Source organism: Ochotona princeps, chromosome 23 (genome assembly GCF_030435755.1).
Source record: "Ochotona princeps isolate mOchPri1 chromosome 23, mOchPri1.hap1, whole genome shotgun sequence".
In the NCBI taxonomy this organism is placed as follows: Eukaryota; Metazoa; Chordata; class Mammalia; order Lagomorpha; family Ochotonidae; genus Ochotona; species Ochotona princeps.
This window is the reverse complement of record NC_080854.1, coordinates 36,103,155-36,171,949: the sequence shown is the minus strand read 5'-3', so window position 1 is coordinate 36,171,949 and position 68,795 is coordinate 36,103,155. Positions and strand designations below refer to the sequence as shown.

Sequence of the window (68,795 nt, the reverse complement as noted above, 5' to 3'; positions counted from 1 at the left end):
TGGGCATCTCTGCTCTTGGAGAACGCAATGTTGGTGTCACTGTGTGGCTAGCACCTGTGCTTGCTCTCTCACCAACTAGACTGTCTACACCTTGAAAAGGGGGCTTAAATGAAGTCTGGCCCACTCAGGTCTTCTGCAGTGAGTGTGTGTGTTGGGGTGTGGGGGTCAGGAGAATAATCATTCCCATCCTGAAGTTGGAAATGGAGGTCTCCCCCACAGTGCTAGCTTAGTGGGCCAGGATCACCCCACCCCACCTGTGTGCTGTGATGTGGGTTTCAGAGTAGCCCAGGAAGCATCCCCAGCTCAGGTGTAGTTGAAAGCTGGGTGCTGATGCAAGGAGATGCCGAGGACAGGGACTGACAGAGCAACTCAGCTTTAGGGGTATCGGGGGGGCAGAGGTGGCTTGATTGGCCATTGCTGGGTTTAGTATTGGTCATCTCAGATCTGCATTGGCAAAGCTCCCTGGAGGGCTTAACGGATTCCAGCAGAAAACCTCAAGAGATGGCCTGAGAATGGTGATGTGTAAGTGAGCCTCCCTGGGCCTCATCAGATTTCAGTGCAGGGCGGATAAGGGATGCGTCTAGGACTGGGTGAAACAGTGGGTAGTCTCCCGCAAGTCCATAAGGATGCCCTGAGATACCCACTTAGCCCCAGCACACGCTGGAGGAGGGAAGGTCAAGGGAGCATCACAAGATGGAAAATGAGTAAAAGCCACCCAGGCTCCTTCCCACGCACAGAGCTCCAGGCAGTCTCAGCTGCTCACTGGGATGGACATTTTGTCATGGAGAGGAGGAGTCCGTGTGACCCTAGGGTGACACGAGAGCCAAGAAGTGCGGCATGTTTCCATCCCGGGTGAGGAGGAGCCAGCCGCACTTAAGCTGCAAGGGACAAGGGCACAGAAATGCAGATGCACTGTGACAACCTGGCTGATCCTGGAGCTTGTTTGTACAGCCACACATGAACGGAAATTGGAATAACATGTGAGTTCACTTTTAGTTTCAGTGATATTTTGAGATCGTAAATTCCAGAATCTTCCCACTGGCTACCTGCCCTTCTTACCTCAACCCCTAGACCCTCTGGCGGTTATCAGGCAGCTGGGGTCATCTGCAAGTCTGCTGGTGGTCCTCTCTTGCCCCAGACTCAATCCAGAGACTCAAGGAAAGCTCTTGTGAATTTGAGGCATGGGGAAGGGTCCTGCAAGCTTCATTGGCTCAAAATAACCTGAAAAGCACAGTTTTCTCTACTTGTCACAGTCCTGGGGAGACTCTGAATCCTGGAACCAGAGTATCTGTGGTTGAACTCATCCCAGGCTTTTTCCCTAGATGTTCCAAGTGGTCAGTGTGCCAGAAAGGAAGGGCATTGCAGCTCAAGGCCCTTCTGGAGAAGGCAGAGGTGTGTCCTGGCTCCTCCCCAGACAGTGGCAAATTCTAGTGGCTCTGTGCATCCCCACTTCCTGATTAATCTCTCATCATTGAGGCTGCACAGCAGGTAGCCCATGGAGGCTGTGGAGGTGAAGGAGGTGCTTGGTACCCACCGGAAAGGAGGTGCAGCTGGTGAGTGGGAGGGTGCAGGTGCCTGCCTTCTTCGAAGTCCCATTGGTAATTCTTCGGTGCACTCTAATTTGACGACCATGAAATTAAGATGACAGCCTTGCAGGGTTCCTTTTGGGGCTGTGAGCACATGTAGAATCTTCCAGGATCTGCCCTTCCTCCCATGGTGAGGGGAGGAGATGCATTCTTTGTGGCCCCTGTCAGAGGACAGCAGGCAATTTTATGTCACAGAAAATTCATCGGTGCCACACTGGCCGTGCCTTTTTGCTTTAAGACTAGGTAAGTCAGTGGAGTTTGTGGTACTTTTCCAAGACTCCACTTACAAGAGGCCCCAAGGGTTACCCCCTCTTCACAGGGAAGAAGTTCCCCTCACTCTGGCTATGGTCACGTTCCTGAAACCTAGCCTTGGTTTCCACGTGGATCACAGGATGTGCACCAGCAGTCCAAATGTACACAAAGATCATCCTGCATAGGGAGCAAATGCAGGTTTGGCCAGCCAGCTCAGTCCTGATGGCCACAGAATAGAACACATCTTGACTGTTTCCATTGTGGAAGACAGTGGAACTGTTGTGGCCTTTGATGGGGTTTCCATGGTCCTCATGAGTTCATTATGAGGGCTCCCTGAGGAAGAACAGCCTCAGGAAAGGGGGAGGGGGTCTTGCTTCCTACCAGGGTGTTCCAGAGAACAGAGATCACTGATGATGGCCACGTAGGATCAGCTCCCTGGCTTGGCTGGACTCACAGAGCACCCACTTCTGGCATTTTCGCTCATCTCAGAAATCTGGCATCTTGTGAAGGCAGATTTGTTCTACCATAACCATGCCCACCTCACATGCCTCCACTGCTGAAAGCTTCACAAGTCCTAAGGTCTTACCTGTCACATCCCAAAGGAAACACCTTGCAGTTTGATTCATAACCATGGATGAAGAACTTAGAAGCGTGTCCTGACTTCTGATTGTGGGTGTCTGATGCAATTCAATATGAATAGGTGGCCTGAGGGACTCCATCAGTCCTTTCTAGTTTGATCAAAGAAATCACTTGGCAAGTTTTATCTGCTTTCAGACCTAAAAAGGCAAATGCCCCAGAGTCTCATTCTGAGTGTAGCCATGACTCATTATTTCAGGGTCATATAATAGCTTGGGAAATTTTATTTCCCTTTGGTTGTTCAAAGGATGCTTTTCCCTTAGCTGGACTTTGCTCTCTTGTAGCTGCTGAGGTAAAGGTGGCAGAGAGGTGCCACCCAAGAGCGCCTCCTACCAGCAGCCAACTCCTGTGACCTGGCAGCGGCCATGGGACACAGTGTCTGGCTCCCTGGATGCCTTCACCTGCCGCTAGTGGCAGGGAGAGTGGGGCACTTGGGCAGTTTCTTTAGCAATCCCAGCTTGAACCCTTGCCTTTGGAGTGTGCTCCTGAAAAGGGCTCTGTGGAGCTTAGCATCTCTGTTTCTCCGGGCAGGAGCTGTACCACCAATCCTACGACTGTGTCTGCGTCATGTTTGCCTCCATCCCAGATTTCAAAGAATTCTACACGGAGTCGGATGTGAACAAGGAGGGCCTGGAGTGCCTGCGGCTCCTTAACGAGATCATCGCTGACTTTGATGATGTAGGTGCCCTGAGCTCTGCTAGACGGGGAAGACTTAGTCTCTGACCCAGAGGTCCTTATGCTTTGGAAGTTAATTCAACACAATGACATATCTTAAAACTGGCTCTTTGGCCTGGTTGCCCATGGCTGGCATTAAAGTCTTGTGCTCTAGTGAAATCCATGGCTAATATGAGGCAGTGTTTTTCTGAAATTGATATGACTAACAAGAACAGCTACCAGAATCTGTTCAATAGATACCCAGTGTGTTGGTGAATTTTATTTTCTAGGAAGGGTAGACAGGAAAGATACTTGATGAGCACAGATAAGCTATTTCTTGCAATAAATTATTGCATGTCTGTGCATTCCACAAGGTCGAGGTCAGTCAGCAACTTGAACTATGTGTGAAGAGCATACTTTGTTATTGACTAAGCAGTAAGTATGTGACAGAATGCATCTTATTTTTGAAGGACAAAACATAGGTTTTAGAATTTGAAATTGGGGTCATTTTTAAGCTTAAATAATCTGTCCACACAGAAAAATAATATCTTCTTTCTAGTAAGGGCAAATGCAGCTGTGGTTGTAAAGGCATTGTGGCAACACTTGTCGCTGTCATGCAAAAAAGAGAAAAGACAGCATCCATGGGCATGTGTGCCATATGAGTCATGGAGAGAGAGATGGCAGTGAAACTATGAAATATCATGGTTTCAGGTCATTGTTCTAAAGGGCTTATGATCCCCGTGCATTCTCTTCTGCTACTATTTTCTCCATGAGATATTCATGGTGATTTCATGGCAACCAGACATTGCCACTGTGATACTAGGACCATAGTGAACATTGCCTTAACTGCCACTTCAGTAAGAGGAACATTTGCTAGGACTGATGGGTGAGGGGCAATGGATGTGTAGGTATGAGAGGAGGATTTGCTTATCTTGCTTAAATTATTTAACACGAAATGTCTAAAATATCTTCTTTGAGAACCGGACAGTGAGATAGAAGAAAACTTATGCTTCTAGTCTTTAGTTGGTCTATTCATTTGAGCCCTCCTGGCTTCTTGGGCATGCACAGAACCTTCCAGAGTCCCTACAGAGCCTACTCACACTCCTACCTCCTTTTCCTAGCAGGAGAGCTCAGGCACTATACCAGGAACAGGTCCTGTGGGAGGCTGGGACTCCAATGGGAACCTCGGGTTGGGCTGATGCAAAGAGCCATTTCAGATTTGTATTCTGTATGCCTCAAACTCCCTAAGAGTCAAAGCTGGTGCTCAGCATGAATAACCATTGGTCACAGGTCACCCTACCATGAAGGGAAGACCTCACTCAATGGATCATCATTTCACATTCATGCCCTTCAAGCACAGAATTGGGAAATTGATGGAATGTCCCATCACTTGCAGCATAATTTATGCTACACCCCTCACTAGCAAAGCCTGAAAGGCAATTCATATCCATTTGCACTGAATCTTTATCCTGTGCTTCCTTCCAAGGACACCCTCTTTGTGAGATGCATAAAGCATTCTTCCCCAGCAGAGCCCAAGATCAAAGGGTGACCGCAAAGATGCAGGAGTCCTGTTTGAATCACCACAGTGTCTCTGCAAAGTGTTAGGCGTTGGACCGGTGCTCAGTTGTGTAACTGTGTGATGGCTATTGCTTTGCAGCTGCTGTCCAAGCCCAAATTCAGTGGAGTTGAAAAGATCAAGACCATTGGCAGCACGTACATGGCAGCGACAGGACTGAGTGCAGTGCCCAGCCAGGAGCATGCTCAGGTAAGGATGCATTGGCCACCCAACCATGCACAGGAGTTCTGGGTCATCCCTGGAGCCAGAAACCAGAGTGTGTGTCACTCAGAGATAAGTGGCTGTGAGCCTGCAGGTAAAGATGAGCATTCCTCAGGGCCTCTTTGGGGCAACAGGGCTCTTTGCTGACTTCTTTCTGCTGCTGGACAGGAGGGAAGAGGCGGTCAGTAGTGGCTTGATTCCAGATGAATACACAATGTAGTGGGAGATGAGAGCTGACTGGAAGGCTATTGGTAAGAACAGTTCCTGCTCTTTGAATTTAAAACAGAGTGGCAGGGACACAAGTTGACCACATAGAAATGTGGTTGGAAAGTAAAGTTTTAGCAAAATTGCATACTGCGTGTGTGTGTGTGTGTGTGTAGAGACACTTGCATGTTCTGTGCCCAACAACACCAAGCTCTGTCCACTTTTCAGGTGGGAACACCCACTTCCTGCAGTCCAAATGCATGTCTGAGTCAGTGATAACACACTGTGCCATTTGACAGAGAGGAGATTGAGAACCAGAATACTTGAGGGGTTCCATCAAGTACGGCACTGATGGCATCTGTTTCTCCCACATGAGCTGATTCCTCCAGCGTGAGCTCTTCCTGCTCACCCAGGAGATGGTGGAGATACCCCTGGAAAACAGTAAAGTCTAACCACACCTCCCCGGAGCCCCAGGCAGAGCAGGCCCCTTAGAGCACAATCCCATGTCCCCTCCACAGGAGACACTGGAGGGTCCAAAATCTAAAGGGTTTCTAGCATAGAACACAGTGGTGAGCACACCACTTGGTACATGGTATGCTGCTAAACAGTCATGTGGGATACAGAATAATGTCAGTAAGCACTCATCTACTGCAAGCAAAGACCCTGGTCGGAGCAGCGTACGGAACAACCGGCTTGCGAACACATTCTAAGGAGTGGAAGGCGTCATCTGCACATGTAGGTGGAAGTCAGCTAAATATTTTGAGAAAGCTAACAAATTATTTGCATCATGGGAGAAATAGCTGCTTTGTCCTGCCATCAAATATTTACCAAGAACTCAATCTTATCACCCTTTCAAAATGAATTGAGTTCTTTGAGAGACTGAACGTGAATTTTCCCCCCCTAGGGTTTGCTAAGCCCAGATGAGTTTCTGATGTTAGATTTAAATCCCATTCCCAGAACCCAATCTCCTTTTATTTCATATGAGGTTGCTTGAAACCTCTAGTTGGAAATCAATGCTTGAGAACAGATTAGGCAATAATTTATCAGGGAGAAGAGTCCTTCATTGCATGCTTGCTTGGAAATAAGCAAGCTGTTTCTCCATGGCAAAAAGGAGCCTGCAAGAGACACTTGTAACATTTATGTCACAAGGCTCTACTGGTTGACTTAACAGGTGTATTTCCTGTCAGGGAGCAAAATGTTTTCCAGCCAACTACAGAAGTCTCAATGTAAGGTTCCCCCAGAGGTCACAAGTTAGACTGGGAAGGCACCACCATTCTTCAGAGGCGACTTTGCGTTACCACCCGCCTGAGCTGACAGTGAGCCTCGTGGTCCATTGGTCGCTGTTGCCTCCACAGTATTACATCAAGGGTGGATGGCAGCAAGACTCCTTTGTCCCCCTTTTCCAGAATGATATAATTAACCAGCAGAAGAGAAAAACTCTTCCTCTTGTCTGTTACTGTTTATGGTGTTTAGTGCAGTGGCTTTCAAATGAGTTTTCACTCCTTTCCTTCCCCAACTCTTGGGGACATTTGTCAATGTTAAAGACATTTTTGGTTGTCATGATCAGAGGTGGGGGAGTCGCTGACACCTCGCAGGCTGACACCCCAGGATCCATGGGATGGAGGCTGTGCAGACGTCAGCAGTGCCCATTGCTGCATCTGTGCACTACGACCTTCCTACTGGATTACAGTGCTGTGAGGCTGTCCCCCTCCCTGCCTACTGAAAGCACGATTTGTGCCCATTATTTACATCTTCTCACCATCCCTACCAAGCCCTCAAGAGTTAGTTTTTGCCTTCCTTCTCCGTGGGGAAGCCTCTCTGGGGTTACAGGTACTTCCTGTCTGTCCCCAGGAACTTTCTCCATCCCTGGCTGCACTCATCCAACAAGTCGTTGCTGGGGACCCAGGGCAGCCCCCGCCAGTGTCTCTCCTACTCTTCTCTTACCTGTCCCACCCCAGTGGTCCTTATAACATAGCACACTGTGGCAAACTTATTAGCAGTATCCCCTGGGTGCCTGCCCACTCCCTGCTTGCAGCAAGAATGAACCATCCTCCTTTATGTTCTTCCTGGGCACTCCCCATCACTTACCTTGTGTGCAGCCTAATGGTGGCCACTTGATCAGCGTTCATTAGGTGCCACTTCTGCAGCCCAGCCAGTCATAGAGCAGAGCCTTCCCCACTCACCCAGACCATGCACACCAGGGAGGGACACAGATGTCCAAGATTGCACTGATTCCTGAGTTCCCAGAGGCATCCCTAGCCCCAGCCACAGTGCAGTGTCAGGGACTGTGTTGCCACCTAACCTGGCAGGGGCAGCTGCCCAGCAGGCTAGCTCCTCAGGTTGCTTGGGCACCCTGACCATACCAGAGTGCCAGGGACAGTGACCCCAGAACAGGAACATCAATGACTGACGCATCCTGGGCCTGTCCTAATAATCTATTTGAGAAGCATAACTATCAGAAAAAGTGGCTTCAAATGATGCATTTTAAAAGTAAATATCATAGATGTTGCAAATGAACGCTGTGTGTGAACGGCTTGTGGATGAGAGTATGAATTATGAATACACAGACATTCCCACTATCCCCACTGCAAACCTTGAGGTCTCTCCTTTTCTATTGTCATCTCATGGAATGATGAAGCACTCAGGGAAGGGGAGAGGGAAGAATTGTGACCCTGTAATAGTCTGCTCGAGCTGCCACAGCCAAGTAGCTGACAGTGCTACAGGCTCACAGCTAAGATCAAGATGAGAGCAGGGCCAGGGTTCGGAGTTTCCTCTCTCTCTCCTCAGCTCACAGATGGCACAGTCTCCCAGTGTCATCACCTGGCTGTGCATGTGTGTTAATGTCTTGTCGACTGTCTTGTTGGACAGGAGCCACACCTAGTGACAACCTGGCCACAATCAGCCATACACCGAGAACTCCAACTGCCTTGTGGGGAACACAGTGTTACCCAGAATACGCTCTTTCTCCAGGCTTAAAAGGGCCTAAAAGGGGAATGTGTTAGCAGAACTAGAGGGTACTGCATGGAAACAGCAGCTTCTGTCCCTGATGCTGGGGACTGCAGTCCTTGGTGAACTTCCTGGGTTAAAACAGTGTGGACCCTGGTTAGCAAGGCTGCACCCCTCAGCCTGCAAGGTGCTCCTGGCGTGAAGGTACCCAAGGGACTCGAATCAGTGTTACCCAGGATTGACTCTACCCACCGCGCCCCACCCCTGCCCTTGACAATGGATTTGTACACAGCATTGGCTTGAGGTCTAAGTGGCAGGATGTGCTTTCTGCTTCCCACGGGAGCTTGGACTGTGTGACTAGAGGGACTCCTCTCCCTTCTGTTCATCCACTGCTGCCTGTTTGCCTCCCCAGGAGCCCGAGCGGCAGTACATGCACATTGGTACCATGGTGGAGTTTGCCTTTGCCCTCGTTGCCAAACTGGATGCCATCAACAAACACTCCTTCAACGACTTCAAGCTGCGAGTAGGTAGGTTGCAGGGAAGGCATGGAATGGGAACCATGTCATTGGTCGCTGCTGCTGTGTCGTGGTGTCTTTCCAGTGGCAGAACTGGACTGCAGATGGAAGGACTCAGGGAAGCTGTGAACCCCCAATGCTCAAGATTGGAAAGAAGAACCAGAGATACTCTCTTGGCTTGGGCCCAGTTGGTGGGAGCTTGACTGGGTTTCTCTCCCCAAAGTCCCTGTCCCTCAGGCCAGGGTCCTGCCCACGAGCCACAACGTGCCACCTCCAGCTGTCCTGAGCTAAGTCATCTAAAGAGAGCACTCTCTGAAGTTGCCTAAGATTGCCGAGAAGTTTGGCACTTGGAGTTCAGTCTTACAGAAACACCCTTGTTAGTCAGTGCAGTTGCACTCATTCAGTATGGTGTGCATCCTGGATCCAGGAGGAAGTGCAGAGCCCAGACAGTTGGTGATCAATGCCTCTCAGTACCTGTGTTTCTATTTCTGTGGTTCTCCATGGACACCCTCCCCTAACTGTGGGTATGTGAGTCTGAGCTGAGTCGTTGCCACAGGGAGGCATCCTTCCTGTTGGCTTGTGCTGGCCAATCAGCAATGTTGATCAGACATTGAAGCGTCTGCCCCTGGTGGTGGGTGCCACACCCACCTCCCGCCCAGAATGTCAGCGTGCACCCAGCCCCAGGTGTAAATACACAGTGACTGGTGTTTGAGGATGGAATGGCTAAGGCAGCTGTGAGCCCAGTCACTGTTCCACTTACCCTTAGCAGTGACCCAGGGTGTCTGGTCGGTTGTGTGGAGAACTGAGGTATACAGATCCAGCAAGAGGCACCCACATGAATTCCTATGCTGCCTTCTGGTCAATCTCCTTGGAGAATCTCTGGGAGGTGGTTTCCACCAAAGACAGGATGCTACTTGCCCTGATGTGTGCAGGGCATGAAGCCCAAAGTTAAGGGGATTGAGCACCCCAGCAGGAAACCCTGGCAGACCTCTCAGAGGTCTTAGGCTGTCCTCTGCTGCTTCCCCAGGCCACCAGCAGCAGGACCAGAAGTAGAACAGCCAGGAGTCAACTCTGGTGCCCTTATGGGATGCCACTACTGAGGCAAGGCTTAGCCTGCTATGCCATGTCCCCAGACCTGAGACTCCTTAATGCTTAAAAACCTGTCCACAGAGCAGTACATATTAGGGGAATCCATCAAGAGGTGGTTTATCAATGGAAATTACCACCATAAGCATATGTGAGGATCTAAAAAATATACGGAAAATTGAGTTAAAAGATAAATTTAGAGACCAGCATGGTGGCACAGAAAGTTAAGCTGCCCCTGCAGTGCCAGCCTGCCATTTGAGTAGGGATTTGAGTTACAGCTGCTCTATTTCCGGCCGAACTCCTGCTAATGCACCCTGGAAAAGAGGCAGGTATGGCTCAGATGCTCGGGCCCTTGCCAACCATGTGAACTGAACTTCAGATGGAATTCCAGGCTCCTGACTTCTGCCTGGCACAACCTTGACTGCTGCAGCTACTGGGGGATTAAACTGGAAGATGGAAGGGGTGTGTGTGTGTGTATGTGTGTTTATGTGTGTGAGAGAGAGAGAGAGAGGGAGAGAGAGAGAGAGAGAGAGAGAGAGGGAGGGAGAGGAGGAGGGAGGTGGGGGGAACTCTGCATTTCAAATAAAATTTTAAATTTTGGAACAAAACGTTTTGCAATGTATGTGAGGAAGTCTTCAGAAAGTTAGTGGAAAATCCATGCTATGCATTTCAAAGCTTTTTGCACCAAAATCTTTTACTGTGATCTTCTTCGTGGGCTTTTGGACGTTCTCCACTGTGCCTGCTGAGTTCAGTAATTCCAGTGGGAAGCTGTCACAGGCAGCAGCCTTGCAGGTGGGGACAAACAGGGACAGGTAGCCTGCAGGGAGTGTGTTCTCAGGAGCAGGGCCTGGCCCCATGCCCTCTGCTGCCACTCCCGGCAGGATGGCACCTGCAGAAGGAAAAGCCATGTGTGGCCCTTGAAGGAGTGTGTACTTGTTAGAATGGTGCTGTCCTGCTACTGCTGTGCTGAGCGGTTATAGCACTCAATCTGGCTGGATGCAGGCGTGAACCCAGGTCCAACAGTCAGGTGCATTCACTCAGTGTAGCCAGTTATAATTAAAGGTCCACTTTGGAATGCATATGGAGACTGCAAAGCTGTTGCAAAACAATGATCATCTCTAGACTGTCCAGCAACAGAGGAAATGGTTGTACCATCAAAGAATGACCATGGGTATGTAAATAGGATTCAAGGTCTAGGTTAAAGAACAGGGTGAACATTTTTGCATGTTTGAGATGGTGATGTGAGTGGCAGTAGGTCTCCTGAGTCGAGCTCACGTTTAATGACTCAGCAATGGTTTCCTCAGACGTGCCCGCTGCAGCCAGTTTCTAGAACTGAGTCTTGCTAATTCACATGCCACAGGAATTAACCATGGCCCTGTGATAGCTGGCGTCATCGGAGCCCAGAAGCCGCAGTATGACATCTGGGGCAACACAGTCAACGTGGCCAGCAGGATGGACAGCACCGGGGTCCTGGACAAGATCCAGGTGAGTGCCTAGGCCATGTCTGTCTTGGGAACTGAATAGTAGTATGCTCACAGTAACTATATAAACGCACAGGAAACAAAGTCTGCTGTGAAGCTTACTGAAATCTTGTTATTGGTGAAATGTCAGTTTCTGCAGTAGCTGTTGACAACAATGTATTTTTTTTTAAAGATTTGTTTTTACTTGGAAGGCAGATTTAAAGACAGAAGGCGAGAAAGAGATCTTCCATCTACTGGTTCACTCCCCAGATGGCCATAATGGCTGGGTTTTGGCCAAAGCCAAGAGCTTCTTCCAGATCTCCCACATGGGTTCAGGGACCCAAGGACATAGGTCATCTTTTGCTGCATTCCCAGGCATATTATCAGGGAGCTGTATGGGAAGTGCAGCAGCTGGGACTTGAACCAGCACAAATATGGGATGCCAGCACCTCAGGCTGAGGCTTAGCCTACTATGCCATAGTCCTGGCTCTAATAGTAACAGAATTCTAACAACATGTAGCCTATTTCCTTTATGTAAATAGCAGGTGCCCAACATGGTTGCCAGGTGACACAGTATTCAGTGCAGCAGTAGCACACTGCTCCATCGCTTCTCCTGGCCCAACACCTTCCTGCAAAAGAGCTTTACAAAGAGGCATCAGGAAAGCCAAGCCAGACAGAACCCCTGCTGTCCTCTCCTGGGGGGAGCAGACAACCTGCAGTGCCAGGCCACTCCAGCATGCAGTTTAGAAGAGCTAGAAATGACTAGAAGACATTAGGACTCAGCAAAGGGACAGAAAGGGAAGATCTGGCTAAATTAAAACTGTTTTCATCTTAGTACTCTCATTGCTTATAAGATCAAATGCAGCTGTGGCTCAGGTGGCTGTAATTAACACTGATAATATTGTAGAAAGTATTTAAAAATCACAGCAAAGTTAATAGGAAAGATAGTCTGTGGCCGCAGATATGATAGGCAGGCAAGTGGCCTAGCATGACTAAGCCACTGGGTAGCTGTGGTCGCAGAGATGATAGGCAGGCAAGTGGCCTAGTGTGACTAAGCCACTGGGTAGCTGCGTCCCTTTTCTAAGTGCCCGGGTTTCATGTCCGGCTGCAGCCTCCTGCTACTGCAGACCCCGGGAAACAACAGATGATGGCACGAGTCACTGGGTTCCTGGCACCCTTACAGTCCAGCTCCAGCCATGGCCATCGAGGGCATTGCAAGAGTAAGTCAGCAGGAATGTACTCTGCCGCTGTCTCTTAATACAGAACAAATGAGCTGCAGCACAGCCGGCAGGGCAGGGCTCCACCCGAGCAGGAGCAGCAGCAGCGCTGGCAGCAAGCGGGAAGGAGATGGGAAGGAGATGGGAGAGAGGCACCTCTGCCCAGTCAAGGCCATCCCTTAGTCCATTCCCTGCCTCTCCTCTCGCCCTGCATGGATCCAGGCACGGCGGCAGCAGTGCTGAGCCCGTAGCTCACAGGAAAGGGCCTGTATCCATCAGAGGCCTTGAACTAGTCTGACCCGGGGAAGGTCCCTTGTGAAGTGGACAAAGCTGACAGTGTCTCAGGATGCCTTTAAGACCCCTGGGGCACAGGCGGGGTGGGCGGTGCGGGAGCAGGCAACAGGACGGAGACTGGGGAAGGGGCTCCTGGCCGGAGGGGGTCAGCGGTGAAGCACAGGAAGTTTCAGGTAAGCAAGAGAATGACAAATGCAGAAAAAATGTTATGTTTTCTTATTTATTTAGATGATTTGAGGGAATTTCAAAAATTTCATCAAGAACTAGAAATAAAGAAAATTTTAGGGTAGGAAAATTTGAAATCCATGGAGTTTCTCCATGAGCTTTTTGAGGGTCCCTCAAATGCACAAATGTAGACACATGTGTTAAAATTTTGAGCACACTAAGATATATGAAAAGAACAAAACCATAATTATGGTTTGGAAATTTTGCACAAACTTAAGGTTATCTTATTGCCATCCTGCAACTGAAATCCATAGCTACTTAACTAAGAATATAATCTGATTGAATTGACCATTTTCTAACAGAAGTCATTCCAATGACACATAGCATGCCAATGGATTATCTGTCTCCTACAGAGAAATAATTTTGTCCAATAGCAGAGTCAGGGTTTTTGCTGAAGCCTGGAGCTACCTTCTAGTTTCATTGCTGAAACTTAGGAGAAACGAACACACTACTGAGTGACAACTCAGTGAGCTGGTCGTCAGCACCTGCTGGGCGTGGCACCAGGCCCTCAGCAAGAGGCGCTACATTCCAGAAGCTACGTGGATGTTTTCTTGTGTGTGAACTCTATATGGCCTGATCCTCAAACAGTAGAGGTGTTAAACTTGACCCTGTTGTGTTGTGTTCTGGAAAACAAAATCCACTTAATGGCAAGTTTGTATGAAAACCAGCAGGCCCATATAATGGGCTTGGTCACAGTCATCTCTCGGGGACTGTGCTGTCTCTAGCCTGGGTGTCCCAGCTGGGTGAAGACCTGACAATCCTGCCTGCTAACATCATTATGGTCTTGTTCAATCCTTCTTTAGAGGGGCTGCCCTTGTGCAGAAGTCGTCAGGCTTACTCCACCTCAGGCATCCCAACCCATTTCTGGGGCCATGCTAAAGGAGAGTCTTTTGCACGGGATGGAACAAGCCTTACTTCTAAGCACTGGCCATCTTCCGCCCAGATTAGTCAGCAGACATCTGGCAGAAGGCAGACACAATACAGTTATAAAAAAGGAGAGTGAATTGGCCAGGTTCTCTTACCCAAAATTGGTGATGGCCAAGGTTCTGCTCCCAAGGTCACTCAGGGCGGTGGACATGTGTGCGCTGGCTGATCTCCCACTGTGACAGGCTGAGCTGGGATCCTCCAGGTGGAGGCTGTGGCCACGGATGTTGTCTTGCCCAGAAGAGTGGGCAGTAACCTTGGCAGCCTACCACTGTTGGCACCAGTGCTTTGAGTAGTGCCTGTACAAGCATTGCTAGCCACGCACATCAGGAATGCTCCAGCAAACCTGAGCCACCAAGGACGCTGCTGAGGGACACCCAGTCTTACCACAGAACAGGAGTGTGGCAGTTAAGCCATTCTCATGCTCTGGCCATAGGCATTCAGGGCAGTCCCAGAAAGCTCTCCCTCCTGGAGCTGGTAAATCCATCACAGGTCACTGTGAGAGGGATCGAGCCCCCAAGCACTGCCTCTGACACAGTGCACAGCAGCTTACCTGTCCAAAGTCAAGTGCATTGGCTGGCCTGCATGCACTCAGTTCAGTGGCTAGAAAGTGCACATCCCAGCACGCTTCCTTCTGCCAGCTAGCTAGTGTGGCTCATTTTAGCTACAAATAGCCTTTCGTTTCTGTTTGTGTGCAGCAAGAAAGAAAATATGGGGGTGCCCTGTGGGGATAGGGAGGCTGTGGAGACCAGGAAACCATTGCTCCCAGACCTGAGAAAGGGGCTGTTGTCATCAGACAGCATTGCATCTCCAGCGTGACTCCCAGCCTGGAAACCCACTGGATGCCCAGCAGGCATTCATGCCATGCTGGGTGCTTTGTGGCTTGGTGTTAACCAACCAGTGGATAGTTCAAACATGCCCACAATGGTTCCCAGCATTCATTAGCAGCACAGCTGGACAGTCGGCCCCCAAAGGGCCAGAGGCTATCTTGGGTCTGTGTTTAGGAGGTCACACATCAGCTGTGTGTGAAATGCTCTGACAGCCACTAAGAGAAATCCCTGCTCATGGGAAACACACTGCAGTTCCGTTCCTGCATTAGGACCATGTTCTCTTGGTTCTCAGCCAGTCCTCAAAGCCTCCCTGCGTCCTGTCAGGCCCTGCCTGCCCTGGGGCATTAGCCCAGCTTGGGCACAGGACACAGCATCTGGAACCCCCCTCCACAGCCTTCCTTCCACTCCTGCTCGCATCAGGTGGGTCCGCAGGACCCCCAGTACTAGCGACTAGCCCTGGATCAAGACTGTTCCCTCCTTCCCTAAGACCTAAAAATCTTCTGGGGCATCAGGATGGCGGCTTTGCGCTCAGCCCACGCCTTCTGTCTCACCCAGATTCTGCTTGCAACGAGGTCGGATTCAGAAGCCCCTGGAATCCACCAGCAGGCTGGACGCAGGCGGGGCCTTGGTCCTCAACATGGTCTCCCACGGAGGCACATCCCACGTGCGGCCCAGACAGTGCATGGCTCAGCCAAGACTGTGCAGCTGCACGTGGAGACTCACACAGGCGTGGGCTGAGCATCAGGTCACCATCCTGACGCCCCAGGTTTCTGGGTCTTAGAACCCCCCACTCCCAGCCTGTGATGGTTGCTGCCATCTGACTACAGGTCCTGAGGCAGCTGGGGGCCTTACCTAGCGTGCAGTGGCAGAAAGCCAAGCGTCTCAGCACAGCCACAGGTGTGACCAGGGGCTCCCTCCCATGCATTCCAAGTCAGTGACAAGAGGGAACCTCTTTAAAATGTTTGAAGACAAAGTGAGGCAGGCAGACGGACAGAGTGAGCTCCCAGACCCTGGCTTACCAGATCTCACAGTGACCTTGCCAGCCACAGCCAGGAACTGGATACTCGATCTTAGTCTCCCATGTGAGTGGCAGGGACCTGATGCATCCCAGGGTGGCAACATCTAGAATCGGCAGCAGAGCTGGCACCTGAACCCAGATCTTCCTAAACAGGTGTCACCATCACTGGCTTAACTACTATGACAAACACCCCACACACACATAGTAAGGGGGCCTTTAACATGTGGTGGGAAGCATCAGACTCGCTAGTGCCCACAGGGATCCCTACAGCTCACGTTACCCATGTGCAGAAACCTGAAAGATGTGGCCAGTCTCAGGAGTCGGCTAGGCTTCTCAGTGTCTCTCCCTTTATTCATACCTGCTGTTAATATCTGATTATTTCATTAAATGACATTTATGGTCACTGTAAACATCATTAAAATAGTACAGCTACAAAATATTTTGACTTTCTTTTAGCCAAGTCTCCTGCAAGTAAAGGCAGGTGATGCCAGGTTCTCTGAGGATTGTAGCGCCGCCTAGTGGCTAGCCATGGTAGTACTCACCATGCTTAACCCTGCACAAGACTTGAATCCTGCTGGTGGATTCCCACAGCACTGCACTAAGCGTCATTGTCCTTAAACTTGACTTTGGTAAGAGAAAATTCCCTACTGGATTTCTCAGGAGCAGAGTGGCCAGGGGCTCCTTCTCCTTTACCTGGACTGCATGCTGGCCTTGGGTGCTAACCACGCTCTCCTGTAGGTCACGGAGGAGACCAGCCTCATCCTGCAGACGCTGGGGTACGCATGCACGTGCCGCGGGATCATCAACGTGAAGGGGAAGGGGGACCTGAAGACGTACTTTGTGAACACAGAAATGTCACGATCCCTTTCCCAGAGCAACGTGGCATCCTGAAGGGTGGCCTCCATCCCCGCTGAGGGAAGAGACCCCCAGAAGGTACCACGCACTCGCGGACTGCGCCTTTGGGCCCTCGTTTTTGGCGTGGGTGTCCTGTCCCGTCCTCCGGGTCCTCACGGACTTGTCTCTGTGACCCAGTGGCATATTGTCCCACGTCTGCCCACATCGTCCTGCCACTTGCACTGTGCTTATTCCCGAACAAGGACAGAAGGACGCATGGTGGAGGAAGAGCATCCAAAGAGAACGTGAAACTCCCCACTCTTGAGGCAATAACACCAGGAGTGTACAGTATCTTCTGACGCATGTTCCGCCCGCCCACCGCCTCCACTAGTGTGCTTCAGACCCGCAGTGTTTGTCGCCCCCGCCCCCAGCCCGTGGGGCCAGTGGTCCTCCCGGTGTCTCACCGCCACCTGTGACCCGCGGCCCTCGTCACCTTGGCTCTGTGTGTCCAGCCAGCAGCATGTTGCCATCATCAACAGAATCAGTCCTCACAGCCTAGGACAGTTTTGTACCAAACTTGTCTGATGTTTTAATGCCATTTGTCTTTTGTAAGGTTAACTCATTAAAAGTTTTACGTACTTTGGGTTAGAGTGCCTGCGTCCTTTCCTGCGAGGGTGGCTCCCCATCCACCTTTCCTGAAAGAACCTGCTCACAGCCAACATGGAGGCATCCTCATGGAGTTGAGATGGGGGCAGAGCCGGGGATGATGTCATTCATTCACAGTACATGCGCACTGTGTCTCAGACTGGTTTTCATCCGACATCTCTAGAAAGCATTTTTGGGAAAATTCACAGTCGCGAGCCTCTCCAGGGGCTGGCAGCAGCGCAGTGCCGGGCTGTAAGGTGCAGACGCGGTCAGCACATGGAGTCCCGGTCACCGGCTACACTGGAGTCTGAAGAAAACTGGAAACCAAGGCTTATGTGGGTTGTTTTTTTTAAGTTGAAAGGCCTGCAGGAATTTATTCCTACAGCCCAACAAAGGCACCTGTTTCTTCCAAATCCAGAACTCAGTGCCAATTAAGAAGGCAGTCATGTGATCTGATGCTGAAAGGCAACACTGCAGGTCCCAGCAGGGCTGGTCTCCGGCGAGGTCAGCAGCCCCTGGGAGGAGGAGGGACCGCTGATCAGGCAGGAAGCGCTCGCTGGGGGGACCTCAGGTACTCGCTGCTGCTGCTGGAGTCCTGGCCTGCTGCCAGCCAGTAGTGTGGCCTGGAACACAGGGCACTGCCTTGCCTGGCAGCTGGTGGGGCTGGGTTGAGATTAAAGGGCTCATGAGCAGGAGAACCAGCAGGTGCCTGGCCTGCCAGTTCATTCCCAGCATGGACACAGCCACCGTGCCCTGCAGGACTAGCTCCTGGGGCAGACGTAGCCTGTCCAGGTGTCCACCCCAGTGGACGTTTGGATCCTGTAGATCACAGTTTTGCACTGAGAGCTCCAGAAAGTTGGTAAGCAGTCAGATACTTACCTTTCCTCCAGTGGAATTCGAGCTCAGTGTGCCATAGGGATGCCGTGATTTCATTTAAATCCTGGGTGGCTGTTGCCTGCCCCCACGTCCCTGAGGCAAGAACAGAATTTAGGAGCAACCAGAGACACCATCAAGACTGCCTGGTCATGTGCTCCGTGTGCCCGGACAGACACACCATCAGGGCTGCCTGGCCATGTGCTCTGTGTCCATGGGCCTCCAAGTGCTGTGGGTCCCAGGGTAGCACTGTTGGCATCAGCTGGGAGTGGGTCAGCAATGCAGGCTTGAGTCTTACCCAACTTCACCACCTTTGAACCCTGGCACTGTGCCACATGATTCCTCCAGGTGATTCCAATCCACACAGAGGAGGAAATGGGTGCAGAGATATTTGGGCGCTTGTTCCAGGTTTCCTGATTGAGCCATGGCTGAGGCAACACTGGGATGGAAGCAGCCCAATTTCTGAAGTCTGACATGGACTCATTTCTGATGGGAGTCCTAAGTTCTGAGCAATGGGAAACATGTTACACGTAAACCATCCAGCAGCCGGCCTCCCTGGCCCCTGGCACAAGGGCAGCCCCTGCCAGGAGCTCTCCTCCCCCGCAAAGCCTGCAGGACGCCTTCAGCTGTGAAAAGCACCTGCCCTCCAAGCCCCTAAAATGCCAGGATTTTCCTGGGACTGTCTAGAAAGGCCCAGGTCTGTCACCGAGCCCACGGGATTCTTCAGTAGCGACTCAATGGGCTTTCTCCAAAGCAGCCACCAGTCTGCTTTCTTCTGCTATAGACACAAGGGGGCTCCAAATAGTTCCTGGGAAGTGGAGTTAAAAGATTAGTTTAATATCAAAAGCTTTTAAAATCCATAGATTTGTTTTTCCCATAATAAGCATTTTCTATGGACTTTTGAATCCCCCTTGGGAGGTTTAATCACCACGAGTTATCAGCCACTGGTGGAAATCTGATAAAACACCCTTTATTCCTGCAGGAATATCTTCTCTCAAATGCCTTTAACAGGTACTCATGAACTGGCTTTGCTTGAAATGTCAGGATGCAGAGAGAAGTGAAGTATGCACAATCCTCCCTCGCTGCCTGAGCACTGTGAGAGCTGCACCCTCTCCCTGCTCTGGAGCAGCAGCAGCTAGGGAGCCGCGCCCACCTCGAATGACATCATTTACAGCCACACACGTCTGCTCTTCTTGAAAACTGGACTGAATACAGACACATCTGTAACCCCAATTTTGTTTCCTGTTACATTATTATAAATGTAGCAAAATGTATCCAGAAACATGCCAAACAAACTACTTGAGGGTATTTACGAAAACATAAAAGACACCTACACTGAAACTCTGGGGGCAAAATCATAAAGAGGTATTTCAGAGTCACTCAGCTTCGAAGCTGCCAGCTGTCCTGTGTCAGGTGTCCCCAGAGGATCCTCTCTGCGGAGTTGAAAGAATCAAACCAGGGCTGGAAGGATCAGCACTGAAGTTAACTGGATTAACTGCTCGACTGTGGGAAACTGACTCACGGTACAGGTGACTTCTTCCGAGGGACTCACCCATTGAAAGCATGGTGGATACCTCAACACTCGATCAGCTTTCGGATGATCTCCAAAGTAAACACTTCCCAGATAGCGAACGGCTCCTGTACGAAAATTCAGCCGTTCCAAGTCACACTGCTGCAGCTCCTTGGGGCCAGGCGGATGATCACAAACTGCTCTAGACGCACCCTGCTTCTCCACACACACCCCTCAAGAGCGGGAGACGCCTCCTCGAAGAGATGAAAGGAGTTGCCCCAGAAAACGCTGGGGCCCGAACTTTCCCCAGGTCTGTGCAACACCCGAGCCCTGCCCAGTCGCTTCCAAGGACCTTGGAGTTCTGCTCCCTGGAGGCGCCAGAGCTGCCACCACAGGTCACCCGGGCGATTCCCTCATGCTGCAGTGTTTGATCTGCATTGTACACAAGCCTGTTTGTGACGGCTCAGACCTCGGGGAAACTGAAATGTTCCAGAGTTCAAAAGTTTACGGGCAGTTGCCTCTTGGCATCTCGTCTCGGAGGAAAGAAAATATAAGGGCTGCTGTGTGGGCAGGCCTGGCAGTTACCAGCACTGAAGAGAAAAAGTAACTGAATGCCAAACTCCTGTGACCACCTCCTCCCACAAGGCCCCCCGGTGGGCAGAGACCCAGTGCACAAAGACAGGCCCACCACTGTGACCACCTCCTCCAGCAAGGCCCCCCGGTGGGCAGAGACCCAGTGCACAAAGACAGGCCCACCACTGTGACCACCTCCTCCCGCAAGGCCCCCCGGTGGGCAGAGAACCAGTGCACAAAGACAGGCTCACCAGATGCAAGTGGAAGCAAGCTCTCATTTTATTCTGGTGCTCACAGCAGTGACTCAGTCTTCACTGTTACTGAATCTGAAATAACGGCAGGTGCCACTCACCATGCGGGAAGAAGTTCTGAGTATGTTTAAAGATGTGTGCTTGGGTTTTTAAGCAAGGCATCTTAGGATCTCCTTGTGACCTGGAAGTCAAAAGCAGAAGTTGACGGGGCCCCTGCCTGTGCAACCTCCCTCTAGCAGGAACCCCGCTTGCTGGGGGCTGCAGGGGCGATTCAGGCTGGCGTGATGTGCCCGAAGCCAGGCGCTTTGATGCTGGGGATGTCATTCTTCCTGTAGAAGTCGGCCTGCACATGGTTGGCACGGCGGAAGTCCCGGTTCACCGGCTCCACCGGCTGGTGGATGCGCCTCCCATAGACAGAGGACGTCAGTACTCCCACAGGCCTCTCTTGTTCCTGGGGACATCAGCAAAACGACTAAGTCAGCATGTAGTGGACCTCAGCACAGTGGACCACCTGCCCTGCCCTGCCCTACCTGGGCCCCACCCTCCATGGGCCAAGTCATTGCCTGCACCCCTGTGTGCCGCTTCTGCCCAGCCATCACTGGGCTCTCCACGCGGACACCAGAGCCACGCCGGGAAGAGCTTAGACCCCGCTCCTTCCATCCAGTGTCCCGGGCAGGTGTCAGAGGCCCTGGGTGCCTGGTACCCTCCCACTGCAGACCCAGGCCCTGCCCCTGCACTCCTCCCTCCCTACCCTCCTGCCTGTGCCTGCCTTCTCTGCTCTCTGACCCACCTGTCTCCAGCTCTGTCCTCCTTCACATCTTTCCATGTGTATGTCTGAGCCCTCTCTATGTCCATGCCCTTGTATGTCTGTCTCTCTGCCCCTCTCTGAACCCCCTCCCTCCGCCCTGTCTCTCTCTCTCTGCCCCCTGTCTCTGTATCACTGTCCCTGTGTGTCTCTGGCTCTGCTCCCTCGCCCCCTCTGTCCCCCATGTGTCTGTGTCTCTCTGGGGGTATCCCTGCGTCCCTTCCTCTTGTATCTGTGTGTGCTGCTGCCTCTCTGGCCTTGCCCCTCTCCCTCAGCATCTCTTGGCCTCCGTCCCCCCGCCCACCACCTCCTGTTTCTCTGGCTCTAGAGCTCTTTTCCTCTGTTCTTCGACTGTGTGTGTGTCCCTGTCCCTCTGTACCCTTCTCTGTGTCAGTCTCTATTTCTGTTAGTGTGTGTGTGTCCCTGTCCCTCTGTACCCTTCTCTGTGTCAGTCTCTATTTCTGTTAGTGTGTGTGTGTCCCTGTCCCTCTGTACCCTTCTCTGTGTCAGTCTCTATTTCTGTTAGTGTGTGTGTGTGTCCCTGTCCCTCTGTACCCTTCTCTGTGTCAGTCTCTATTTCTGTTAGTGTGTGTGTGTGTCCCTGTCCCTCTGTACCCTTCTCTGTGTCAGTCTCTATTTCTGTTAGTGTGTGTGTGTCACTGCTGTGTCTCTGCCCCCCAGATACTCACAGTAACACTTTCCCAGCCCCTGGGCTTTTGTTCCATCCACTTCCCCCTTCGTGGTCACCTGTCTGCTCCCACTGCTGCCCAGTGCCTCACACCATGCCAGCTGCCATGCCAAAGTTGCAGTCCTCCCTGGTGTCACGCTGTGCTCAAAAACCTCCGACCTGTGCAGTTTTGGACTTGGGGATGCTCTATACCCTGCATTTCGCTAACACGTTCTCTAGCTTTTCCTTTTCTCTCTTCCCCACCAGTTCTAAGAGGTGGGAACTTGTCTATTACAACCCTAATTGCTCAGTGTTGAAGAGTGGATCCGATGCAGTGACATGCACTGTCTATGGGATCAGTCGTACCCAGTGGTAGTCCACCACGCGAGTTCCTATCAGAGTGAAGAGGATTCTGACAGTGGCACCACGGCATTCCTAACCAGTAACACACACGCCAACATCTGTGATTCCCACAGGAATCTCGTGTGCAGCATGCATGCTGGAGACTTCTGTGTGGACTTCCGGGTACAGGGCTTGCCCACTGGGCACCCAGCTCTATGCTAGCAAGCTGCCCTCCGGCAGATTGGGACAGATGGAGTCACAGCATGTGGAAGGGAGAAGCATCTCACCCGAAAGGCAGATGGGCCTGAGCAGGCTGCAGACACAACTCCCTGGCAGGGTCCCTGGCACCTGCCACGGTCCTGGGGGCTCCTTGCCTGGAAGCTTTCCTACCTCAGAGGTCACCCCCCTGTGCAGCTGAGTCGGCAAGAACCCCACCCCCAGCACCCTTTCAGAAAGTGATGAAAAGACCAAGGGAGAGCTGCAGTTCCTGTGGTCCCAGGGCCTTGGTAACCACAAAGCAGAATGGACAAGAGCCACGTAGAGACGTGCATAAAAGGGCAGAACAGACCAAATACACATGTGTATGCACACACAGGATGCCATGTGGATAACACAAACACATGTACATGCTAGTACTGCTAACATTAAACATGCACGCACGTACACACACTGGCACATGTGTGTCACACAATCAGGGCTGCACACACAACACGCACTGCACACTTACCCTTTCTTAGTTTGTTCACAACTTGCTACTATCCACCTTAGTATTACCTCCTTGTTGACATGAAGTCCCAGGCCGTTCGCGTGCTCTCTGTCATCTCGGTGCAATTTCTGATTATAGTCAAGTTGCCTCTTAAAAACGCAGTCATAGAGGGAAATAATTCCTGTCTGGGAAGAGAGAGTGAAAGCTGCCAGTTCACTAAAGGCCAAGCCAACGGAGCACAGAAGCCGACATGCCTCACCCACTGCCGTCTGTGCAACCAGCAGCAAGTTAAACACAGCACCGGGCGCTGCACGCAGCGAAACCTTGCATGATCTGGCAGATGGAGGAGCCAGGCCCCAGGGCACCCACTCCTTTGCAGGGTGGGAGATGCCCAGGCCCCAGGGCACCCACTCCCTTGCAGGGTGGGAGATGCCCAGGCCCCAGGGCACCCACTCCCCTGTGGTGGGGCAGGGAGAAGCCCAGGCACCATGGTGCCCGCTCCCCTGTGGTGGAAGGGGGGAAACCCAGTGTGCGCTCCCCTGCGGGGTGGGAGATGCCCAGGTGCCACGATGCCCACTCCCTGTGGGGTGTCTCCACTGCTCCTCCTCTTCTTGTCATCACCACGTCCAAACTGGCCAGCAACCACGCTCTTAGTCACAACATGCTGGAGAGCATGAGCTTTATACATGACAGATGTATCTATCACAGCGGCTGCAGACAGGCTCACTGCCTGGCCAACGTCCCTCTGCTTTCCAGGTGGGGTCCTCTTGCAGGCAGGGGTCAGTGAGCTCTCCGGGACTGCTGTGGAAGGCACTCAGCCCCCATGGTCCCATCAGCCCCAGGGCCCGGGCGGCAGTGACCAGCACACTGTAGTGAGGCTTCTGCACAGGAAACCTGCAGACTTCCTGGCTCTCCTCTCCAGCTAAGGGTGTTCCTGTTTGCTTCCTCCCCAATCGCTGCTGTTGGTGTTTCTCTGATGTCCTGTAATATGCTTGTGCTGCCAATACCCTAATACCAAGACCACACGAGGGGCCAGAAGTCACCGCCTCAGCCGCCAGTCCATCGTCACATGGTCTACGTGCAAACCCCACTCCTGAGAGACGAACACATTCTCTGGGGGCCAGCGCTATGGTGTTAGCAGGTTAAACTGTCCCATGCAGATGCCAGTTTGAGTCCCAGCTCCTCCACTTTTGATCTATCTCCTGCTGATGGCCTGGGAAAGTAGCTAAGGATGGACCAACTGCTTGGCCACTGCACCCATGTGAGATACCTGGCTTTGGCCTGGCCCAGCTTTGGCCATCGCAGTCATTTGGGGAGTGAACAAGAGTATGAACGACCCCACTCTAGCTCTGCCTTCCAAATAAATAAATCTTAAATTTTTAAAAAAAGCTTTCTCTATAATCATGCACACTACAGGTTATGTTTATGCATAATACACACACATACATACTACACGCACAGTTCTGATGGATTAGAAAATGATTCCACTAACAGAGCTATCATGTAACCTCTCCATTTTCTCATCTCAACTTCCTCTGAATAAAACAGTGACTCTGCCATGTGTGGTCTCTAGCAAGCACAAGGGACTCGCAGCACTGCTCTCCAGTCCCCCTTGTGCGCGCCGGCTTGTCGCTTCCATCACTCCTGCTGCCTAAGCCCCCAGTGCCTCTCCGCGTGGTCCGAGAGCAGGACAGCACTCCCTGATGCTTCGTGGCTGTAGGTTCTGCTCTGCTGGCCACACTAAGACTGTTGGCTCCAATCATGTAAGATAGAGGTCATGTCAGAACACACAGGAGCCTGCAGCACCCAGAATCCCATGCCACCCTGGGGACAGCCAAACAGCCCAGCTCAGCCTGTAACAGAGTGACTGTCACATGCCCCACATGTGCTCCTGCAGAGGGAGCAGAGGAGATAACTCAGCATGCTGACTGCCATCAGGCCAGGGACACACACGGCCTGTCAACACAACTGTCTGAAGGTTCCCAGAACACCCCAGGGCAGCAAGCAGGTGCGGGGCACTCACTGCCGCTCGACCCCAGGGTCCCACGAACTCAGCCACATTTTCTAACATGTGGGAGGGAAGGCACGCCCCTCCAGGAGCCGTGGCTCCTGCCCCCGAGCCAACACCGGTCACTTCATGAGGCTTCTCTTCTGGACTCCAACTCAGGCCCATCACCAGAGGGCATCCCACAACATACACGGTACAGCCAGCCCATGAACTCAGAGGGTTCAAGATCAGCAGAGAATGCATTCACCATTCAGCATTTGGTGCTGGGAAAATGGGCCAGTTCTTTGGGTCTTCACGTTGCATGATGGATAAAAGTAAGTTCTGGATAGATCAGAACAACAAATGGATAAGGAAATTCTTCAGAAATGTTGTGGGGTGTGAGAAAAATCACATCAGACAAGTCTAGGATGTATTAAGGAGTCTTCATTAACCAAGCTTGATGATGGCAGGGCCCACTAGAAATTAGCAAATGCCAAGTCACTGTGACAATCCAATCTGAATTGAAACCCTGAGAGGAACAAATGGTCATTGTCCTGAAGTCCCTCAGTTAAACTGAAGACCAACTCCCCCAGCAATATCAAATATCCTAAGAAATGTGCAACAGACAACCTAGACATACTTAAAGCTATACACGTTCACCTTTCCCTGGCTTCTCTGCCCACATTCCATCACTGCTAGGCCTCCCCTCTCCTGGAACTCCTGTAAGTACACACATTAGAATGACAGACACCTTGGCGTTTGCATCTTCACAGACTCACCCGAGCAGTGAACACAGGATGAGGACTACAGACATACAGGGGCCATGTTGAGGGACTACCTGTCCTGGGAATCTGTCTGCAGGAAGCCAGAGAGCAAGTGGTTCCTGGGGAGGCAGAGAGTAGCAGTGTAAGAGCGACAGGAGCAAGTGATTAAGAGAGTGAGCCCCTCCCTGTCCTGGGCCTTTATAGGGGCCGCCCCCTCTCAGGTTCCAGGTGGAAAGAAAGGACCCCACATAGTTGGAAGAGGCATGGCTTCCAAGCTTGTGACCCTGGACCAGCTGCCTGAGACCACAACAGAAACACATCCTGCACAAAACTGCAATGAGGGGGCATGTCGGGCACATCAAACGGTCACTTCCAATACACAGGACATGTGCTCATTAGACTTGAGGTTTTTCAGAACCACATGAAGACAGAGCAAAGAAAGCTCATTGCATATACACCAGACGCAGGGAATGTAGCGGCAATGACAGGTGCCAGCCTTTTCCCTGCAGAGGGGCACCAGTGGCCAGAAGGCAGTAGTCCCACTAAGGCCCAGTGTGCCAGCCAGCTGGGGATGGTGAGAGGTCTGAGCCTGTAGAGGTGCCCACTGGCCCTCTGGGCAAAGATCCTGACATCAGAGCTTGCTTCCTCGGTGATGTTCAGAGCTCCACGCTAGGCCAGGGGAAGGCCAGCCAGCTGGAAGGCAAGAGCCACCTCTGTGTCACCAGCCACCACAAACACAGCATTTCCAACTTGGTCCCAACAACAGAGGCAATTTTGTTGTCTCTGGAACCCCTCAGCACCTGACCCACTCTGTGCCACAAATGGGTTTGGAGGTGATCCCCTCAAAGAGTGCCTCCAAGGAAACCACACCCACAGCACGAGAGGAGCCCTTCGCCTGCACCCAGAGAGCTAGGGGTGCCTGCTGGCCCCTCAGTCCCCAGAGCACTCCCTGCAGCTGGGCAGCCTCGCCCAGGTCCGAGAGGGCAGCATGAACACGGGGAAGCAGGTTCCTAGGGAGTCATGGGGCTTGGCATTCTTCTGCATAAGTTCTCCTTCAGGAAAGGACCCCAGGGTTCCTGGGCTCATCCTGGGAGGAAGGAGTTGAAACGAGGAGACAGCAGCCACAATGGCCCATGCACTTTGCTCCTGGGCTCCTCCGCATCCTGCTCAGGCCTTCTGCTAGCTGCACGGGTACCACCGTGGGCCGCGGGCCACAGGACTAAGTTGTCAAGAGTCTACTTCATCTTGCTCTCTGCCAGGAACCCCTCTGCTGCAGTGAACAGCATCCTACACAGCTGTTCTCTGTGAAGGTTTGGCATATTCAGGACTTTCCACAGCAAAAACAATCCCAGCACTGAACCATAAAGATAAAAAGAAAAACAAAAAAGATATCACAAGTACAGTTCACCTCACTCAGCAATACGCCTATCCAACTCCAAGGCGAAAACCTGCCTCGGCCACATCTTCACACCAGTCTTTCATATTCCCTTCCCTTCTTTGTAGCTTAAAGCACAGCGACATTAATAAAAGATGCAATCGCAAAACAGGGCTTTGAGTTGGCTGCTCCTTGGTGATCAGATCTCTCAAGGAACTGCCTCCGTTTCACTCATAATGCTGTTTTTAGAAATCAAAGCAAAACAGAAACATCCATTTTCCTCCAGCAAGCTGACCTCAGGACAGACACCATCTAAACTGCCCTCACCTGCTAGATCTCCAGCAGAGAACAGGGACCAGGAGCTAGAGATTGGGCCCAGGTGATATGGTAGACAGGGTCGCCATTGGAAGCCAGACCTCGCCTACCGTATTTAACCCGACCTGCCCAGCTGTCAAACGACTCCTTCCCCAGCTGGCACCTGGGGGCAACATGACATAACCACTCCGCTTTCCAAGCTCCTAAGTCTGGCAAGAGGAGGCTGGGCTCCCTCTGTTTCTCTCTGGACTCAGAGCATGGAAGGTAGAAACATGCCTTCCACACTTCCCACTGAATATTGTGGGGCTGAGATTTTATGATCCCCAGAAGATCATCAGAAGTGGATGGAAACGCGTAAGGGCGGTTTATTCAAACTAACCTAGGCTCCCAGCCGCCGCGGCCGCAGCAGCAACAGCCACAGCAGAGCAGGAGGTTCAACAGCACAGGGCTTCATACATTTCAGACCAACTCCACAGAACTATACAGTCACGAATGGTCAGTTTATCTGTTAACTTTTAAAAAGAGCAAGTTGGCCGGCTCCTATTGGTGGGTTTGAAGCAAGCAACTTTGAAAAAGTACCAACTGGTAGGCGATAGGGCAGTGATAGGGCAGGGACCTCCTTCCTGAGGGGTGCTCTGCCCACGTGACCTGCCAGGTGTCACGCAGACCGCCAGGCCTGGAGTCCACACAGCCCCCAGCCAAGCACAAGGTAGAAACCACAAAAGCAGAAAACACTGAGGTTCTTCAATATGGCCCACGTGTGTCTGACTCATCACCTTTTAAACAAACTTTAACACTTAATAAGCTGCATTTGTGCCTGTACTTAAATTCTTTTTAAGGAAAAGAACCTAGAAAAGCAATATTAAGCCCAACCTAGCCCACACCCCAACACTCAGGAAAGTCTGCCAATCAACAGAAGCCACTCGGGAACTTGGCCATGCCCAGCCAGTGTCCACAGCGCGTCTGCAGAGAGGAAGGAAGAAAGGGCTGTGCTTCCAGTAGTTCCACTGACAATTCTTGGTGAGGAAGCAAAGGAAAATGGCGGAAGCTCCATGGGACAGGAGGACAGAGCGCTGGAGTGCCATCAGCGGTGGGCAATGGGGGCAGCCATTAGCCAGCATGAGCCGCAGCTCCCCATCACCCCGAGTTAGAATCACTACTGCATGGCCCACCACACAGAAGAGGCCGGGACACAGAGTGCGACCAGAGTAACCAGACATGTTGCTTGGCATAGATTCTCACGATCGACACTGACTCCAGGTTCAGGCAGGGCCCAGAGTACGGGAAAGATCACGGAGGGTCGTCACGGGGGAGGAACATACTTCATCCTCCCTGCCCCCGGGTACCCAAGAAGCCACGTGTTGAAGACGCACAGTCCTGTGGCTGCAGCAGCCATGGCATACGCTGGATTCTGTGCTGAACCAACCAACCGGGGGCTCCATCAAAAGGACCAATCTGTGCCCCTCAGTGACTCAGCCAGGGCAAGCAGCCTGCCTGACCAGGTGGGACTTGCTCACCTGCACTGCACCCACCAAACAGCCCTGAGCAGAGAAGCAATGTGACCCACTAAAGTGAAGCATGCAGCGACAGCTGGAGAGGAGGTGTGGCTGCCCGCTACAGCTGCAGCCGACTCCTGTGGCTGAGAGAAGTTTCAGCACTGTGGGGGTCTTCTGCACAGACTGGGAAGTCAACAACTCCACAATAGTGTGTAGCCGGGTTTTGGGCACATTGACAACCACACAGAGCTGCCATGTGTGGGGCTTCTAGCCACTTTGGGCTAACCTTGGGCACCGACCACCTCTAAAGGGCAAGGCAGGCAGTGACTTCACAGCCAGCATCACTGCCTTTCCTGGCTGACAAGAGGAGACTCACCATGCCCAACCTGGGTGTCATCCTGCATTCTCACCCACTCTCAAGCACCAGGTCACACCTCCAGATATCTAGCGATGGAGCAGTCATCCTACCATGCCACAAAACACAGCTCCAAGAGAAGACCCATCAGAGGAGTAAGACTAAAACTGGTGTTGGTAGGAATGGCTAAAAGTAGCAGAAACACACAAGAAACATCAACAAAAGGAGACAAACACTTCCCAGCCAGTTCCCTGTTTGTGGCCCGAAGCCTTGGAACGCGCAATACCCATGTGAGACACCGAGAAAAACTCCTGGCTTTGAGTAAGCTCAGCTCCAGTCACTGCAGCCATTTGGGGGACCGGAGGTGCACCTGACCCTGGGCCTGGCCAGAACCCCCTACCACAGGCACACTTGCAGAGCAGCACCCCCTGCAGGCGTCCGGCAGGTACCACGCAGTCACGGGCCTGCCCAGTCACACCTGGCGCAGCCTCGGACCCTGCCCCAGGTCCTGGACCAAGGGCACCTCATGGTCCTTGCAGTGAGTCAACTGCTCTTTCGGGGTTCAGACGCCAAGCAGCAGCCCTCCTCCCGCACTCACCCGCGGTCGGTCCCAGATGAGGCCCCTGGCCGCCGCACCCCAGCAAGCGCGCCCCCCAGTCCCCGCAGCCGCACCCCTCTCGGTCCCCTCCACGCCTGCCTCCCTCCCGCGCACCTGGCACTGGCGGTAGTAGTAGCTGTACTCCTTGGGGTCCGTGCGCCGCGGCGGGACGTAGCTAAAGGCAGACAGCGCCGAGATGGGCAGCGGCCGCGGCCTGGCCCGCAGCTTGGAGGCCGTGATCTCCTCCTCGTCCTCCAGGCCGTCCGGGTCCATGGCCCCCTCCGCGTCGTGCTCCATTCCGCCTGTCCCGGGGCCTCGGTCCGCGTCCGCTCGCTGCCCAGCGCCGGCGTTCGGCTGTTGCTTGGACACCGCGGCCTGCCAAGGGCGGCGGCCCCGAGGCGCGGGCGATTCCCGCTGCTCCAGCAAGCCCCGACGCTCCGCGCACTCGCTGGCCACCTGCCGCTTGCAAAGCGCAGGTGAAAGTCTGCAGCCGCCGCGGGCGGGACCCCGGGCCTGCGTGCACTAACTTGTTAACTTACGGGCTGTGCGTGCGCAGAAGGGAAGGCCACAGGGAGACTGCGGGTATTGGGGTGTCGGCGCCACGGGGCTGGATGGTGAGAGGCTGGGGGAGGGGAGGGTTGGGGTCCGCACCTCACCAAGCTCCTGAGGCAGGGCCGGTCCGAGGTGTGGACCGGTAGAGAGGGTGGGGCTTCGGCGGGGGGCGGGTCCTGGCGGCGCCTCTCCCTAGTCTCTTTGCAATCAGTCTTGAAAAATGAAAACCCCTGAGGCTCCTCAGTGGCTGACCTTCAGGTTTCCCTGAAGGCTCCTCTGGCTCCCAACTTAAAGCATCAAACCCATGAACTTTAAAATGCAATAATAATAATGAGTAAAAACGCGATGCTTAAAATAAAAATCCCCAAACACTAACAAGTCTCCCAGAAGGCATCCCTGCGCATCCCACATGAGGGGGTTCTACCGGTCCACAACAGGGTCATGGAAGCATCAAAAAGAGGACTGCAACAGTGCAGGCATGCGTTCACAAACACCTGCAAACAAACCAAGTCCTGGCTAGACCACCATGAGCAATTCTGAAGATGAAGGAGACAGAGGCTTCTGGCTTCTCTGTACCAACCGGTGTCCACCGACCATTGGCCACCAGGAGCAGTTTCCTCCTTGTCATGAGAAAAAGCAAGAGGAGAAGGGATGCATGCACAGGGAAGTCATTCTGGCTGTGGCTTTTTCTCTGGGTCTGGTCCACGCTCACGCACAGGTACTGCACAAGCCCTGGATGGCAGGGTGCGGGGAGCCTGCCCTGGACGGGTGGGAGCCTGCCCTGGATGGCAGGGCGCGGGGAGCCTGCCCTGGACGGGTGGGAGCCTGCCCTGGACGGCAGGGCGTGGGGAGCCTGCCCTGGATGGGTGGGAGCCTGCCCTGGATGGCAGGGCGCGGGGAGCCTGCCCTGGATGGGTGGGAGCCTGCCCTGGACGACAGGGCGTGGGGAGCCTGCCCTGGACAGCAGGGCGCGGGGAGCCTGCCCTGGATGGGTGGGAGCCTGCCCTGGATGGGTGCAGGGAGCCTGCCCTGGACGGGTGGGAGCCTGCCCTGGACAGCAGGGCGTGGGAAGCCTGCCCTGGACGGGTGGGAGCCTGCCCTGGATGGCAGGGCGCGGGGAGCCTGCCCTGGATGGGTGCAGGGAGCCTGCCCTGGACGTGTGGGAGCCTGCCCTGGACGGCAGGGTGCAGGGAGCCTGCCCTGGACGGCAGGGCGCGGGGAGCCTGCCCTGGACAGCAGGGCACGGGGAGCCTGCCCTGGACGGGTGGGAGCCTGCCCTGGACGGCAGGGTGTGGGGAGCCTGCCCTGGACGGGTGGGAGCCTGCCCTGGACGGCAGGGCGCGGGGAGCCTGCTCTGGATGGGTGGGGCTGGTGGTACAGGTGCACCATCATCAGCTGAGGGATGGCACCAAGACGGCACTGCACCACAGGAGGGACACACACAGGACCAGCCCTTGCTCCCCAACACCACTGTGCCAAAGGTCCCGATTTAGTTTACAAGGAAGCACAAGACATGGAGGAGGAAGACAACACCCAGCCAACAGTGTGGGCATTCTACAGAGAAACAGTGACTCAATGGGGGAAGTCATGAACCAGAGACTTCAGTAGTACAACTTCTAAAGGTCACATGTGGTCTTGGATTCTGATTCAAACAAATCAGCAGGTGGCAACTGTTCTGGAGATGTCAAAGGAAACAGAATCCTGACCAGGTATGAAAGGGGACACATCTTCTAGCATGGCTCAATGCTTCGGTGAAAAAACAAGCAGTGCAATGATGTAGCTTGGATTGCTGCAGACACATTCCAGTAACAATGGGAAGGAAGGGGAAACATTAGAAAATGATGGTCATTTTCCAGGATGGACGCACCACAGCTGTGCTTGCAGCTCTTGTGAGTGCTCAGAATCCCCGAAAGAGGACAGCAGGGCAGAGAAGATCCTGTCTGCCAGCATCAGTTCTCCCAGAAGGGCGCCGGGTGCCAGGCTCTGTGGGAGCTGCTGCAGATGGGCTCTTCCTGCGATGGGCTTGGATTATCGCAAGCACGTGAGGGCAGCATTTCCTGCGACAGGCCCAGCAGCCAAAGCACGTTGGCATAAAGTTCAGGGTCCTGCCTGGCACAGAACAGGAGGCTGCCAACCAAAGAGCCAGCCAGAGTGGGTATGCCATCTGGGAAAGTGAGCCTGAGAATTTAAGCAAAACTGAGGAAGCTGGGAGCCGAGTCAGGCCCTGACCTCCCACACCTGCAGCCCGTAGGCCGCCCATGTGTGCGTGCCCATGAACACCACTCCCCACACCAACTTCCACAACGGGACCTGCTGGCTTCTACCCAGAGCCAGCCCAGGCTCTCAGGGCAGCAGCACAACCATGGGCTGGACTGTGCTGCCCCCTAGTGATGAGATCACGGAACATCCCCACGGCGTGGGGGTTAGGCCTGCCAGGGCTGAGCCAGGAGGGACTCCTTCCAAACCCCAGGGGCGTGGCTCCAACTGTGGACCCTGTACAAACACACCCAGGATCAAGTCGGAGTTCTAAATAAGGCTCCTGACTCGCAATGATTAAATCAAAGCAAGCAGCAGGAACAGCTCACTGTAAGAAATAGCATGAATGTGGCTGCTCTCCGGCATTTCCCTTCGTATTCTCAGCGCGTACTGACCACAGATAATCGAAACCATCCAAAGTGAAGCTGTGGCTAGGACGAGACCAACATTCAAATGTGTCTCACCCAGTTTTCACTCATTGCAGTGCAGTAAGATTGGTAGCAAAGGCTACCAGGCTGGGTCATGTAGTCACACCTCTCATTATTTAGGCGCACCCGTGAATCTCAGGGTCTGACAAATCCAGTCCACTGGGAAGCCAGCGAGCCTATTTATTCATCCAAATCATTTCCACGTCAGTCATTTCCACATGTACCCTCTGAGGAGGGAGCCACGTTGAATCAACGCTGGCCTGGCTCCCACCTCCTTCCCTGGGATGGGCCTGCCGGTCTTGCACAGGGTACCCCGTCCCAGATCTCCACCTGCTGCTGAAACTCAGCGTTTACCTCCCTCGCTGGCAGGCTGGGGTCCTGGCTTTCCCAGAGACCTGCATGGGCTTCTGGGGCACAGGGGTCACCCCCAGCCCTCTGGGCTCCTCCCTTGGGGCTCTGGCATCATCACAGCCTCCAGAAGGGGAATGGGTGGGACTGGGAGGGAGGACCTGTGGGGCCAAGGCACAGCAGAGGCCGCAGGTGGAGTGCCGGGAGAGGACAGGACAGAAGGCCACCCAGCAGATAAGGGCTGGGACAAAGGCTAAGGAGTCACACTGCCACCTCCTGCGGGTGCCCAAGTCCTGGGCTAGGTCCATGTGCCTCTCCACATGGTCAGCTCACAGTGCAGGCAGACTTCAGGGCTGGGTTTCACATCAAGGAAGAGTGGAGCCTTGGGAAGAGCGGACTGGTGCAATAACAGTAGACGGGGGATAGGGCTGTCAGGGCACACAGGACTGGGCTTCACTGGCGAGGGGACTTCTGAGGGCCTTGGGAAGAGCGGACCGGTACAATGACAGTAGACGGGCCTGGGGCTGTCAGGGCACACAGGACTGGGCTTCACTGGCGAGGGGACTTCTGAGGCCTCACAGAACCCAAAGCAGATCACCTGTTTACAGTCGTCTAGTTCAGCTGATTGCCCATCAAACCAGCGCCAAAGCAGGTGGCATGCTCACCCAGATACAGGCACACGACAGAACACACAGGCTGCCTCCTGCCCACTGCTGCCCTCCGTCCCTATCTGGAACCAAGGTGCACTGCCAGAGGGGACTTAGAGTCCACCTGGTCTCCACTCCTGCTCCAAAGGGCAAGAAAAGGAGCCCTTTCACCCCAGGCGAGGGTCTCGGGAGGACCGCCTCCCCCTGGCCCACCTGAGATGGGGCACTCCCCCAGGTGGCAGGCACCCTCAGCAGGGCTCCCCAGGCTAGAGCTCCTGCCACGGCCCCAAGTCGCCCCCACCACACCCGCACTGTAACCTGGCCTTGAAGAGCTACGATGCACTGCCCCCGAACCTGACCTGACAGGCAACGACATGCCTGCCCCCAACTCCTGCTGACTCCCTCCACCCAGCTTCCACCGTCCCAGGCGCTCCCTCCAAACGGCCCTTCCCCCATACCACTGCCCATGCTAATCATCACAAAATGCAGCTGTCACATTAATACAACTTACAATCCTCTATGACACATTTACATCCAAAGTACTTTAGAATCTTTTTTTTAAAAAAGATTTATTTATTTTTATTGCAAAGTCAGATATACAGAGGGGAGGAGAGACAGAGACAAAGATCTTCCATCCAATGATTCACTCCCCAAGCGGCCACGACAGCCAAGAGCTGCACTGATCTGAAGCCAGGAGCCAGGAACTTCTTCTGGGTCTCCCACGTGGGTGCAGGGTCCCAAGGCTCCAGGCTATCCTCTTCTGCTTTCCCAGGCCACAAGCAGGGAGCTGGATGGGAAATGGAGCTGCTGGGATAGAACTGGCACATATATGGGATCCCAGCACGTGCAAAGTGAGGACCCTAAGCCGCTAGGCTACTGCACTGGGCCCAAATCTACTTTTTATTGTTCCATTTTATACACAAAAATAAGACAAATAAAAATTTTCACATTTGTTGTATGGGAAAATACAGGCCTCTAAAGATCCTATTTTCATTTAGCATATACTTTTTAAAAAAGATTTATTTTCACTGGAAAGCCAGATTTACAGAGGAGGAGAGACAGAGAGGAAGATCCTCCATCTGTTGATTCAACCCCCAAAGTAGCCACAATGGCCGGAGCTGAGCTGAGCCGATCCCAAGCCAAGAGCCAGGAACCTCTTTCAGGTCTCCCACGTGGGTGCAGGGTCCCAAGGCTTTGGGCCGTCCTCTACTGCTTTCCCAGGCCACAAGCAGGGAACTGGACGGGAAGCGGACTGCTGGGATTAGAACTGGAGCCCATAAGGGATCTCAGCATGTATAAGTGAGGACTTTAGCTGCTAGGCTACCGTGCCAGGCCCATTTAGCATATAATTACAATAATTATTGAAATCAAAAGACTTCAAATGACATTTATTACATTCCTTTACTTAACTTCATATATTGTTTGATGTATAAAAAATATCTAGGACACTAGCATTAAATCAAGATGAGCTTCAAGTCTCCCACCAATCACTGTACACGAGGTGTAAGGACATGTACAGACTCTCCCCGATCATCGACCTAGACACACAATTCTGTAGTATGACTGAATCAAAACTTACATTCTCTCTCTGTTTTCATGCCACAGAGGATAAAACCGGGAGGTTGTTTTACTCTCTGAGTTCTGCCACCAGGGTTCCCTGTTACCAACAGGCAGCAGTGTCTTGGGAAAATAGTTTTCTTTGTAAATACTCCACCACTTGCAGTCTGGATCTGAGCAGCTCCACCTCATAGTAGGGGACCTGCGGGGGAGAGCAAAGGCGTAACACCCCTCAGGAGCTGGGAGGACGCTGCTTTGGAGATGGCCTTGTTTCTTATACAAGGGCAATGGTCACGCCTGTGGGACAGAGCCGGGCACACAGGCGCATGAGAGTAACCAAGCCCAGTCTCTGGGCCTCTAGGAGCTCAAGGACGAGGTGTCAAGTTAAATATAAGACACACAGAAGCAGACTGGAAATTTTTTACTAAGAGGGAGGAGGCATTTAACAAAACCACGGTGGGAGCTGATGGACAGGAGAATTCCAACTGCGCTGGAAAAGTTGGGCAGCAAAGCAGCTTGGGCAAGGAGAGGCTGCAGGAGCAGAGCCAGGCCACTGGGCAGCAGGCCAGGCGGCCACAGGGCCCAGTGGGGGCAGCCGGGCAGCTGAGCAGGCCAGGGGGTAGCCATGGAGGGTCCTGGATGTTAGGACATCAAGAATTCCGGAACCGGCCAAGAAGCAGCACACCTGGCGTGATTCCTTTAGGAATGCTCTCCTGGGGAGTAAAGAGCAGCAGGCAGAAAGGCAAAGGGGCCTGCAGCCCCAGCCCGGAGAAGCCGGGAACCCAGGCTGCTCTTTCTGTTCAAACTCACCCCTCCAATCCCTCCCCACACCAGGCCTGACACCCATCTCCACAGAAAACACAAACAAGGTTGCGAACCTTGTCAAGTCAGCCACGTTTGTGGCTAAATCAGGAATCTGTCTGAGTCTGTGAACTAGAGAGGCAGGTAGAGCTGAGAGCACACAGCACACCCCGCTTCTGCAGAACAACCAGAGCTGGGGAAGGCCCACCCTGCAGCCCGTCAGGAGACCTGAGGCTAATCCCGGACCTAAACTAGGTCAGTCATCCTCAGGCAGGCAGATCACGGAGTTCCGGGAAAATAAGCGACCACGGGCCTGAGGAATCTCCGAGAGCTGCCTCCGGGTCCTGTGCGTGGGGCCGGGATGGTTCCCGGGGACTCCTGCTCCAGGAAACAGCACAGCACAAGCTTGGGGAGCACTTACTTTGCCACTTCAGTCTCCGAGAAGCCCCCCTCTTCACTCCCTTGGGAGAGCTCCGAATCACTTCTGTTTGGCACTGCTCAAGTCATGAACCCTTAGGAAAGCTTTTCTGTGCCTCTATTACTTGCTAACGGTACCCTAGAAAAATCAAACCTGAATTAAAACTTTTTACCTAAAAAAATGTGAACTCATACCTGAACAACTCGGTAGCCCAGTAACTGCAGGTGTCTCTGTTTAATAGCTTCTTTCCCCAGTAAGTGTCTGCCGTTGGAGCAAAATCTTTGTGGCCCGTCAATGCACAAGGCGACTCTGAAAAACCCAAGAGGAAGAAGTCTTACGAGAACATGCCTAGTTACAGTGCTGGCTGCTCTAGTCCCAAGCGGGTCAGCTTTCAATCCTTCCAAAAGCACTGAGATGCAATTTCAGTGACTATTAATCCTTATAAAATATCGCAAGGAATTTTCAGAAGTAGCAAGTTAAAAACATTTTGACTTCTAGAAGGCCTATTTTTTTCACCCTATCAAGGAAAAGATTTAAAAAATATATATATATATATCTTCATTTCATTGATTTAAAATGCAGAGTTACAGAGAGAGGGACAAAAACCTCCATTGGCTGGTTCACTCCCCAAGTAGCTGCAACAGCTAGGGCAGGGCCGGACCAAAGCCAAGAGTCAGAAGCTCCTTCCATGCCTCCCATGTGGGAGCAGGGACCATAGAATTTGAACCATCTTTTTTTTTTTTTTAAAGATCTATTTTATTTTTATTGCAAAGTCAGATATCCAGAGAGGAGGAGAGACAGAGAGGAAGATCTTCCATCCAATGATTCGCTTCCCAAGTGAGCTCAACGGCTGGTGCTGCGCCGATCCCAAGCCAGGAGCCAGGAACTTCCTCCAGGTCTCCCACAAGGATGCAGGGTCCCAAGGCTTTGGGCCGTCCTTCACTGCTTTCCCAGGCCACAAGCAGGGAGCTGGATGGGAAGTGGAGCTGCCAGGATTAGAACCAGTTTCCATATGGGATCCTGGCGCATCCAAGACAAGGAGTTTAGCCGCTAGGCCGGGCCCGGATATGGACCATCTTACACTGCTTTCCCAGGTGCATTAGCAGGGAGCCAGATGGAAAATAGACCTGCTGGGACTTGAACCAATATCCATACCATGCCAGTTGTTGCAGGTGGCAGTTCTCCCTGCTATGCCACAATACCAGCCTCAAAAAAGATCATTTCTTAAGGTTGCAAGTGTTACAACAGGGCTCTGTCTGTACTGTGGTGTGATGACAGCATCCCACATAGGAGTTCTGGTTCAAGTCCCAGCTGCTCCACTTCCAAGCCAACTTCCTAATACACCCATGGAGGCAGCACGCAGTGGCTCCAGTGCTGGAGTCTCCGCTGCACGTGGGCCACGTGCATGCAATTCCCGGCTCCTGCCTTCAGCCGGGCCCACGCCGGGCTCTGGTGGCCACGGAGGGAATGACGCAGTGGGCAGAAATGCTGTCTCTCCCTCTGTCACTCTTTCTTTCAAATGTCTTAGAACAAAAAGTGCAAGACTCTACCTTTTATAGACATCTTCATCAACTGAAGCAGGTAATACAAATCCCCCTTCGTCTAATTTAATTTCGACATCTGGTGAGAGAAGAAAGGGAAGTCTTTGCGTGATACCCTCATAAGAACCATCTTCCTGTGTACCTCCTCTGCTTTGGCACTTCCACACTGTATGTACCAGCTGGGCGGAAAGCTGCAATGACCACAACCAAGGTGAGAACTCGATCCTAACCAGCTTACACTCACAGCTCAGCTACACTAAGCAGACAGGAGGGTCATGAGATGTCACACACAATCCTCACTCCCTCCCTGACAACCAGTCCAGATGGGCAGCTCAAGCAGCGTCCACCACCCGCACACCTGCCAAGCTCACGGCCGGCAGGCGAAGGATGCTGTGCCCTGCTGACACGGGTCCTCGAATATTCTCAAATCTGGAATAGGCGACCCATGCCCCTGGGTGAAGGCAGGAGTCCAGATGCTATCGTGGGAACCCCAGAGCCCACTGCCCTTCACTCGCTGACCTTACAGAGCCCCCCGGCAGGACGTGGCTTGGTGCTCTGCGCTCTGCTGTGGGGCAGAGCCCTGCAGGCAGAAGTGTTCCTGGCTGTGCGGTCCAATCAGGCAGTCGCAAGCCACAGCTGGCTACTGAGCACTTGAACAGGGCTGATGGAAGAGCTGAATTGTAAACTTTTTGTTTTCCTTTCACTTGAGTTAATTTTGGTTTAAACAGCTTCCTGTAGCCATGGCTAGTAAATTCGGATAGCCCTGGCCTTGACTATAACTGCAACTAGCCATCACTGAGCACTTTCTATGTCCCAGGCATGTTTCACTGAGTCCATACACGAGTGTCTGAATTCTCCTCTGACAGATGGGAAGTGTGCTAACCCGGGCAGGGCACTGCTGTACTTCTGTCTCCACACACCCACATATCTGCGAAAGAGCAGGGCGCCCAGCTAGGTTCAAGACAGCAAGACTGCCTCTGTCACTTACCTAGCGTGTAACAATAGGGTGTTAACACTTTGGAAGCAAAATACAATCTCGCTCCTAAAAGGTCAATGAGTCCAAGCATCACAGATTTATAAAGCCGGAAATCCACGGGGCTCTCCAAGGAACAACATGGAGTTAGAAATGATTTCACTCGGTATTTAGGAAGGAGTTTGGGCCCCTAAAAATCATGTGCAAACATGAGAAAGAAATGTAAGACACAAACCCTGAGAGTAAGTTCAAGGTCAGCTGTTACAAAAGTGTGATACACAATTACTTTATAGGCAGGATGCTTTTCCAGGAGGAAGGGCAGATGGCCTTCTAAAAAAAACACTGCAAAAGATCACAGTTCAAAATACCCTTCAGAGCTGTGTGAAGAGCAGTCCCTGGCCACCAGAGACAGACAGAAGAAAAAGAGGGGGGCGTGAGGGAGGGGCAAACAGGAAACAACCTGGGGACTGACCAAAGCCCTTCAAGGCAAAACAGAGGTGGCCTTTCCATTTAGTAAGAACAGGGTAATGAAGGCTTGCGGCCAGGAGAGCTCGGCTCCACTGGCAGCACTTGACATTGGCTAGTCATGAATTCCAAAGCAGAGCAGAGCAAGCTCAGCTACACTCTCGCAAAGCGCTCAAGAGAATGAAGTTCCCGCCCAGTCGGGATGCGAGATCCCAGGCCTCAACACAGGCCCACAGGACACAGCTTTAAGGGTTAGCTTCAAAATGTGACGACATAATAAAAATACAAACCCAAGGTCAATGAGGACAGGAAACCCAGAAGACATGAAAGACAAATTGGATTACAGAAAAATTAAACTTACACCATAATTTAAAAAAAAAAATCACAAACCAAAGGAAAATCCTGTGTCTGTTTTACAATGAACTCTAAAACTCTAAAGATAACCCAGCTTCCACGGGCATCCAGATGCACAAGGACACATCCCAGGAAATACAAACAGGCACTAAACACCTGAAGATGTGTTCAGTTCCCACTCGTGCTTGTGAAAACGAATCTTAACACATGACACTGCTTTCCACCTTGCAGGAGACGTGGGGAGACAGGGTCAGCTTCTCTCACTGAAGAGAAATAAGACCACTACAAATACTAGCGGACAGATATGCCAGTATTTAAAATAGTAATCCAGTACTTAAAATAGTAATTCAGCAATTCCACGTTATAGGACTCTAGCTTACAGGCAACAGGACAGAAAGTTTCCAGCAACAGTACAATGGTAACAAGGATGTTGACCACAGCACTGCTGATAGAAGCTAAAGCTGGAAAAACGGAGAGTGCATTACCAGGAAGGCGCGATGTCACATCTCAGCAAGCCCTTCTTAGCAGGCCTGAAGGGATGTCCTCAACGCACCAGGACACCAGCCATCTGCTTCGGCAGGCCCACTCCATTCCAAGAAAATACTGGCAATGTGCCTGCGTGCCTGCGTGCCTGCGTGCCTGCATGCCTGCGTATGTGTGTGCCTGCGTGTCTGCGTCCCTGCGGGCACACACCCTGCTGTGGGCACACACCCTGCTGTGGGCACTGTGCCTGCAGGAACAGCCATAGGCGCCTGAGCGCTCTCCAGACCGTCCCAGGCAGTGGGTGGCCAGGCCCGGCGTGGCTATCCCGAGCCTCCACGTGGGCCCGACACTGCTACACAGCCACAGCAACTCTCCCTAAACTCTCAGAGTGCTGCCTTGCTTTAACAACACTGTAGGGTTTGTTTAGCCCAGAGGTTCACTTTGGCAACCGTTCTGGGAAATGCTAAAACCCTTTAACAGCCGCAGACAGAATCCAGCAGTGCTGACTCACGCACCTGCAGCAACTGACAGCTGTCTACGGAATCACACACAGAGGACCCTGGTCCCTCAGGACAAGAACACACGAGTGGGATCAATTTGTTTAAAAAAAGCAGAAGGCAACTGGAGTAAATCAAAGTTCTGCTTTTCAAAGGGAGCAGTGAGAGACCAGTGAGGAGAGCCTGGGCGCAACAGAACACACACACAGAGCAGTGAGGAGAGCCTGGGCGCAAAAGAACACACACACACACAGAGCAGTGAGGAGAGCCTGGGCACAACAGAACACACACACACACACACACACAGAGCAGTGAGGAGAGCCTGGGCGCAAAAGAACACACACACACACAGAGCAGTGAGCAGAGTCTGGGCGCAGCAGGACCCACCCCCCCACCCCCCCGCTGGCCCCCTCCCAGGGAAGTGAGCCCTGCACTCCTGCTTACCTTATAGAAGGGGCATTCGAGCACCGAGCTTAGGAAGAGCTGGGTCAGCTGCGCCAGACTGACTCTGTCCAAGCAGGATTCTTCACCTGGAAGAGAGCACCGGGCCTTAGGGCCCTGTGTCACCATGGAACACCCAACCACGTACCCCCGGAGCAAACAGAAAGGCCAAGGACTGCTCCGCTTCAGCATTACAACTGAGACCTGTAACCCCCAAGTTCAAAGGTGACCTCGTTTCCCAGAATCAGACATTAGAACCAGCTCACCTTGTAGTCGCTGAAGGAAGAAAGGGCTGAATACTTTTGGCATGAAGTTGACGGGATGGTATTCAATAAGAGAACACGAATGGAGAAGCTTCAGAAGCGCTTTGGGTGGAAAAGAATTGAGCTGAGCCCAAAGCCTCGTTTCGAGCTTGGCAAACAAGGCTGCGGCGTTCGGGGGCACGTAGTTGAGTTTTCCGAAAGCTTCGATGACTTTCGAGATCTGAGCAGGCGAGAACTCCTCCAAGCGGCCCACGAGGGTCCCTGCCACAGCGTCGAGGACGGGCCGGGACAGCAGCAGCTCCCGGCCGCAGAACTCGGCCACGCTGCTCCCGACCTCGGGCGCCAGGCCGGTGCCCAGGCCGGCCGCGTGCCGCTCCAGGGCGTGCGTGAAGACGCGGTCGTGGTGCCCGAAGTGCGCCAAGGCGTCGAGCACGCGGCCCAGCTCGGGCGCGGTGAAGTGCGGGACCAGCCTCACGGCGTGCCTGGCCAGCCTGCAGAGCAGCGGCCGCGCCTGCGCCTGGTCCAAGCCCGCCAGGGCAGCGAGCAGCCGGCTCACCGAGGCGGGGCCCAGCTGTGGGACCAGCGGCAGGGCGACACGGGCCAACCTGGCCAGGAGGCCCTGCTGCAGGCCCGCCTGCTCGGGGCACGCCTGCAGGACGCCGTAGACGGCCACCACGTCGTCCGGGCCCCAGTCTGCCTCGTCGGCCCCCTGCAGCTGCTGCAGCACGCGCGTCAGGGCCTCGCAGCCCGGGCCCCGCAGCGCCAGCAGGCTCTCCCCGAGCACGCAGAGCTCCCGCACGCGCAGGTCACCCCCGGCCAGGCGCCGCAGGCACTCGGCCAGCAGCCGGCCCAGCAGGCTGCCCCGGGGGTCGGCCCGCAGCAGCACCAGGGTCCTCAGGGCGGCCATGAGGCTGGCGCTGCACGGGGGCCACGTGGCCGGAGAGCCCGGGCCGCCACCCCTTCCTCCCACCTCGCCGAGCCGCTCGAGAGCCCTGGCAGCCACGCTGTCGGGCAGAGGGTCCAGCGCGTTCACAAAGGCCAGCACGTCCTCCGCCGAGGCCAGGCCGTCCAGTGTCCGCAGGTGCACCTGCTCCTCGCCCGGGGCCCTCGGCGGCACCGGCCCGTCCTCTCCCTCGCGGCTGCCTCCAGCCCCGTCCCAGGGGCCCAGCCCGGGGCAGTGCGGCTCCCCGGCTGGCCCGAGCGCACTTCCATCCTCGGACAGGAACCTGTGCCCGTAGGCCCGATGGAGCCCGACTCGGAGAGGCCCCGGCGGAGGCGCACGCGGCCGCCGGCTGGCGACGGGACTCCCGAGTCGCCTTCTCAGAGTGACAGCCCTCCGGACCCGGAAGTCGGGCAGACGACACAGGCTCCTCCGCAAGGCGACCAGAGCCATGCCGTCCGACAGCCCGCCGCCTTTGACCTGCAGCTCAAGGCCGACCAGAGGGTCCCCCGCAGGGCCGCCTCGCGCGCCCTGCCCCAAGCCCAGGAGGGCTCACACCGGCATCCCGGCAGCCAAGCCGCTGGTGCAGCTGGCATTCAAACCCAAGCCCCACGGGGGGCCGAAGGAAGGGCCTGCGGCGACGTTTATTACGAAATATAACTGGGAAGCGGGTGAGGAGCGCCAGCTTCGGGCGGGCCGGCGCGCAGCTGGGGGCCCGCAGGTGCCCAGGTCGCGGTGGGGTGAGCCCAGGGCTACTTCGGCCGGAGGACACAGGCAGAGGCGGCCGCGGGAGAGGAGGCCGGCACAGAGCGGCCCCACCGGCCGGCGCGCCTCAGCACGAGCTCTGCCCGCCACGCGAGCCGCCGGGCCGTGTGGGCCTCCGTTGGCGGTCGCCGCAGCCGGCGTGGCTGAAGAGACGGGAGAGCGGACGGCGCATGCGTGCAGCCGGAGGCCGGCCACGCCCCGCCCACAGCAGGCGCCCTGATTGGTTCGACTCGCCCCTCCGGAGCTCTGCATTGGTCCCCGTGCTGAGCATGCGCGCCGCGGGGTAGGCGCGGGGACGCCGGGCCGTGCGACCTGTGCAGTGCGGGGCTCCTGGCCGGGGTCGCGCCGGTGAGTCCTGCGGGCGTGTCCTTGTCGGGGTCCCGGCCTGCCACCGAGCCCTCGGATGGGGAGGCAGTGTGGCGCTGGCGGGGCAGACGATCTGATCGCACAGGCCCCTCCTCTCCCGCCGCGTCTCTGGGGCGTCATCCCGGCGCGGCCTGCGGGACACCCGGGACACCTGGGAGCGTGCGGCTACAGGGGGCTGCAGCGGGACACCCAGGAGCGTGCGGGCTGCAGGGGGACACCTGGGAGCGTGCGGGCTGCAGCGGGACACCCAGGAGCGTGCGGGCTGCAGGGGGACACCTGGGAGCGTGCGGGCTGCAGCGGGACACCTGGGAGCGTGCGGGCTGCAGGGGGACACCCGGGAGCGTGCGTGCGTCCGGGGCCAAGACCCGCAGCTGGTGCCCCGCAGCGCCTTCGGGGCCCCGGAGTGCCCCATGCTTGCCAGAGCGCAGTGAAGCATGGGCCGGGTCAGGGACCTGGTCCTGCTGGGCTTTCGGCTGCACCTGTTCCAGCAGGTTCCGAGACAGTGCTGCTCCGTGGGGCGGCCGTGGGTGTAGGGGCCGCTGGAATGGGGTGGGTGCCTGGAACATGATTTTGACAGCTCTCGGTGAGCCCCAGGGGAGGTGTACTCTCCACGTGCGTCCATCCTTCCTGCTGTGACTCGGGGGCACCTCAGCAGTGCCAGATGCTGTTCTGCCGCCAGCATTCCCTGGGTAAACGTGGGATTTGCTTGTGATGTATATGGCTGAAGGAACTGGGCACTCAGGACGGCTCATTCACCGAAAGCCAACATTTCATTATTATCACTGCTATTTCAGTTTAAATCGGCCCTTAGGGGTGCCCCTAGTTTTTTAGTTTCCCCCAGGCTCTCTTTGGAGACATAGAAGTGTTGGGAAAACGTTTCAGGGATTGAATGTGTTTTCTCCATCCAGTGCATGTTCACAGGACCAGTTTAGAGTGTGGACAATTGAAAAGATGAATTTGTCTGTGAAGAAAATGCAAAGTCAGTATTTATAAGGGACTTCAGAGTATTCAAAGATGCATATCATGAAAAAAAAGCTGCATGTACTTCAAAATGTTTGCAGTGTGAGGAATTTATCCCTTATTCCATTGCCAGGAACTTTTCCAGTGCCCCTTGCATGTTCACGCTCTCACATGTTTGATACTGACTAAATAGCAAAGGAGAACTTGTGCTTCTGTTAACATTAGCATTAAGGTTAAATAGGAACCAAGAATCTAGTAAGGAACAAAAAGCTACATAAGCTTTGAAAGTGGCACAAGGTATTCAGGTAGCAAGTCCTTTTTCGGATAACTTTGGACAAATTCAAGTGATTCCCATTTTTTCCCTAATCTGTTTGTTTTCTTACTTAGAGTCATTTAGGCTTGGTGCTAACGGATGTAGAGATGTAGCCATGTTGAGTTATGTGTGGATGTGGTATTTGTTCAGGTTCGGGGAGCATTTATCACCAAGATCGCCTTGCCGTGTGTCGGTGTCACTGCTGTGGCTGCTGCCACGAGGGCATGCAGAGGTTCTTGTTGCTTTACGCCTCCCAGCGCGGCCAGGCCAAGGCCATCGCCGAGGACATCTGCCAGCAAGCCTTGGCACACGGGTTTTCCGCAGATCTGCACTGCATGAGCGAGTCGGATACAGTAAGCACTGTGGGCCCTGCGGCTGGCTTCCCACTCGGGAGGATTTTAGGAAGTGGGGTCCTGGAAGTGATGCCGAGGTCAGCAGCTGCCTGTGTGTTCTCTCAGGCTTACAGAATAAGGAGAAGTTCCATTCTCCCAGCTTGATGAGCACCCAGAGAGCATGTGCTGGCTTCTCGGTGACTCCATGGTGGGAGTTGGTGGAAGTCGCAGGTGTCATCAGCTGTGCCTCTTGAGTGATTGATAACATGGAACATTCAAAGGAGAAGCAAGACAGGGCAGATGGGGAGACAGAGCCGCTGGCTGCGCTCATGAGGAGCCTAAACAACTCACATGGCAGCCAGTTTCTGACTGTGTATCTGTGTTTTGCAGTATAATCTAAAAACTGAGACAGCTCCTCTTGTTGTCATCGTGTCTACCACCGGGACCGGAGACCCACCAGACACCGCCCGCAAGTTTGTTAAGGAGATACAGGACAAGACGCTGCCACCTGACACCTTAGCGCACCTGCGGTATGGACTATTGGGTAATGGACTGTGTTCTCTGCTCTCTTCCTGCTGCGTTGTTCCTGGCTTGAACTCTGGATTCCGCAGTTGATAGGTTTTCCCTTTGTTAGTGCATAATGTGAGTAACGTGCTGTCCTGTGTGGACGCCTCCCCGGTCCTCAGCTCCCTGGAGCTGTGCCACAATGACTTGGGGGTGCATGTCAGATGCAGCCACAAAGCATTCCCCAAGGATTAGTGGCAGGGACTGTCCTGACACCTGTGTAGACAGAGCCCTCGAAGGAACAGCCCCTCTCACCGTCTCTCGGTCCAACTAGACAGGGGTTCCAGATGGCTCCCATGTCCTCTTGCAGGAGAGCCTGTCCCCTGGCTGAGGAGGTCTTGGTTATTGGCCCCTGCTCCATGACCCTGAGGCCAGGTGCAGGCGGCAGTGACTGGGGTCAGACTCCAGCAATGGTCGTTTTCAGAGCTATGGGGTGATGCTATTCAACTTAGGGCTCTGTGGAGCATGGTTTTAAAAAGATGAAGGTACAAATCAGAAGGCTCAGTTCAGCCCACCTGGCAAGCCTGCTAATGTCACCTTGCGAGGCGACAGTGAAGGCTCAAGAAGTTGGCTCCGTGGCACCCACTGGGTGACCTTAGAGAGTCCTGGCTCCCACTGGGTGACCTTAGAGAGTCCTGGCTCCTGGCTTCAGCCTGACCCAGCCCTAGCTATTGATAACATTTAGGAGGTAAACCAGAGAAACAAAATAAAATAAACATTTCTTTTGAGAATGAACACATGCTTTGACAATCTTAAAAGACAAGCCCGCCCACCAGTCTTTCAGTGTTGGACTGAAACACGGAGCTTCCTACTCCAGTCTCTCATTTGGGGGAAGGGACATGTAGACAAACAGAAGTGTAAACGTGAGTTGTAAAGTTTCCAACAAGTCTGAAAATGGTAGTCCATTTTCTTACCAAGAAACATGGAGCAGTTCCAGCGGATGCAGCTCAGGAATCTCGGCAGGTTCTTTCCTGTGTCTCTGTGCTCCTGGAAGGAGCCATCAGACCCCAGGCCAGCGCCTCTTCCACAGCCATCCAAGCGGCCGTTGGAGCTTGAGAGCAGCCATGGGCCGCATGTATGCGAGCGGACTTGGCTGTGAACGAGAAGTGGCCCAGCTCAGGGTCAGATCAGTGAATGGAGGCATATATTTTGGGGTTAATCCTGTCTACACCTTGTTTTTGTGTTTTTTTTTTAAAGATTTATTTATGTTTTTAATTGAAAAGTCAGATATACATACAGGAGGAAGACAGGAAGATCCTCTGTACCATGGTGAGCCAGTCCAAAGCCAGGAGCCAGGAGCTTCTTCCAGGTCTCCCATGTGGATGCAGGCTCCCAAGGCTTTGGGCCATCCTCAACTGCTTTCCCAGGCCATATGTGTGTTTTAATATTTTGTTATTGAATGGCAGTTACAGAGAGAAAGATCTTTCATCTTTTGGGTCACTCCCCAAATGGCCACAATGGCTAGGGCTGAACCAGTCCAGAACTAGAAGCCAGGGCTGCTTCAGGACCCAGGGATTTGGGCTGTTCTTGCTGCTTTGCCAAGTGCATTAGCAGGGAGGAGGTAAGAAGTGGAGCACTTGACTGGTGTCTGTGTAGTGCCTTAGTGCCGCAGGCAGCAGCCTAACCTCCTAGCACGGCACCAGCACCAGGGAGCATGTTTCTTGGGGTGAGTCAGGTGCTTTCATGTTGTAAAATAGAAGAAATGTGGCTGGCTGTGTTTTTGTCATCCGTCTGTAACAGCTGCCGCGTTGTGCTGACTTATTCCACCGCTGGCATTTGAACCTCATTGTGCACTAATTGTCTCTTTGGGTCCTTCAGGATTGGGTGATTCCGAGTACACATTCTTCTGTAATGGGGGGAAAGTGATTGACAAACGCCTGCAGGAACTGGGCGCCCAGCACTTCTATGACACCGGACACGCTGATGACTGTGTAGGGTAAGGGCAGCGTGCATGCCGCCTGCTGCTGGGCCGCACTTGAGTGCTCATCTGCTCATTTCCTCTCTTTTCTTTTTTTGGGGATTCAGTTTGGAGCTTGTGGTAGAGCCGTGGATTGCGGGACTCTGGGCCGCCCTTACCAAGCACTTCAGGTCCAATAGAGGACGAGAAGAGATGAGTGGAACTCTCCCAGAAGCCCCTGGTGCCTCCCCGAGTGCAGAGCCTGGGAAACCAGAGCTGTTAGGCATCGTACCTCAAGTCCAGCGTCTGAGCTTAGAAGGTTCAGGAGGAAGGCCCTCGGAGGTCTTGAGGCAGAATGTGGTGAACGGCGCCCTGTCGGAGGCTTTGATTAAGGACTTGGAAGCCACACTTACCCATTCTGTGCCCCCGCTCTCACAAGCCTCCCTGAGTGTTCCTGCTGCGCCCCCAGAATACCTGCAAGTACACCTGCTGGAGCCTGCTGGCGAGGTGAGCAGTGACCTTGTGCTTCCAGCCATGAGATGGTATCTACTAATGGGTGTTTGCTTTCTTTTCAAAACTACATTAGAACAGAGCTCAGCAAAGTGGCTTGCTCATCTCCTCTCTTCTAGGATGTTGCTCTGCTTTTCCCTTTGTGTCAGATCCAGGAGTTCCCCCAGGCCTTCCGTAGGATGGCTGCTCCTTCCCCACAGCCCAGGGGCTCCCCCAGGCCTTCCCTAGGATGGCTGCTGTTTCCGCATGACCCAGGGGCTCCCCGAGGCCTTGCCTAGGATGGCTGCTGCTTCCGCATGACCCAGAACTCCCCAGGCCTTGCCTAGGATGGCTGCTCCTGCCCTACGACCCAGCAATGCAACCTGAGGTTTGCAAGCTGCTGAGCAGCCCCTGGAGGTGCTGAGAGCCAGTGAACCGCTGGACCTGTCCTGGGCTGGCATAGCGTGCCCCGCTGAGCTCCTGAGCAGATTCTGATGTTCCTTTGGGACCCTGGGCACCGACACGAGTGTGGGCCTTCCTGTCACCTGTTGCCATGTGTACCGTGAAGTGCAGTTGCTGTGCTGTGAGCGGTCCTCTTCCTGGGGATGTGTCCCCTCAGAGTCAGTAGGGTTTGCATCTGTTAACCGACATGGAATCTTCCAGTTTTGTTGAGGCAGCTGCCTGGAGCCTGCTGGTCATGTCCCCTGATTTCATCCTAAGGATGGATCCAAAGCCCTTGTTAGCTGCCTGTTGATTTCAACCCCAAGAACAGCAGCATTCTCCGCTGTCACTGTTGATTGTGAGGGTCAGGCCCTCTACCTTACCTGCCAGCCCTTCTGCCTTTTCGTTCGCTGTGACGGTAGTGGTGCCCACCTGCCCTCCACTCTGGTGGGGAGGCTGGCCCTAAACTTCCCAGGGTCTCTGGCATCCGCTCCCTGGCACCTTGGCGACACCGTCTCCTGGTGTTCCCATAGAATGTCACCATCTGCATTGGGTGCACTGTGTAGTTTTATCTGTTCTGATGTGCCCACCGGAAGCCCCTTCCTCTCCAGGGCCCACGAAGCGGCCCTGCCATCCCCACCTCTCATGGTTGGCTGTTGCTTCTCCCTCGCTGCTGGAAGCTGTGAGGTCAGTGCGCTCACATCACGACTGGGTGCTCTTGCCAGGGAGTCATCAAACTCAGTGGGCCGGGAGGGACTCGGTCACTCACTGCTCCACGTTACTGTTCTGCCCTTTTGATCCTGGCACAGCCCGTCGCATCTCTTCTTGCTCCTCTGGGTCCTGCTGGGGCATCTTGCCATGCCTGCCTTAGCTGGGTCAGCTCTTTGTCAGCTTGATGTCAGGGTTGACCCTGGGCATTGGCCCAGCAGCCAGGGGAGGAGAGGAGCCCGGGGGGAGAGGGCGGGGGTGGCCAGAGGCCCCTGCATTGTCTCTGAACAGAAGGAAGTCCTTGCTCTTGTGTGGGCTCAGAAAGGAATCTGGGGATATAAGATGTCCTGGCACTGCTGGCGTTGAGATGGGTGAACACCTGTAGATCGCAGGTCCTCAGTGGCCACGTGTGGAGCCACACTGTGTCACACAGAGAACAGTCCCATCGTGGCGGCACGCCGTGCACACGGCAGCCCCACAGCTGCTCCCCAGGCTCCCAGGGCCTCGCACAGCCACGCTGCAGACACTCACATCCGGCACTTCCTTCAGGGCTTCCTGCCAGAAGTGTGTGCACGTGCAGCAGCGTCCTCTCCACTGGCAGAGAGCTGGAGTTCACGTGAAAGGGCCGTCCTTGTCCACACGTGTTTCAGAAAGCCTGATGTCTGGCAGACAGCCCGTGGAAGACGATGAGCTTCCCTTCTGAAAAGGGGATGCCGACGTGTATACCCCTTGGCGTAGAAAGCAGTAGCCGGCGGCCAGGGGCTGTGTGCTCCCTGTAGGGTGCGCAGTCACCTAAGGAGGAGATGGTGGCAGTGGGAATCGCACTTAGCTGTCCTGTATCGCGTCTGCTCCTCAGGAGGAAAGCCAAGCATCTGTGCCTTCAGCAGATCCAGTGTTTCTGGTGCCGATTTCAAAGGCGGTTCAGCTCACGAGGAGCGACGCTGTGAAAACCACCCTGCTGCTGGAACTGGACATTTCCGTAAGTGCTAGGGCTTCCTTCCCAACTGGTGTGCCGCTGAGGCGTGCAGAGCCATGAGGTGTCAGGCTGCACGCTCAGGAGAGCCGGAAGGCCCCGCCGGCACAGCTGGCTGCTTCACGCCCTGCCTTGCTGCTGTTTTCTTTCCACTTCAGGGCAGGGATGAGGAGTGATCAGGGTGACTCAGCCTGAATGGGTACAGTTGCTCCCTTTGCAAATCTGTTTATTTAAGATTAAACACCTAGTTACAAGTGGAGTTTGGAGCACACTGCTCTGCAAAGGTGACTTACTAGAGCAGAGAGAATCTAGGGCAATCATGGCCTTTTTCCAGAAAAATGATGATCAGAGCTTTTGCATAGTTCTGGAGCCTTGTGCCTGCCCTCTGAGCTCCTCCCACGAGCCCTGGCCTGCTGGTCATCCCCCGAGTGTGTGGGGTCATGACCCTTGCATGTGGACTTGGGCAAAGGCTCTTTTCCTAGCCCACGTGCTCATAACCACAGTCAAACCACCTGGTGTCATATTTTTCCTCAATAAGGTAAAAACCTCATGACTTGTTTCTCACCAAAGGAAAGGAGTAAGAGAAGGAAAAGGGTGCAGACAGGAAACCAGTGTGATTGACTTCCGTTAGTGTTTTGTAGTCATAGTATGTGTGTGCGTGTGCACTCAAGTTATTGTAAGGGCTCAGAGACTTGAAAAGCAGTGTGGTGTGTGACGGCAGGCGGTGAGGAGGGTTGACTTCCCCTGTCTAGCTGCAGTGGAAGAAGGCAGGATGCTGGGCAGTGCCTTTCTTATTTAGAACAGCTGCTGATAAATGCGCATTTGCTTTATTTGAATTTGTCTCCAAATTATTTTCTGAGTTCACAGATTAAAATGATCCCACAACAAAAATGTGTTTTGTTTCCCCATAGCTTAAACTCCTTAACTAAATCTTCATTTTGGGTCTCCTCTAGAAAACAGATTTTTCCTATCAGCCTGGGGATGCCTTCAGTGTGATCTGTCCCAACAATGACTTGGAAGTACAGAACCTCCTAGAAAGACTGGAGCTCGCAGACAAGAGAGAGCATCGTGTCCTCTTGAACGTTAAGACGGACACCAAGAAGAAAGGTACCACCCCAGTGTTGGGACTTCCTTGGTGTCCTGGGCCAATGGCTTGCTGCTGACCAGCAGAGCAGAGTGCCAGGGCTCCTGCCTGGTGCCCAGTGGTGCCTGCACAGGGCCCGGGGGCCTGCTGGGGGCCTGCCCGGGGAGCGGAGGCAGTCCCCTGTGGCCAGGCTCTTCCAAGAGTCCTGTCCTTTGCCGTTCCCGTCTCAGGACTTGCACTAAGAAGTGCATATCTCCTATATACAGATAATTGCTACTTCTATAATTGAAATCGTTTTTTATTTTTCAAATACAGATATATGTATTTTATGCCTAGCCTCTTGAGTTTATTTCTGCGGTTCTTTTTGAGGGTTATCAATTCTGCTGGAGCACTGCTGTCTTAGTTTCTTTGTTCCTCAGTTTTAGGTTATTTTCCGTTTGTTTGACCTACTTCGAATGTTGCTGTTGGGGATTTTTCTTTATTTGGGGATTTCTTTTTGGCTGGCTGTGTGTCGCCCGGGCCGTGCTGCTCCGTGACCGCAGCGTGTGAGGGCGGCTGCTGCGGCTGAGGGGTGCTACGCCTGTTGCCGCCTGTGTCTTGAGCCTCGCCTCTGTCTCACTGAGCAGGTGCCGCCCTGCCCCAGCACGTCCCCGAGAGATGCTCTCTCCATTTCTTGTTCACCTGGTGCCTTGAGATACGAGCCGTTCCCAAAAAGGTATTTTTCTGTCGTCCTTGGGGAGCTGTTATGTCATGCATTTGTCCCCTGTAGGATCATTAAATGGAGCTGACGTGTGTGGCTGGAAGTCTTAGAAAGAAGTGTGATTTCACAGGCAGTTCCTAGGATCAGCAATATCTTGATCATTGCCTGAAGAAATAGATGTATATGTGTTTACATTGAAATGACTGTGTTTCCTAAAGAAGTAAGATTATTACAAAACAGTTTTTCTTAGTCTTGTTTGTACTAGACATGAACTTTACATAGCAGCTAAGCAGTGATACCGTTGACCATGGGTGACCTCATACTGCCCAGCTACACCATGCTGTCCCTCTGGTGGACAACACAGGCCTGTGAGGGCTGGGAGGTTCCTGCCACCTGCTACAGCTGCTCACCTCTGTTTCCTGCAGTGCTAGGCTTACTGGTGGAGCAGTTATTTGGGGGGAACTGCAGGGTTTTGGTGGCTTATACTGACACAAGAATTTAGAGGTGGAAAGGTCCACTAGATGTCAGTGTCTTCCAGGTAATTGTTTTTAAAACTCAAGGAAGGGGTTTTCTCGAATCATTTTCCCCAGGTGAATGTTGGTAGCTGCAATGCTCTAGAGTTTTGCCTGGCCAACCAAAGACACTGTAACTGGCCAATACACGTTCTTCACGTGTGTATTGCATTTTTTCAATGTCTTTGGAAAGTGAACTACTTTACAGAGAGGCTCCGCTCTCTCTAGCTGTCATGCAATTAAGTTTAGGGGCGGTTCTTTGTGAGAACTTCCAGATTAAATGCAGTAAATTCATAATATTCATTCGACTTTGCCATTTTGATTTACACATTTTTCCTTACTACAAAAACAACATGGCCATTGTAAAAATTTTGGATAAAGAGGTAAGTAACCAAGGAAGTAGAAGTTTGATGGTCCAACTCTCAGAGTTTGAATTTTATTTTGCTAAGAAAAGTGGAATCCTATAATTCACAAGGTAATTTCAAAAATTTGATTGAAAAGAGAATGAAAGGAGAAGTTTATTTTGGTACAAAAATTTTTGAAATCTGCATAGCTTTTTAATAGCACACATTGAGAATTTTTTTCTAATCTTTTACATACTATTTTATAAATTGCTTTACTTAAATGTGTTTATTTCAACATGATAAGCTGCAAGTATCAAGTATGTGCAGTGTAATTCATTGGTTGTGTCCAGTTGTCTGCTATTACCCTATAGATGGGTTCAAGTGGAATGTGTGTTAATACGGTACAAGAATTGTGTTAATGTTTGCACATGTATTTGAAGTGTTTTTGTAAAATGAATTCCTTGAGGTACAAGTGCTATTTTGGAAATACCTCCGGTTTAAGTTGTAATAACATTTATTGGCTTTGTTGAATTATTCTCCAAAAACAATATGGAATTTTCCATTTCAATACCACGCAGTGTGTGAGCCCTGTGACAACAGTGATCTTGCCTGCCCTGCTAGGGGAGCAGGACACATCTGTCTAGAGCCATGCGATGGAAACCCATGAGTGTTTGATGCAGCATCTGACACAGGCGGTGCGATAAAACGCTGTGTGTCACATGTGGCTAAGCTTGCGACTGCCTTCAGACCAACAGTGGGTATGAGCAAGGCTAGTGTGTCTGACCCGGCAGCTGGGGTTTGATTAAGTCTCTGAGACTTGGGATTCTGCCCTTTATTGTTGAGGTCTATTTGTGAAATTTTCCCAGCAGAGCACCATCAGATCAGATGGTATGACTGACATCCGCTTCCTTTCCCAGGCGTGTTTGCGAGCCCTGGCCGACTACACCAGGAACAGTGCTGAGAAGCGCAGGCTGCAGGAGCTGTGCAGTAAGCAGGGAGCGGCCCATTACAACCGCTTCGTGCGTGACGCCTGCGCGTGCTTGCTGGACCTCCTCCACGCCTTTCCGTCCTGCCGGCCGCCGCTGAGCCTCGTGCTGGGTGAGCAGGGCTGCCCCCGTCTCCCTCAGTCCAGGGTGCTTATGTATGGGCACACCTGGCAGAGAAGCCCCGTGCTGCTCTTGTCTGGCCCCTGGGTGCTGTGTTGCCTCAGTAGGGGAGGTCCACGGCAGGCAGGTGCTGGCCCAGCACTGTTTGCAGGCTGATTTCCCTAGCTCCGTCTCCTGCTGCTGTTACTATCATTTTGTTTGAGTTTGTTCAGTCTTGTTGTTGGCTCAGAATTCAATGTTCTTAAAATTGACCTTTTTTCCCAGTAAGGTATTTATTAATTCATCTTCCAAAAATGAATTTTACAAGAAGCAATGATCTTTTTCAGTAAAGTGAGCATCGCACGTAACTGACTTTAGTGTGCGTGTACTGTGTATGCGTGATGCAGACAGGCCTTCCCCTGGACGAGATGCAGAGTGTCGGAGCGCCAAGGGGGACAAGGTGGGCCAGAGCCAGGGTGCCTCAGGTGAAAATGGTGCGGACACTCCAGCAGAAGTCTTCCTGGAGCAGGGCTGTTGAGGGGCCTCTCCTGGGCACCCCAAGAAGTGGGGGAGCCGTGTGCAGGGACAGTGGTGCCAAGAACACTGTGGGTGCCTGACCCTTGGCTGCTGTTGGCATGTTGTGATGCCGTTTCTGTGGCAGGGAGAGTTGTACCCACACACCTTATTTGCTGCTGCCGGGGAGCCAGTGGTGCCCAGGAAACCGCCCATGAGTTCCCAGAGCCCCGGCCTCCTGACGGACCCTGCTGGAGTATCTTTCGTGGAGATGACCTTGGCCCCTGGCAGCAAGGAGGCCACCAGTAGAAGGCCTCAGAGATAAGGTCCCTAGTGCTGAGCAGCTGTGGCCAGTCCAGTTCAGTACACGCCTCCAGCAGAGGAACCTACGTGGTGGCCACGCTCAGCTTCCGGCCGGCCGCTCACCTTGCAGTGTGCCGGGGTAAATCGAGCCCTGCTCATGCTTTTCCGTGAATTCCTCCTCCATCTGCACTGCCAGCCTCAGTCAGTCATGGCCCTCAGTATGCTCTGATTTAAAAACAAACAGTAAATGAGTGGAATTAATTACTTTGAGAACAGGAGTATATTGTATCTGGTTTCTAACTTTAGGAATTGGAAAGCAAATGTTAATATTTTACTTAGCCACAAAAAAATGTATGTTACCTATGATGTAAAGCTACAATGTCAGTTATTTTAAAGATATATAAGAAAACAGGTTTCACATTTAGGCTTTGTTTTTTTTTTTTTTAAGTGTTTGATAATGATTATCTTCAGTATCAGTGGATTCATAAATGGTTTCTTTTTTCTAGAACATCTTCCTAAACTACAGCCCAGGCCGTATTCATGTGCAAGGTACTAGTATTATTATTATTATTATTATTATTATTATTAGACATAATATTGCATCTTTGTGCAAAGCCTTAGGGAGGTCAGACCACAGATCCTCACAGCTGCCAGTTCACTCAGGGAACGCTCACCTGCTGTGCGGCAGCATGAGGCTCACCACTCTAGCCCTCCAGGAGCTTGGGGTGGAAGGTGTTCAGGCCCCCTGAGTTTCCCCGCTTAGGGTAGTGGGTCTCCAGGGCCACAGCCCGCTTCTGGTGCCAAGCCTCACTCCCTGGGGAGGGATTTCAACCTTGCTCACACAGGAAGTGCCTGCGTGCAAGTGCACACCAAGGGGGTGTTCCTTCTCGCTGCTGTATGGCTTTGCACGCAGAAAGGTGCTTTGTGGCTCTTGTCGTTCTTGAGGCTTATTTATTTGAGAGGCAGAGAGAGCTTGCATCCACTATCCACTCCCCTGCTGAAGCCAGAATCCTGGAATTCTGTCCTGGTCTCCCATGGGGTCTTGAGGGGACCCAGGCACTTGGGCCATCCTCTGCTGCTTTCCCAGGTGTGTTGGCAACGAGCTGGACCAGAGTGGAACAGCTGGGACTCAAACTGGCACCGGTGTCAGATACTGGCAGGCAGTAGCTGAAATTACCATGCTGCAACACCAGCCGTCATAGCAATCTTATAAAGATGCTTTCACCCTGACTTTTTAGTTTTCTGGGTAAAGTCACTTACAGATTTCGGTGTCCTAACAGTGCATGAGATCTGGGCTTTCAGTCAGGACTTATTAGTGTTCATTCACATGATAAGAAGTCCTCATGCATGCTGAGTGAAGATCCTCAGGGCCTTCGGGGTTTTACTTGGGGCAAGCAAGACTGGCAGTGTTCCTGATGATGTCACCAGGCAGGCGGGCAGTCTGGAGTCACAGGGTCCAGGAGTACTCTAAGTGAAGTGACCATGTCACTGGTGTGTGTCTCTGCAGCTCGAGTCTGTACCACCCGGGGAAGGTGCACTTTGTTTTTAACATTGTGGAGTTTGTGTCTAACGCCACGACCATGGTTTTGAGAAAGGGAGTGTGCACTGGCTGGTTGGCCACGAGGGTTAGCTCCTTTCTTCAGCCTAACTCCGAAGATCCACATGAAGATGGCAGAGAAGGCCCGGCCCCTCAGGTACCACACGAGTGTGCCCTGCTGCCCTGCTGCCATGCTCCTCTGCCCGCTCACACTGTCACCCAGCCCTGCAGAGAAGCGTAGGCTGTGCTGCCGCTTCCACAGCTCCAGTGGAGGGGCAGACAGTGCTTCCCGCCGCTGCCTCTGGAGCTGGCCACGCTTCCCTCACTGAGCGCCTGGGTGTCCTGTGACAGCTCTTTCTGTGTGCTTGTCTGCACCATTGAGGGAGAATGAATAGACTTCTCTGAGTTCTGGGCATCAGCCCAGAGTGAGTCCAGGAAGGAGCACGCGGTGAGGCCAGCCACGTTTCACACTGAGGTCAGATCTTAGGTTTGCTGACAGCCGAAAATCTGGGGGAAAAATGATAGTATGCCACTTGGAACACCTAGGAGCAGCAGGTTCTATAGTTTTCTGAACAAATTGTGGGCACATTTACACGTGGACTTCGTGGCACGGTTTGTATTTTCATAGAGCAAGTGTCGATGTCTTGAGTCAGGCCACATGCGCAGGGAGCAGCTCGAGTGGGCCCTCCTTGCCCTTCAAGCTGACTTTCTTCTGACATAGGTGAGAGTCACAAAGGGATGTGTGCTCTTACGTCAGAGTCTAGGCTGCATTATCAATACATTATCAATAACAGTAACAACAGCTTCTCAGGCTCAGCTAGTGTCGACAGCACTGGACAAGGCCGTAAAGCACTCCTGTTTCAGTTAGTGGACGGCAAAGATATCAAGTTAATGGACAAAATGGAGCAGTGGTTCTCTCTGACGTCACTCACATCGTCTGAGTTACCCCTGAGGAATCCTCATGACCTCAAGATCCCAGACTTGTCAGAGTGCAAATGGCACAGTTCTGTCTTCTTTACCCAGAGACGGACCTATGCGTCACGCATGCCCACCACGGAGGGGCGGAGCTTCGCATGTGTGCTCCCTACTGCCTCCCCCCTCCCTGCTCCTTCGGCACAGCAGCGGGTTTACCTGGGAGACTGCTCTCTGAACTTAACTGTGCTCAGTGGTGCACATTTCACTGCCAACCAGAGATCGCCACACATCCCCCCACCCCAGCCTAGCTACAGTTGTCAGTTAGCCGCAGCACATGATTTAAAAGAAAAAAAGTTTGGAATTTTAGCAAGTTGAACTATATCATCACTCTTTCATTTTAACACATTGGACCCAAACAGCCGATAAAGCACACTGTACTAGAATCTGTGGACAACCCTGTCTTTTCTTTTGAGGCTGCCTCATTTTCACTAAATTTCTTGAACCCATGGATGTTCATCTTCGGTCTTCCTTCCAAGGCTCAGAGCTCCCAGGGGGCAGAGCTCAGCCGGGGCTCGGGAGAAGCCTGTTCAGTGTTCCGGCTCGGAATATCAGGCCTTTCATCTTAATGACCTGTGTATGTGTGTTTATTTACTTGAGAAGCAGAAAGACAGGAAGAGACAGAGGAGACAGATCGCTCCTCTGATGACCCTCCACAAATGCCCACATGCTGCTGATGCTGGGAACCGGTCTCAGCCAGTGCTCCCCAGGCGCAGGGGAGGACTTGGAACCAGTCTCAGCCAGTGCTCCCCAGGCGCAGGGGAGGACCAGAACCGGTCTCAGCCAGTGCTCCCCAGTCACAGGGGAGGACTTGGAACCAGTCTCAGCCAGTGCTCCCCAGGTGCAGGGGAGGACCAGAACCGGTCTCAGCTAGTGCTCCCCAGGCGCAGGGGAGGACCAGAACCGGTCTCAGCCAGTGCTCCCCAGGCGCAGGGGAGGACTGGGAAAGATTCCTGTTGCTGCCTAAGGTCCGCATAGCAGGAAGCTGGAATCAGCCAGGGCCATGGCTGAACCCAGGCGCTGGCATCTCTGCTAAGCCGGAAGACAGCCCCCTGCTGTGCCTGAGGCCTCAGGCTGCTGCTTAGTAACACTCCTGTGGGCAAGTCTGTTTCTCTGGGTGCTCGCATGCTTTGGCCCAGCTCTTCTGTCAGACTCAGCATGAGGATTTATCATTGCAGATCTCCATCTCTCCTCGGCGAGTGACGTCTTTCCACTTACCAACGGACCCCTCCATCCCCATCATAATGGTGGGCCCGGGAACTGGCATAGCACCTTTCATTGGCTTCCTGCAGCACAGGTAGGTGTGCTTGGGGACGAGCACTTCCCAGTGACCCTGCTGGGCACACAATAGCCCGTTAGGTGGTACACACTGGCTATAAAATTTTTATTTAAAAAAATTAGCATCAGGGGCTGGCACCATAGCTCAACAGGCTAATCCTCCACCTTCCAAGTGTCAGCATCCTGTATGGACGCCAGTTCATGTCCTGGCTGCTCCACTTCCCATGCAGCTTCCTGCTTGTGGTCTGGGAAAGCAGTGGAGGATGGTCCAAAGCCTTGGAGCCCCACACCTGCGTGAGAGACCCGGAGGAAGTTCCTGGCTTCAGCATGACAGGAGACCAGTAATGATGGAAGTCTCTCTAAAGCCTCCTTTTATTACTCCTTTTATACTCTTTCCCGCAAGCCCTTTAACCAAACAATAGGATGCCAATGAGTCCGATTAGACCAGGTGCTTTTAGCAGCAAGTCCATTTCCTGTTACTGCTCATCCTAAGTGCTAATTAACTCCATAGCCCACAATTGGGGGAGGGGGATTTGGGAAAGGGTTAAGGGAAATCCCAGGGCCTGTGGAACTGTATCATAAAATCGTAATAATAACAACAAATGAAAAAAAATTAATGAAAAATTTTAGTGAGACGTGGCAGCCTGCCTTAGTCTGTGGCGTGGAAAGCGTGAACCCAGTGTGTTGTGGAGGTTCCGCCTGCTCCTGCAATGTCCTTTTCTACTCTTGGCGTGCTCAGTTTCTGATTGTTTTCAGTAGCATTGTGGTTTGTAGTTCAACACAGCTTCACGTTGCGTGAGCCAGGCTGCTCCCGCTACTCCTTAATGGGATAAAACTGTGAGTAGCAGAGATCCGGTCCTGGCAAAGGTGGCACAGTTAAATCCCTGTGGCCGTAATTGTCCACAGGGTGGTGCTGATAGGCCTGGCTTCCTTCTGATGCGGCACTTCCTGCATGAGGCTCTGAGCCCCCTTCGGACCGTTCTTTGGGCAGTCCTTGTGTTGTCTTTAGCAGGCGGAAGTGTCAGGACAGCAATGCTGTGTGCTCATGCTTGCCGGACCAGCTTTTGCACTGCTCCTTGCAGCCCTGTGTGGCATCCCATCACCTTCAGTGTATTTGTAAAGCTGCCATGGTGTTTACATGTAGGCATCAGTCTGGCCGTCATGCTGTGACATGTCGGGTTGTGCTTGTGTGTCTGTGGCTCATGGGCCAGTCCTTGCCACGCTGACCGCAGGAGTGGCTGTGACAGCCTTTGGATGCGAAATGTTGGTGAGGTGGCTGACCTTTCAGAGACTGCAAAGATGAATTTTACAAACCTCAGTTAGCTTGTAGCATTTCCTGCCCAAAGAGACTGCTTTGGCACGTTGTTCATGTCAGACACCTCACATGTTTTCTCTCACTTACAGGGAGAAACTTCAAGAGCAAAACCCAGCAGGAGATTTTGGGGCAGTGTGGCTGTTTTTTGGCTGCAGACATCAGGAGCGGGACTACCTATTCAGGTACTCTGCAGGGCATGCTGGGATGCTCGGCTCTGAGTGTGCTGTCAGCGTTCAGAGTTGGACCCTTTAGGTGACCTGGTGGCTGTGTGTTTCAGGGAAGAGCTCAGGCATTTCCTGAAGCGTGGCGTCTTGACCCAGCTTAAGGTTTCCTTCTCTAGAGATGAGCCTGCAGGGGAAGGGGAGGCCCCGGCCAAGTACGTGCAGGACAGCCTCCAGCTGCACAGCAAGCAAGTGGCAAGGCTGGTGCTCCGAGACAATGGCTGTATTTACGTGTGCGGGTAAGTGCCACCCTGTGTGGGCGTGGTCCAGGACAGTGAGCGGCCAGGGGTCCAGTCTGGGTGAGAGATTACATTTTGCAGTTCGGAAATAGAAATGCAAGTTCCAGAATGATTTAGCACACACTCAATAACCAAGATGTTGCCAGGACCAGGAAAGAAGTGGTGAAAATTAATTCTTACATTTGGGGAGCACTTTGTACCATTTTAGGTTCCTGTTTCTGAAATTTCGTGTTGAAGACACTAATCATCAAACCTGAAACCCTGGGATTAATTTGGCTGTGCTTGAGAGTTGGCTGTTTGTTTGCTGAGCAGCTAAGAGGAACGAGGTCTGCTGTGACTCAGAGTGCGCTGTGGGCTCTTCTTGCTTTAAGGCGTGATTCATGGTGTTTAGGGGACATAAGCCAGGAGTCATTCTTGTATTACCAAGTCTTATCTACCTTCTGGGACCAAAGCTATTACAGAAATCCAATTGCCTTGGGAAATAAAATATTTCTAATTCCTTGTTTTAATGGAAATAAAAAAATTTCAGCTAATTAGTGTTTAGAAGTAACAAAATTATATTTTATCTTAATATGTCCTTAGAATTAACCTAGTTTCTAAGTCAGTAGATCCTTCTTGAGAAGGTCCTTCTTGAGAAGCAGCAGCAACTAAAAGTTGATTCGCACACAAGATGTTAGCCTGGTGGCCAGGGGCACGCCTGGGGGGCAGCCTGAAGGTCCACGTAGTGCCAAACGCCTTAGAGCCTTTCCCATATATGCAAGGGTACTTCCAGAAGGTTCTGGGGAAATGAAACCAGAAGCTCATTTTGCTGGGTGAAAAGCATTTGATATAGTTTTCTCCTAGTGTGTGTTTTCCTGAATGTCTTGAGGATCTCAGTCTGCATGCGTCCTCCGTGACCTATCATGCCCTCGACGCAGGCCTCTGATGTTTGTAGATGCAGCCCAGACCCACGAGGCCACGCCCTGCTGTGCACCCCTCTGCTGGGGCTGTGCTGGCAGGCCGGCCGGCACAGCTGCCCGGAACCCAGGCGCTGTGATGCCACAGCAGTCGGCGTGTCACCGAGGCAGCAGCTGCGTGGCTGGTCAGGCAGAGGGCGTGGCATGAGTCACATTCCCCGACGCGGAACAGTACATGGCTTAAAACAGGTTTTAATTTCTAGAATTTTGATATTTTTGTACTGTATCTGACTTTGAATGAAAAAAGTGAAACCAAAAATGAGGGAAACTAAATATAATTGAAGTAAGATTTATTTCTACTTATTTTTATGGCACATCCTGATCATTTGTTTTCTGTTTTAGTTGCTTGTTTAGTTGTGGTTAGCCAGTTGACTGCATGATCTGTTAATGGGTTTGCCTCTCAGTTGGAAATGACCACTTGAAGTTGATAAAGGGCAGAAGTTTTAGACATTCTTTTTACATTTGCATTTGGCTCTTAATTGAGCACTTGATCTTCATTTTGCTTGTAGAGAATGTTTCCATCAGCAGTCAAATTCAAGTTGATGTTTTCAAAAGGAATCTCTAAGTAGTAGGGGCAGAATTGATTGTTCGTGTGCAGAAGTAACTGGTGATTGGGGATTTGGAAAACATCTTGAAAGTCCAAGCTCTTAAAATGTTACCTTGGAAATGGCTCCTCCCAGTGACTGGTGCTGCACTTTCTGTTGGTTATGTTAGTGGTGAGCAGAGATGAGGACTCAGAGAGCACAAAGAGGAGAAGGAGTGACGTTGTCCTAAATGAAGGAGGCGGGGACAATGGCCGTGGCAGGTGGCAGCTCGCAGGCCATCATAACCGAGGGAGAGGCCATGGGATGAGCTGGCCACCCTGGGCACCCCTGACTGCAGTGGAATGTAAGGGACCAGGGCTGTTCCATCCCTGACATATTAGAGCCCTCTCCTACACTTGTCTCCGTTCCAACACTTGCTGAGAGCTTGGTGCTGGTGTTTCAAGATTCCAGGGAGAATGACATACATTCCACCCCTCAACCAGCCTGCCCCTGCAGGGGAGCCCACTAGAACCAGATGCTGGCAGCACAGTGAGTGTTCTGTCCGGGACTGAAGGAGGACCTCCCCTGTCTTGTAAAGACCTGAGACATGTGAATGCACTTGGAATAGGACGCAGAGAGTTCTCAGTAAATGTGTTTGCTCCTAACACTTTAGTGAGAGTGGCTTCCACCACATGTGCTGAGGAAGGGAAGAGGAGGTGGGAGGCAGCCGGAGCAAGCGGAAGGCAGATGGAGATGGTACCCAGACACTTACTTAAGCTGTAGGCTGCTCCGTGGATATGGAAGCTCAGGAAGGATTGTAAATCTCTGAATCTTTGAATTGATCACACATTGACCTGTGTGATCGGCTAGTGTACACCCTGGACGGCAGCAGGTAACGGTTTAAGACTGGGGTCTCCTACACCCACATGGGGACCCAGGCTGAGCTTTGGGCTTCTGGCTTGGACCTGGCCCAAACCAGCTTTTTTGAGCAATTGGGGAATGAATCAGCAGATGGGGTATTGCTGTATGTGTCTGACTTCCAAATAAATGCATCTTTAATAAAGCTCTGATCTTCACGGTGGCCCCCATGGCTGGAGGCCTGGCGAGGACAGCCAGAACACGGCTGTGGCAACCCCGGAGAACCTGGGGGGCAGCATTCAAACGGTGAGTCATGCGAGCTGGAAGAAGAATGAAGGATCTGGTCAGAATTTTGTCTTCAGTGCTGCTACTATTTTCTTTTGTAGAGATGCCAAAAATATGGCCAAGGATGTCAGTGATGCCTTTGTGGACATAATAAGCAAAGAGGTTGGTGTCGACAAACTGGAAGCAATGAGGACGTTGGCTACTTTAAAAGAAGAAAAGCGGTACCTTCAGGATATTTGGTCATAAAACCAGAAATCAAGGGGAGAAAATTAAACTTTTTTGACCAAAGATACTAGGAGACAATTTCACCAAAGCTTTTAACCCCCCTTGTAGGCATAGAGTGCTAGTTCAGGATTCAGAGTTCACAGCTACCTGGACCACACCTGCCCCCAGCACCCTGAAGGACTTGTCAGGAACCTTCATCCTGCCCAGGGTCTGCACTCATGACGATGAACTTGGGTGGCCAACAGTTTTAAACAGTGTAATTTTATATGCCCTACACCCAAAAAGACTGTTCTTATTGAGGTGTTTAAGTGTACATGTAGAACTTAACCTGTCACAGGTTTATATTACTGTCAAATATTGATTACCAAAGCTGTGTTACTCTTACAAAGGTATTCTAAAGTAATTTTTAAGTAAAGGGATTTTATTTTGAGTGGTGCTAAAAGTGTGAAATATATTTTGAAATTTCATTGTGGCATGTGAGTTTTCACAGGTCGTTGTATCTCAGCTCCAGAATTTGGAAACATCTGCCAGCCTGTACACGCTGCGGTGGAAATGCAGTCTGCTCCTCTGTCAGCGACCCTTTCATTCCTGTTCGTCCTGGGTGTGCTTTCAAGTTTTTCCGCGCAATTTCTATTACTTCCATGCTACCACTCAGGTTATATCCTAGATTTACAATGCAGACTTAAATTAGTAGCATATTTTAGGTTCCCAGTAACAGATTCTCTCAAAATTTGTCAAAATAGGAATCAAAAATTAAGGAATATAATAGTTTTCTCCCAGACTCTTTTAAATGGTAACTTTTTATTTAATTGCTTTACATTTAAAAGCAAATCTCTATCTGTAAAAGGCTTCTGCTTAGAGAAATATCTGGGAAAAAATAGTATAATGTTAAGATTTGGTGGCTGTTTATTATATTCTGTAGTACATTTTTTCGTCTATCTCACAAAATAAACCAGAGAACATACCAAGCAGATACTCTGCTGCATACATAATCACGTCTGTAGATGCTAGGTATCAGCACAGGAAGACTAAGAGCTGCAGTAATTCAGGGCGGTCGAGCAGGTGCGTCCATGTGCCAGCCCTCTGGCCGCTCGTGCTAGACTCACACTGACAGACTCTTGCCGGGAGTCTGTTGGTGTTGACAAGTAGCTTCAGCCAGTCTGCAGGCAGGTCGTGCAGGCCAGCATCCTCTGCAGGGATTTCCAGTCTCGGGGTTCAGTCAGGCAGGCAGGTGTTGCAGGGGCCTGCCAGTAGCACTCCCCGCTTTCCTGCTACCTTGGGCCCTCCCTGGAGCAAGTGTCACCTGTGATGGGTGTGGCACTTGCTGGGCATTGCTTGAAGTAAGAGCCCCTGAGGCCGTGAAGAGTCTACATATTATACCAAGTGTCATCTGCCCCACATGCCCCAAATTACAGCTTATGTGACTCTTTCTAGAGAGCCATATCTCACAAGCGTAATCTATCCACATGTCCCACGTTTATATGTAGGGAGTATTCAGATCCCATGAACCTTGCCAAGAATAGTCAGGAATTATATTCAGTGAAGTTACACAAACAGTTCAGATATTCTTAAACCAATCCACCAATATGCTGCTTAGGAGGCTCACATCTTAAGACATAGAAAGTTCGAAAATTTGGAATCAGGTAAGACATACTGAACAAAAAGTTGGTATAATTTTAATATATAAAGGAAATAAAGCAAGATATGCTATTAGAAATAGATATTTTCAGTGATTAAAGAGTCAGTTGAAGAAGACATGAAAATCCTATTGCATACTTTAAACTTCTCAAATATATAATGCAAATGTTTTCAGAACTCTAAAAGGGAAGAATGCAGTTAGGATATTTGACCTCGCATTCAGTAGTAGTAGAAAGAACATGCCAAACAGCATTGAAGAGATTTTTAACAACTCATCAGCTACACGCAAATGGCATATTTAGAGTATGGAAGAACTTCAGGATTGAAATCCTCTTCTAGATTTCACTGAAAATTCACTAGCATTGACCAACTTTTCAAAATATGGATGATAGCCATGTCAGTCGCGTTGTCTGATCATTTAATCAGACGGAAGCCAGTCCCCAAATGAGGCTGGGAGAATCAGCAATTACTCCAGAAATAACACACACACACAGGGAAATGTATGAGTTGTGAATGCCTGCATTATAAGATCAAGCTTAAAAGTCAATGATCTAGAATCCCATCTTGGGAAATTAGGAAAGAATCAGACTATTCAGGACAGAGAAACAGCAGAGATGAAAGAATTCAGTGAAATGAGTATCTGCAGCTGAGAAGGTGAGTGAACAGGAAACAGGTGTTTAAGGTTAACACAGCTGATGGAGCCCAGCAAAACTCAGCTATTCAAGGTTTGTATACATCTGATACAGTACCCATGAAAAGAATCAGGAATAAAAATATCTCATTTTCAGTATAAGGAAATGAAAGTGGGTACTCTGTTACTTATCCTTTAAACTTAGAAAAACTCCTGAGGGAAAGCCAATGAATATTCTGTTTCACCAGTGTAAGGTCTTAACCACTGTGTTCTGCTTAAACCTGTGTTTTTATTCCATGACTCCCTAAATTATTTTTTGGCTAATATGTAACACCTGTCTGTTTTTACAGGCTAGAGTGCAATATTTCAACACATGTATACAGTACAAACCAGCTAAATCAGACACTGGCATAGTTCCTGTCCTTTCTGCTGTGTGCATCCCATGAGCTGTTGTGTTCCAGTGCCTTCTGGAGTGAAAAATGCATTACTGTAAACTACTGCCACCCCACTGTGCTCTCGGGCACTAAAAGTTACTCCTGGTTGTGTGTGTAGCAGTTACCCAACCTCCAGCTTCAAGCAAGCATTCACTCCATGTCCTAACTCCCACGTACGAGAGAGAACATTTGGTGTTTGTCTCTCTCTGCATTGGGCTTCAACTCACTGACCATCTGCTTTGCTGCACATGTCCGCATGTCTTCCTTCTGGTTTTTGATGTAGTTACTCCTGTGAGTCTCCATCTTAGTACTGTTTCTCTGCATCCTGTAAGCCTGGATGTAGTGTGCTCCCATTTCCATTATTTTCAGGAGAATTTTAATTTTACATTTTTAACTTTAGTTTTTAAATTTAATTTATGTGGTTGATTAGAGTGGGAAGGGTGGAGGATTAGGAGAAAGAGGGTGAGACCATTGTTTTCAAATTTTCTTTTTCTTGCTGTATCCTGGGAAAGGGGTGGAGGGATAAGGGGAGAGGCCGCACCCAGGCTCCCAACCACCTCAGCACCCGGGAATGGCGAATGGCCACCCGACGTCACCCCAGGATGTGGAGCATGCTCCAAAGTTCTGTTCAAGTGGTTTCAATAGTCCTGAAATGCTGTCAACCTTGCTGATCCAAAGATAGGGAAATCTTTCCAAGGTCCATTGGCTGATGTAGTCCACCTTAAAGTTTCCATTCACCAAGATATTGGCTGTCAACGCTTGGCCGAGATAGTTGACCAATGTATTCTGCCCTTCTTTCTCTGCTATGGTACCACATGTTTTCTGCAGGCTCCAATGAATGTCATATCCACAATGTGCATCTGGCTATGCCATCTGCTGCTCTGCCTAAGCCACTGAGGAGGCCCAGTTTTGACACATGCACTCCATGTCAGATCACAGATCCTGCAATTCTCCCCGTGAGAATCCAGTGCTGAGTCCAGCAGTTCAGACAGGGGGATCCCCAAAGAAACCTCATCTTCAGTGATCCCAGACCTGACTCCTGTGTGTGCCTGCAAGTGTGGTGTCCAGCTCTGTGTCACCCACATCAGCATACACACACTGACAGTGGAAGTTGCTAGGTCAACTCTGTCTCCGGCCCTGTCTCCTAGGAAAATCAGTGGCTGCTGTGGCCCAGCCCAACCTTGCCCACCGCACACTTGGTCTTCATGTACACCAGCAGGAGCTGCAGCCTAGTCAGAATGACCCTAATAACCCCCAGTAGGTCCACCCTCAGCCCTGGTTCCCATGTTTGCCAGTATGTGCAACAGACTGGTCCAGCCTGTCCCACATCCCATTTAGTTCTATTGCACATCAGTTGTCGTGGAAGCCTAGCTCAACCCAACTGACCCCGCTATCCAGCCCACACTCATGCCAGTGGATGCCAGCACCTGTCTAGCCAGACCTGCCCCATGCCTTGGTTCTCATGCTCACCAGCGGGAGTTGCAACCCATCAGAGCGGTGTCCACAGTTGCCCGACTGGGGCTACTCCCGATCACGGTCTTGCAATCTCCAGGTGGTTCTCTCTGCAGTCTAGCTTAACACAGATGCTGTGTTGGTGCTATGGCAAAGTCCAACCAGCCTGCTTTTACTCTAGCATACACCAGTGGGTACCGTTGGTTAGCCCAGCCTGGCTATCCCCCTAACGCAGTTCACATGCAGGCCAACAGGTGTTTGAGCCCTGCCCAGCTTGGTCTTCCCCCATCCTCGTTCCCATGCTCACCAGCAGGAGCAGTGGCCCAGTAGGGGAGCCTTTCCCACTTGGAAAGGAGCACTAAACCAAATGCTGAAGAAAGTAGTGCTCCCTCTAGTAAGTAAATCAAGTATTTCAGATTTTCTCTTCAGTTTTATTCAAAGTGTACATTTTTCTTTTAAAATGTGATTGATTGACATTGCAAGGAACTCTGACTGCAGCTTCTGACTTATGATTTAGTGATTTTCATGGTTTTTCTTAGTAAGGTTTTTATTTTTAAAAAGTATTCTTTCAGAGTAAGAAAGAATGAAGGCCTCATGTCCAACTGCAGTCACCTTGTAACGTACTGAGGTTAGGATTTCAGCACAGGAACTTTGAAAGGTCACAACTCAGCCCATGGAAGTGCCAAAAGCCAGGGTGTGGAAGCAGACACATTCGCACAAATCCCAGCTTGACTATTTAGAGCCTTATGAACAGGTTTTTGTCTTCTTGTTTTTGTTTGGCAGGGAAGGATTAGCAAACATTGTGCTGCTCGGTTGCAAGAAGACTGCACTAGTCTCACTAGATTTAGGAATATCATTTAGGAGACATCTGGGGGACCAGGGTTGGGCTCTCTTGCCTTCTACGTGTATTTACACCCATTTCTGCAGTTTCCATTGCTTTGGGCCAGTCTGGAGCCGGGAGCCCAGAGCTCTGTCCAGTTCTCCCATAGGATGGCAGGGACCTGAGTGCTCAGGCCAACCTCTTCCCAGAGTCTTAGTGTGACGCTCTACTGGAAGCAGGGTTGCTTGGACTATGTGTGCTCTGATGTGGCATGCTGGCTCCCCCAGCAACCTCACCCAGTTGGTCCCAGTGCCCACTTAAGTCCTACCAGTGCGGATTTATGGAGATTTACTTAATGGTTTGGGCCACAGTCTAGT

At 52.2% G+C, this 68,795-nt stretch overlaps 4 protein-coding genes across 7 annotated transcripts in view; 2 read left to right on the top strand and 2 right to left on the bottom strand.

Annotated features, from left to right (window-relative positions):
• Positions 1-17,101, top strand: part of ADCY2 (adenylate cyclase 2) — a 319,427-nt gene extending 302,326 nt beyond the window's left edge. Inside the window, exons 21-25 of the mRNA XM_058680233.1 lie at positions 3,006-3,152; positions 4,786-4,893; positions 8,468-8,582; positions 11,017-11,141; positions 16,363-17,101. Coding sequence (XP_058536216.1) covers positions 3,006-3,152; positions 4,786-4,893; positions 8,468-8,582; positions 11,017-11,141; positions 16,363-16,515 — 648 coding nt within the window. The 3' untranslated portion in view covers positions 16,516-17,101. The remainder of the gene's footprint in view (positions 1-3,005; positions 3,153-4,785; positions 4,894-8,467; positions 8,583-11,016; positions 11,142-16,362) is intronic.
• Positions 17,102-20,314: 3,213 nt separating this feature from the next.
• On the bottom strand, positions 20,315-30,096 carry CFAP90 (cilia and flagella associated protein 90). The gene is made up of 3 exons (XM_058680122.1): positions 29,835-30,096; positions 22,899-23,015; positions 20,315-20,761 (listed from the first exon to the last, which is right to left on the bottom strand). The coding sequence occupies exons 1-3, from the start codon at positions 30,015-30,017 to the stop codon at positions 20,582-20,584; spliced, it is 480 nt and encodes a 159-aa protein (XP_058536105.1). The 5' UTR covers positions 30,018-30,096; the 3' UTR covers positions 20,315-20,581.
• Positions 30,097-35,576: 5,480 nt separating this feature from the next.
• Positions 35,577-43,188, bottom strand: FASTKD3 (FAST kinase domains 3). Its single transcript, XM_012930563.3, has 6 exons — positions 41,748-43,188; positions 41,485-41,570; positions 39,257-39,431; positions 38,278-38,347; positions 36,922-37,036; positions 35,577-35,710 (listed from the first exon to the last, which is right to left on the bottom strand). Exons 1-6 carry the CDS (start codon positions 43,135-43,137, stop codon positions 35,612-35,614), a joined length of 1,935 nt encoding a protein of 644 aa, XP_012786017.3. The 5' UTR covers positions 43,138-43,188; the 3' UTR covers positions 35,577-35,611.
• A 518-nt stretch (positions 43,189-43,706) lies between these two features.
• MTRR (5-methyltetrahydrofolate-homocysteine methyltransferase reductase) lies at positions 43,707-63,548 on the top strand. Of its 4 annotated transcripts, XR_009247531.1 has the most exons (16): positions 43,707-43,797; positions 45,239-45,441; positions 45,811-45,964; positions 47,803-47,920; positions 48,010-48,388; positions 50,376-50,498; positions 51,446-51,599; positions 52,203-52,291; positions 54,050-54,230; positions 55,540-55,582; positions 56,541-56,727; positions 58,721-58,839; positions 60,225-60,317; positions 60,413-60,595; positions 62,061-62,205; positions 63,320-63,435. XR_009247531.1 is itself a non-coding variant. In XM_058680185.1 (15 exons), the coding sequence occupies exons 2-15, from the start codon at positions 45,313-45,315 to the stop codon at positions 63,462-63,464; spliced, it is 2,097 nt and encodes a 698-aa protein (XP_058536168.1). In that variant the 5' UTR covers positions 43,707-43,797; positions 45,239-45,312; the 3' UTR covers positions 63,465-63,548. The 4 variants fall into 4 exon arrangements, 3 of the variants coding, with proteins under 3 accessions (XP_058536168.1, XP_058536169.1, XP_058536170.1); XM_058680185.1 differs by lacking the exon at positions 62,061-62,205 and having other exon boundaries at positions 63,320-63,548; XM_058680186.1 differs by lacking the exons at positions 56,541-56,727; positions 58,721-58,839; positions 62,061-62,205 and having other exon boundaries at positions 63,320-63,548.
• Positions 63,549-68,795: the final 5,247 nt, after the last annotated feature.

Coding starts and splice junctions, on each gene's coding strand:
- CFAP90 (XM_058680122.1), bottom strand. CDS start 30,017: ATGGAGCACGACGCGGAGGGGGCCATGGACCCGGACGGCCTGGAGGAC. Junction 23,016..29,834: donor ACTACTACCGCCAGTGCCAG/GTGCGCGGGAGG, acceptor CTCTCTTCCCAG/ACAGGAATTATTTCCCTCTA. Junction 20,762..22,898: donor GACTTCATGTCAACAAGGAG/GTAATACTAAGG, acceptor TGATGTCCCCAG/GAACAAGAGAGGCCTGTGGG.
- FASTKD3 (XM_012930563.3), bottom strand. CDS start 43,137: ATGGCTCTGGTCGCCTTGCGGAGGAGCCTGTGTCGTCTGCCCGACTTC. Junction 37,037..38,277: donor GATGAAGATGTCTATAAAAG/GTAGAGTCTTGC, acceptor TGGGTTTTTCAG/AGTCGCCTTGTGCATTGACG. Junction 35,711..36,921: donor TGGGCTACCGAGTTGTTCAG/GTATGAGTTCAC, acceptor TCTCCCCCGCAG/GTCCCCTACTATGAGGTGGA.
- MTRR (XM_058680185.1), top strand. CDS start 45,313: ATGCAGAGGTTCTTGTTGCTTTACGCCTCCCAGCGCGGCCAGGCCAAG. Junction 48,389..50,375: donor TGCTGGAGCCTGCTGGCGAG/GTGAGCAGTGAC, acceptor TCTGCTCCTCAG/GAGGAAAGCCAAGCATCTGT. Junction 50,499..51,445: donor TGCTGGAACTGGACATTTCC/GTAAGTGCTAGG, acceptor GGTCTCCTCTAG/AAAACAGATTTTTCCTATCA.